We start from the raw sequence: 72089 nt of genomic DNA on the forward strand, positions 1-72089 counted from the left end.
TATCTATGGTATGGATGTGAGCATGCAAGGGAATCAGGTGGCTGAATGGGATGCCAGCAGATAATAGATACCTATAGTGGCAGTATGAAATCTGTAACAAATACTGGTGTCACCATACTTGTCAGTACTACACAAGGTAACAAAACCCACTGCAGGAAATGTGGTGGGCCAAATGTGTGTCCATAGGGACACACATGCCAGTCAGGGAGGCTCGCATACGCAACAACAGTCACAGCCAGCAGAACAGGCATAGGCAAACACAAAGAAAGGCTGTGTTAATGCATCTGAATGATGGCTATGGAGAACAGCCCCCCTCCAGACCTACACAGACAGACTACAACAGGTCAGGCAGTGGGATGTTAGTTTTGAAGGGTAACAAGTCTGAAACTGAAAAGTAGGTCAATAAAACCTAAGAACTATAGTACACTGATATGCCACTTGTCTGCATGATAGGTCAGAATACAGAATGACATGGAGTACCTGAAATATCAGTACAGTCATAGCAAATGTGTACAGTTGTCAGGTGTGCTCCCCCTCACAATCCTATGTAGAAATGTAGTAACATGTATGTGTAGGCATAATGACAGTGGAGCACACATTACCTGAGCTGGCCAAAGTAGCAGGATAGATTGTAGCATGTGTACAATATGCAGGGATGTGTGTATTAGGTTGGTGTGTGTTGTATATTGTGTGAGAGTGGTCAGCATGTAGGCATAGTAAGGTTTGTCCTGGTGGCCATTGGCCAATACTGCCGATGACAGGGCCAAGTTCTCACAACTGCAGTGCCAAACACAATGCATCCCAGAAAGACACATTCCAGCAGTAAGCCATAGTAATTGCTTGGATGTAATATCTTTCACCATCTGAAAGATGGACATGGCATGAATGTGGGCCCAGACATACACACAGTACACAGGTGGAAGTACCCCAGACAGGCAGTGTATAAAATGTTACTGTCAAATGGACACACCTTTGGAATTGTACATACAGGTTAGCAGCACATTAGTTGGGTTTGTAGTATGGAATACCGATGTTGTCTGGCCAAACACTGGCAGATCACAAAGGTCACAGGTATGAAGTATTGAGAAACTGCTGATATCCCTGCACAAGCTAGCATAAGTGGAATGCCCCACATATATCTGTTAGTCAGATGCAAGTAGCGTCCATAGCACACATGCACCCAGCTCACCCCACCATCATACACAGGTACCTCACAGGTCTTATCCCTGCTGTTGGGAATGAGTAGAATATTACCCCCACTTCTGTATGGAAATAGCCACAGAATGCAGCATGCTGAAGAGGTGTCCCACGCCAGTGTGTTCCTAGTTGTAAGCAGCATCCTGCCAGCATCCACACCACTGGATCAATAATGACAGAAACAATTGACATTAATACTTTGCACACCTACCCTGTCACCCCAGGGGAATATAGTGGCTTGCAGTCTGGGACTGTAGGAGTGACACAATGCAATGGCCTGCTACAGATGGCCTGCATCACTACAAAATGCCCTACAGTCTTCTGAAAAGACCTGTGTCTCACCCATACTGCCAGTGTATGTTATGTCTTGTACTCCCAAATAACATAACACAGTCCACAGAACCCAAATGCAAGGCCATGTCGACAAATCCCAGTAACATGTCCACCATGTCCTACTGCATGAACTGTGGATAAGCAACAAATTACTACTGGGATGAAGTAATAACTATAGGATACTTATCAGATAATGGTTGCATAATGTTTGGAAGAGGATTAAATAACAGAGTGGGGGTAGGAGCATGGACGCCATGGAGTGTGTGAAGTCTGAAACTCAGCTGTGTGCACATACTATCCCTACCTGCAAACACAGGAATGGCTGGCTACAAACCTGCTTGTAAACCACAATGTGAAGGGGTAATGACCAGAAATATGACCCCTGCCTCTGGGTAACCTGTGTGAATCTGTACAGCTGTGAGGTATGGCCACAGCAGGCTATGGCCATACTGTCACGTTGATGAATGTACAAGCATGGGATTCTAAGCCACCTCTGTACCAAGGTGCTGAACTAATTACACAGACCCCATCAGCAAGTGCCTGCAGCTTTCCCTCCAGAATGGCATGATTGTGCAAGAATATGTAGGCTGAAGACCACAATACTTGAACAGCTTCATTCACACCCTGTGTTCCACAGGAAATTACTGCAAGCAAATATGTATACCTGACAGTAGTTGATGACATAAAACATCACAGTGTAAAACAGTACATATTTCTGAATATCTCTGCTAACACCAAACCATGTAGCAGAAGCAGCACAGACACAATTACCTACAGTAACCCACTATCCTTTGCCCATTCTGACCCCATATTGTCAACTGATCTACAGATATCCCTCAGAAACAGGTTGCTAGCTGTAGGTGTAAAATACAAAAGCCTGCACTGGAGTACAACCTACCTGGAATGGATTCGCACATCCAATACAGAAGGTCATACTGGGCATGCTCCCACACTTAGAGAAATGAAGCCCATGTCTGATAACAAAATACTGAAAGGTCATACTGGACATGCTCCCACACTTAGAAAAATGAAGCCCATGTCTGGCAACAACAGTGGACTATACATATCTGACAGTCACTGATGTTTGTGCACACACTCCACATTGCACACCAGTCATGCTTTGCACATACATTGGATAGGAATACACACACATATCCAAGAACAACACACTATAATAGGCCAAACTTACACATACATAGATGTGTGGAAGTGAGTGACAGACAGTGACAAAGAGCCTCCCATCATGAGGCCTGTCCCACCTAGCACACATCCAGCTGACTAAAACCACATGATGTGCAAATGTCAATCACTGTAGATATTTGCCTCTGGTATCCCTCAGCACTATAGTGTCTGTGGTGTTTGTGATAACTGTAACATGACTGTACAAGTCAGTATTCATTTAGCAGTTGTATACACGTACCTGTGAAATATAAACCTGTGTGTGCCTGAGTTTTGTGTGTCTGCTTCCAGATGAATGGTTTACGGCTCATGCACACACACTGCACTCCTCACTGCCCTACTTTGGCAAGTCTGTTGATGCAATTCACCTTGAAATACACTTTTGTTGAAGGAGTATCCCTATAAGCTCTGTGGCACATGCTATAACTGCATAATGTTGTAGTGTGATATACTAGTTAGTTAGGAACTGTAATCCCAGACATGGCAACTGTGTGTGTGTGTGTGTGTGTGTGTGTGTGTGTGTGTGTGTGTGTGTGTGTGTGTGTGTGTGTGTGTGTGTGTGTGTGTGTGTGTGTAGGGATCGATGCATTTGTGGCCAATCACAGTCACTACACTCCCCAATGCCCTACTTTGCCAAGCCTCCTGATGTCATTCACCTTGAAATACACCTTTGGGGAAAGAACATCCCAGTAAGCTCTGTGGCACATCCTATAACTGTGTAATGCTGTAGTGTGATGTACTGGTTAGGTAGGGGTTCTACTGCCAGACTTGGCAACTATAAAGCTTTGTGTTTTTGGCCTTAAAAGCATTGATCCCTACAAAGACGTTCACATTCACTACAATTTCCATTGCCCTACTTTAGCAGGGCTGCTGATGTCATTAACTTTGAAATACACCTTTGGGGAAGGAGTAGCCCAGTAAGCTCTGTGGTGTGTCCTATAACTGTGTAATGCTGCAGTGTGATATACTAGTTAAATAGGAGTTCTATTCCCCCGCACGACAATTGTTAAACTTTGTGTGTGTGTGTTTATCTGTGTAGAGATCAATGCTTTTGAGGCCATTCACACTCACTACAATTTCTATTGCCCTACTTTGGCAGGGCTGCTGATGTCATTCACTTTGAAATACACCTTTGAGAAAAACATAGCCCAATAAGCTCAGTGGCATGTGCTATAACTGCATTATACTGTAGTGTGATGTACTAGTTAGGTAGGTGTTCTAATCCCAGACATAGCAACTGTAAAAGTGTGTGTGTGGGGTCAATGCTTTTGTGGCCATTCACAGTCACTAGGCACTCCTAAAAATGGAGAACAACATTATCTGTGCAGTAACAGAGACCTGACCCAAGGCTCCAGAGAGCACCCCTGCAATACCAGATACAGCTCTTACTACACCTGTTGGCCACCAAACCATGACCAAAACACTAAAGGTGGAGGAGTGTCCATTTTCACCAAGGATATTCACACCACCAGGCTACTTGCCCAACAGAATGCATCTGAAATACCCCCAGTGCAACTAACACTAGGTAAGACTGCAATCCAAATTGTATAGCTTGCTACAGATCCCCACCATGCCCCAAGATTCCCACTTCATCTTTCTAAACATACTGGAAAATATTATGATACAACCAAACACCCTAATACTGGGTGACTTACATTACCCTGCCATTAACTGGGAAACTACTTGTGTACCAACAGGTGTGCCCAGTGGTTCTTGGAAGTCATAATTCCCAATGTAAAAATGAAAAAGCAGCAAGTCAAAGACCAGGAAGGAACCGGACCACAAAACTTATAAGCTTTCGAATAAAATTCTGATGAAGTTCGTAGTGCCTTATTAAACGAATGAAAGCTTATAAGTTTTGTGGTCCGGTTCCTTCCTGGTCTTTGGTTTGCTGCTTTTTTCATTTTTACTTTGTTCTTTGGAGTTGTTTAGCTGTTTTTCATAATTCCCAATGGCCTGGATCAAGTAACCCATCGTCCCACCAGGGGCTCCAATATCCTAGACCTGGTCATTACCAACATGGGAAATCAATGCTCCATACCTATGGTCACCCCATCGGTGGTTAGGTATGCCCATAAGCTAAGCACCCTTAACATCCACATCCCTCCCCCACACCCCAGTAAGGAAACCTCCTTAACACACATTTCCAAAGCCAACTTCATGCTACACATGTCAGACATGACTAATGTCATGACACCCATGCAGACGGGAACTGAAAGGATGACTGCTGAATCCTACACTAAGGCACTGTACAAGCACATCCACACGTGCATGAATCATGCCATCCCAAATAGAACCAAGACACTCCGCACCAAGAAAAGGAAGCCAATGTGGTGGTCCCCTGCCTTAAACAAACTGTACAACAAAAGGAAGAAACTGTTGCAGAAAAGAGGGAACTTCCAGCATGCAAAATACTCCCTTACCAGCTTCAGTAAGAAGCTGAGATCCCTCATAAAATCCTCCAAAGCTAGTTAGGAAAATAATATAGCCAAAGATGCCAAAGACAACTGCAAGCTGTTCCATAGCTATGTCAGGAATCTAAATTGCAATGATCAGATCTGCTCTGAGCTACAACAGGATGGCATTAAATATACTGATCCCAAGGATATTGCCAAAATCCTGGCAGATCGATTCAGTGCCAACTGCAGCCCCCTCTCACCCCCTAAAGGGCCCATCTTTAATACTGAAAGATTGCCAGATTCTGGTAATAACGACCATACAGGTAAAAAACACACTCTCCAGAGCTAAGAAAACAGCATTCATGGGACTAGACAACATCCCGGGCTGTGTGCTACATGAACTACAAAATGAACTGGCACCTCACTTACGTGCCATGTCTAATCATAGCCACACCTCAGGCTTTGTGCCCACTGAGTGGCGCACAGCTACAGTTGTCCCAGTCCACAAGGGGAGATCCACCTTGGATCCTGGGAGCTACCGCCCCAGCAGTATGACATGCCTGATCTGCAAGGCCATGGAATGTATTATCATGAAACTTATAAACAAAGACACTGGCAACCTGCAAACACTGGCCCCACCCAGGATGGGTTTATGAAGGGCCGATCATGTCTCCTGAACCTGATTGACATCTTTGAATTAGTTTCCAGAGCTGTAGACGGGGGTAAGGCAGTTCACACAGCCTATCTGGACTTCACCAAGGCCTTCGACACCATACCCCAGTCTGGAATCATAGATAAACGTACTAAGCTGACCATTAATCCCTACATCACCCGATGGGTTGCCAACTGCTATACTGACAGAACCCACATTGTAAAAGTAGGTGACTCCAAACCCAGCCCCAGACAAGTGACAGTTGGTGTACCTCACAGTTCAGTCCTGGGACCGCTCTTGTTTGGCATCCTCTGCTCTAAAGTACAGGCCAACACTAAGGGACTCTGGCTACCAAAGGTCACAGATGACTGCAAACTGGGAGCCAATATTGAATCCCCACATGATGTGGATATTCTACAGAAGGGCCTTACAGAAAGAGATGCTTGGTGCCTGTGCCATGGCCTCAAGCTCAATGCCAAAAAATGTATAGTTATCCCCTTTGGGAAAGAACATGTACCCATGAAGTACAACATAGGTGGCAGTACACTAAACACCTAAAGTGTGATAAGAGACTTAGGGACACAGGTGGACAGTGGTCTCACCTTTGATAACCACATTGCCACAACAGTCAGGAAATCCACCTTTGTGGCACACCTAATCACTAAGGGCTTTTCATCCAGGAAAAAGGAGGCCATTGTCCCACTGTAGTCATCTCTGAGTAGACCCAGTACATACTACAATGCCCCATTTGGTATGTACCTCACAAGACATCTGCAACAACTAGAAAGGCTGCAGACATACCTCAATAAAAGAATCACAAGCCTAAACCAGATGCCCTATGCTGACCATCTGAAAATCATCCAGCTATACTCTGTCACATATTGTGTACTCAGAGGTGATCTCTGCTTAACATGCAATGCCATGTCAAACCCAGAGCTATTGGATATGCTACAATTAATGAAATCCAAATCCCTCAAAGCCAAACACTCCAGGGATCCACACCTAGTCATCACAATGAACAAAATATGCTGTAAGGATGTGTTTCTGACCCAGAGACTCCCCAGACCCTGGAATAGACTGCCCATACATGCAAGTAGAGTGCCTCTTTGGCCCTCTTCAAAAGGAACCTTGATGATTGGATGGGAGTTAGGAAATTGTCCCCGGGGATCATGTTAGTCACTATGCTAGACAGGGGTCCAGAGAAGTAAATATTGTGGGAAGACATAGCCATGGAATTGTCATATCTAGGCATGTATAGGCCCTAGGGCCGATAGCCTAGTACCAACCTATGAACCTATGACCTACACTTTCCATTGCCCTACCTTGGCAAGCCTGCTGATGTCATTCACTTTGAAATACACCTTTGGTGAAAGCACAGCCTGGTAAGCTCTGTGGCACATGCTCTAAGTGCATAATGCTAGAGTGGGAAGTACTAGTTAGGTAGAAGTTCTAATCCCAGACATGGCAACTGTAAAACTTTGTGTGTGCTTGTCTGTGTAAGAATCAATGCTGTTCAGGCCATTCACAGTCACTACAACGTCCATTGCCCTACTTTGGCAAGCCTGCTGGTGTCATTCACTTTGAAATACACCTTTGGGAAAAGAGCAGCCCGTTAAGCTCTGTGGCATGTGCTATAACTGTGTAATGCTTTAGTGTGATGTACTATTTAGGTAGGAGTTCTAATCCCAGACATGGCAACTGTAAAACTTTGTGTGTGTGTGTGTGTGTTTGTTTGTCTGTGTAGGGATCAATGCTTTTGCGGCCATTCACAGTCACTTCAACTTCCACTGCCTTACTTTAGCAAGCCTGCTGATATCATTCACTTTGAAATACACCTTTGGGGAAGGAGTAGCCCAATAAGCTTTGTGGCATGTGCTATAACTGCATAATGCTGTAGTGTGATGTACTAATAAGTAGGATTTCTAATCCCAGACATGGCAACTGTAAAACTTTGTGTGTGTGTTTGTTTGTCTGTGTAGGGATCGATGCTTTTGAGGCCATTCACAGTCACTTTGAAATACACCTTTGGTGAAAGCACAGCCTGGTAAGCTCTGTGGCACATGCTCTAAGTGCATAATGCTATAGTGTGATGTACTAGTTAGGCAGGAGTACTAATCCCAGATATAACAACTGCAAAACCTTGCGTGTTTGTCTGTGTAGGGATCAATAATTTTGAGGCCATTCACAGTCACTACAATTTTCATTGCCCTACTTTGGCAAGCCTGCTGATGTCGTTCACTTTGAAATACACCTTTGGGGAAGAAATAACCAACTAAACTCCATGGCGCATGCTATAACTGCGTAATGCTGTAGTGTGATGTACTAGTTAGGTAGTAGTTCTAATCCCAGACGTGGCAATTGTAAAACTTTGTGTGTGTTTGTCTGTGTAGTAATCAATGTTTTTGAGGCCATTCACAGTCACTACAACTTCCATTGCCTTACTTTGGCAAGCCTGCTGATGTCATTCACTTTGAAATACACCTTTGGGGAAGGAGTAGCCCAGTAGGCTCCATGGCCTGTGCTATAACTGCGTAATGCTGTAGTGTGATGTACTAATAAGTAGGAGTTCTAATCCCAGACATGGCAACTATAAAACTTTGTGTGTGTGTTTGTTTGTCTGTGTAGGGATCAATGCTTTTGAGGCCATTCACAGTCACTACAACTTCCATTGCCTTACTTTGGCAAGCCTGCTGATGTCATTCACTTTGAGATACACATTTGGGGAAGGCATAGCCCAATAAGCTCTGTGGCGCATGATATAACTGCATAAGGCTGTAGTGTGATGTACTAATTAGGCAGGAGTACTAATCCCAGACATAGCAACTGCAAAACTTTGCATGTTTGTCTGTGTAGGGATCAGTGCTTTTGAGGCCATTCACAGTCACTACAACTTCCATTGCCCATCTTTGGCAAGCCTGCTGATGTCATTCACTTTGAAATACACCTTTGGGGAAGGAGTAGCCCAATAAGTTCTGTGGCATGTGCTATAACTGTGTAATGCTGTAGTGTGATGTACTAATAAGTAGGAATTTTAATGCCAGACATGGCAACTGTGAGACTCTGTGTGTGTGTGTGTGTGTGTGTGTGTGTGTGTGTGTGTGTGTGTGTGTGTGTGTGTGTGTGTGTGTGTGTGTGCGTTTGCCATTAGTATCCTGTGTGGAGGTAGCTGTGAGTGTATAACAGGATTCATTGTGGAGTGGGCTTTGCAAATTTCTTATATGGTGGGCCTATTATATGTCACAATGTCCACCTTACAAGGATACCAGATGTCAAACAGCAGAGAGGCTGGATAGAAATCCATACCCCTACATGTGACATAATGGATTGGGTAACAATATAGGCAACCCTTGTATTACCCAGAGAACACTCTCCACCCATGTTTCATACACAAACACAGTTGGCTAGGCAACAACCACTATGTTTGTAGTTCCCTGCATATTGCCCACAGATAGTAACCATGGTGTGATTGCAGTGGACTACAGAGGACATAGCACCCTGTCCCATCCCTACAATTGGCAAATCATTGCATACAGTGGTCCTTTACAACTCCCACTGGACACCTGCAACAACTGTAGAGTCAGCAAATGTAACCCACAAAGGAAATATCATGCCTTATATACATGCCCTGAATGGACAGATGCCACTGACACCAGTGAATGCCTGTATCATGCTGTCAATGTAGGTGCAGGGTCAACCTGGTTTCCATTGCCAGTTCACACCACATGAGGTCGGGAATGGCACATCTGATGATAATCTGTCTATGCAACATGCCCCAGACACCCAGGTACACTTCCACATGTCACAGAACATGCATGTGGGATGTGTGCACATCCCAGACACCGTCCATGTTATGGAATATAGAACACATAGATGGCAAGCATTGCACAGCACTGGCCACCCACAGTAGTAACCCAGATGAGTGGATGGTGAATGCAATGGCCACCTGTGTGGGCCAAGCCAGACACTACACCCCTGAGCTACACTGCAGACCATTGTCATGTGGCCTGATGCCAAGGTATACCCTTTACCTAGCCTTGTGCAGCCTTCTGGCACAGTCAACCACTACACACCTGTGAAACAATGCACCCATGCATGTCAGTACTGGCAAACCTGTGTATGTGAGTGTGTGTGTGTGTGTGTGTGTGTGTGTGTGTGTGTGTGTGTGTGTGTGTGTGTGTGTGTGTGTGTGTGTGTGTGTGTGTGTGGTATAATGATTTGGACACCATTCACACTCACTACACCTCCCAATGGCCTACTGAAGCATGCCTTCTGATGTCAGACACCTCGACATACCCTTTGCCCATATATCAGCCTGATAGCCTCTGGGTGCATGTGATACCTGCGTATTACTGTAGTGTGGCAAACTAGTTAGTTAAGAAGTCTAATCCTGACCCTGCCAACTGTGATAATGTGTGTGAGTCCCTGAGAGAGTGTGGCTGTGTCGTCCTTGACACCTGTTCTTGTGGACAGGCACATGTACTACAGCTAACTTATCCCTCCTTTATCACTGTTGCTGATGTCAATCACTGTCAAATATACCTTTGGACAGCTCCCCAATATGTAAGCTCTGTGGCTCATGCAATAACTGCATAGACATGTGATAGCAATACATAGGCAGGGGTTTGAAACCCTGTACTGGTAAGTTTGTGACACAAACATGCTTAGCTTTTACTCTCCTACCCCCTCCCTGTCTTACTTTGTCACTGTCTGTCTCTCTCACTCCCTTTCTGTTGGATGTGGAGACTACACCTGCTTTGCTTAGGCAGCAGCTTGTGTTTTGTAAGTGATGCTGATGATCAGCTGATGGCCTGTGCACGAATTGCAGTCCCCCACTAGCTGATTGCATGCGGAACAGCTGTGGTAACATTCCCATAGCCAATTGCATGGAAACACACTCCTATAACTAGGAGCATCATGTGGGTGTTGGCCCTTTTCATTCACTGTGAGCAAGACTTCATTTAAGTGTTTGGCAAACAGCATCACAGATGGTAGTGGGATATACCTCTAACAACATACACTGTGGAGACAGGCCAACAAACAGGAGGGGGATGTTCCAGACATGACTACAGAATGTAAGTTGTGCTCTCCTGTATTTGAAGTAAGGTTGGTTTAACAGGGTTTGTGTGGATATGGCTGGTCTACATGATTTAATACCTGTCATGACTGTGTTATGTGGTTGAGGAAACTCCCACCTATAGGGTTATCTGCAGACTGGCCAGTGTTTGGAGTCTTATGTGTCTTGTGTTACTCACAGATTACCTATCTTAGAATTGCAGAAGCATAGTCTGAGGATTGCAGTCAGTACATGGTGACAGCCAAGAGAGTTACTGACTTCATATCCCTCATAGGACATATGTCACAACAAACCCTGTTACAACAGTAAATGTATGAGGTTATCACAGCAACATGTCAATATTGGCCCTGTGTTGGTGCCTCCAGTCACAACTCTGTCAACCTTTGTACATATGTCATGCAGTAAGACGTGCATATGTTCAGTACGCCATTATTTATTGACATCATACCTGATAACAAGCCAGTGAGATATCAGACTGCTAGACATGTTATGTATAGTAGGGGTTATATTTGAGGCCATAACCTGGACATTCTGTGGTAGTGTGTACAGTAGTGAGGTCTGTGCATTTATGGTGGTTGTCAACAGTGTGTGTATTGTGAATATGTACCTTGGCCTGTGTACAGACTGTGGTAGATGTCATTGTTCTTGGTCCTGTTTTATCTGATGTTACATGCTGCTCCTGCATATGGTACCCTATCGGCTTACATGTTTGTAGGGCCAAACACACACATGTCCCATACCACAGTCAGGCATTGGAATACACTGTGTAGTGGCCCAGTATATGTAGGGTTAGTGTGTGAGTGGCACATATAAGGATGGTGTTGATCAGACACTCCATATACTGTAATATTAAGCTCACTTACTAAATGTTGCTGTGGCTGTGTTCACATTGGTTGTGGGTATGCACAGGTGTCTGTTACTCTGTGCTGTGACATAGGTTCATAGGTCATTACTAGGTTATTGGCCCTAGGGCCTATACAAGCCTAGTCATAGCAGTTCCCTGGATATTTCTGTCCATAGCATTTACTTCCCTGGGCCCCTTTCTAGCAGGGCGACTGAGGTGATCCCTGGGGTGAATTTTCTATCACCCATCCAATTATCAAGGTTTTTCTTGAAGAGGGCCTCTTTGGCCCTCTGCTTGACATGTATGGGCAGTCTATTCCTGAGTATGGGGAGTCTCTGGGTCAGGAACCTATCCCTCCAGCATGTTCTATTCATTGTGGTGACAAGGTTTAAATTCCTGGAGCATGTGGCTCTGAGGGACTGGGATTTCTTTAGGTGGAGCATGTTCAACAGCTCAGGGTTTGACCATGTACTTGGATGTCAAGCAGAGATTGCTTCTGAGTAGATGACATGTGACAGAGTATATCTGGAGTTTTTTTAGGTGATCAGCATAGGGCATCTGCTTTAAGCCTGTGATTCTTTTGGTGAGGTATTTCTGCGGCCTTTCTAGCTGTTGCAGATGTCTTGTGAGGTACATGCTGAATGGGGTGTTGCATTCTATAATGGGTCTGATGAGGGATGAGTACAGTGGGAAAATTACCTCCCTCTTTCTGGATGAAAAGCCCTTTGTGACGAGGTGTGCCACATAGAAGGATTTCCTGACTGTTGTGGTGATGTTGTTGTCAAAGGTGAGACCGCTGTCCACCTGTGTTCATAGGTGTCTTATCACACTTTCAGTGTTAAGTATATTGCCACCTATGTGGTAATTCATGGGTACTTGTTTTTTCCCAAAGGGGATTACTATACACTTCTTTGTAATAAGCCGAGTCCATGGCTCTGGCACCAAGCATCTGTGTCTGTAAGGCCCTTTTGTGGGATAGCCACATCTTTAGGGGATTCAGTGATGGCTCCCAGTTTGCAGTCATCTGTGAACTTTGTTAGCCAGAGTCCCTTAGTGTAGGCTTGTACTTCAGAGAAGTAGATGCCAAACAAGAGCGGTCCCAGTACTGACCCCTGAGGTACTCCACTTGTCACTTGTCTAGAGCTGGAGTTGGAATCAGCTACTTTAACAGCGTGGGTTTTGTCAGTGAGCCAGTTGGCAACCCATTGAGTGACGTAGGGATTTATGCCCAGATTGGTTAGTTTATCTATGATTCCAGAGTGGGGGATGGTGTTGAAGGCCTTGGCAAGGTCCAGATAGGCTGTGTGGACCACCTTGCCCTCATCCATGGCTCTGGAGACTGATTAAAAGACATGAATCATGTTCAGGAGACAAGACCAGACCTTCATGAACCCAAACTGGGTGGGATCCAGTGTTTGAAAGTTACCAATATCTTTGTTTATAAGATCCATGATAATGCATTTCATGGCCTTGCAGATCAGGCTCATCAGAATGATGGGATGGTAGTTCCTGGGAACCAGGGTGGATCCCACTTGTGGATTGGGATGACTGTAGCTATGTGCCACTCAGTGGGAATGAACCCTGAGGTGAGGCTATGATTAAACATGACACTTAGGTGAGGTGCCAGTTCATTTTGCAGTTCATGTAGTATGCAGCCTGGGATGTCTGGTCCCATGGGTGCTGTATTTTTGGCTTTGGATAACGTGGTTTTTACTTGTGAGGCCATGATCACTGGGGTTTGGCAATCTTCCAGTATTGTGATGGACCCTTTTGGGGGTGAAAGGGGGGTGAAGTTGGCACTGAATCGATCTGTCAGGATATTCGCAATATCCTTGGGATCAGTATATTTAATGCAGTTTTGTTCTAGCTCAGAGCAGATCTGAGTATTGCCATTTAGATTCTTTACATAGCTATAGAATGCCCTATGGTTGTCTTTGGAATCTTTGGCAATTTTATTTTCATAACTGGCTCTGGAAGATTTTATGAGGGATCTCAGCTTCTTGCTGAGGCTGATAAGGGAGTTTTTTGCACCTTCAGATTTTCCTCTTTTCTGCATCAGTTTCTTCCTTCTGTTATATAGCTTGTTTATGGTTGGGGACCACTAGATCGGCTTCCTTTTTTTTTTCAGGGGAGCGTCTTGGTTCTGTTTGGGATGGAATGATTCATGCACAAGTGGATGTGCTCATACAGTGCCTTAGTGCAGGATTCAGCAGTCGAACATATGCTTCCCAACTTCATGGGTGTCATGAAGTTAGTCACTTCTGACTTGAGTAGCATGAAGTTGGCTTTTGAGATGTTTTTACAGTGGATTCCTTACTGGGGGGTGGCATGTGGCATGTGGCTGTCAAGGGTGATTTGCTTATGATCCAACCTGACCAATGAGGGGGAGACCACTGATGTGGAGCATCAATTTTCCATGTTGGTAATGACCAAGTCTAGGATATTGGAGCCCCTGGTGGGACTATGGATTAGCTGTTGGACAAAGGTGTTGGTACCCGAGTAGTTTTCCCAATTAATGGCAAGGTAGTTGAAGTTTCCCAGTATTAGGGTATTTGGTTGTAGCTTAATATTTTCCAGTGTGTTTAGAAAGGTGTGGTGAGAATCTTGGGGCATGATGGGGGATCTGTATCAAGCTACAACTTGGATTGCCATCTTACCTAGTGTTAGTTGCAGCTGGAGAATTTCAGATGCATCAGGTTGGGCAACTAACCTTGAGGTGTAAGTATCCTTGATGAATATGGACACTTCTCCACCGTTAGTGTTTCGGTCCTGGTTTGATGGCCGGAAGGTGTGGTAAGAATTGTAGCCTGGTATTGCTGGGCTGTTCTCTGGAGCCTTGAACCAGGTATCAGTTACTGCACAAATATTGATGTTCTTCATTTTTAGGAGTGCGTCGAGAGAGTGCATTTTGAGGTTTAGACTTCTAGCATTGAATAGCATTACCATCAGATTTTGCATGCTTGTGTCTATTACATTGGTAGTTTTGTCCTTTGAGCCTTGCCTAAAAAAGGCACTATAGGGGTGGCAAGAGCCTTAGCCAGTAACCTAAATCCTAGGGGTGACAGGTGCAGACCAACTCCGGCAAAGCATCATGATTTGTCGATCATGTCGTCCCAGGCAGACAAATGCTGAATCCCCTTTGAATGACACCAGAAACTTAGCCAATTGTTGAAGTCAATCATTGTGTCCTTATACTGCGTATCATTCTGGGAGAAGGCAGGATGCTACTCAGGGCTAGGGTCATACCTGCCTGGGCCACATGATCTGAGAATGTCTCTTTTCATGTAATCCAGGGAGGTGCATCTCAAGTCATTCACTCCAACATGGACAATGACTGAGTCATATTTGTACTTGCTGTGGAGTGACTTGAGTGCATGCATTATGTGGTGGATCCTGGTGTCCGACAGACAGCTGACTGTAACTTTCTCCTTGTTCAGCCTGGTTAGTGTGACATCAGTGTGCCTGACTATGGAGTCACCTAAGACTAAAGTGTTGGGTACGTTGTCTTGCCTTAGGGGCTGTTGTTGGTTGGCACACTGGTGCTGTGAGCAATGTGTCTCTTTGGCTGTGATTGGTGTTTGATTGCATTTCAGCTTTGGCGGTCCTCATTTCTTGGGCAGGTTAATGTTGAGGGCCTCCGCATATGTGGGTTTGTTGTTGCTATGTGTGGATGTTGATGGTGTGTGTTTTGAGGGGCTATGTGTTGCTTGCAGTGTAGTGCAGGTGTTTACCTTCTCCTCCTGACTGTCTAGCACAATCTTGGCTGGAGAGAACTTTGCTTCCAGTTTGGCTATATAAGTGCATATCTCGCATGTTGTAGTGTTGGGTGGTAGGAGGAGATGGTTGTCTATGTACATGAGGCAATTGCTACATTGCCCCAGCATGCCCAGATTCACCAGGTGGACAAGAGAAATCACTGGACGCTGACACTTGTACATGCCTGTTTTATGAAGTACAAGGGCTGTTTTTCCCTTTTCCTTGGCAGGATACTTTGTAATTATAGACTATTTAGTGCTTATGATCAATTTTCTCCTTATTAACAAGGAGTGTTGAGTGCTTTTATCAGTTAAGGATTCCTAGTGCTTTCCAGCTGGTTCCGGGCAAGTGCTAGTCACAGGGATTTCAGATTTAGTGCTGCTACTGAGAAATCAGCTAGTTTTAAGGGAAAATTTGAAGAGCAGACTGCCTGGTGCCTGGAATAGTTTAACTGTAGCCCTGAGGCAGTGCACGATGTGCAAACCCGTGCAAACATGGGTTTTTAACTCAGAAACTTGAAAGGGCCAATAAGGTAACTTTTCAGAGCTAGAGATACTCCTATTGTGGCAGATAGGCTGCACTAGTGTTTACACCTCTCACTGATAAGCAGAAAGACCTCTCACTGGCACAACAAAGTCTGGTCCACTCAGAAAATAGACAAAAGTCCTGAAACCAGCAGATCTGGGATCCAGACGATTCTAGTATAGGAAAGGGCAGGAAAACAGCAGTACAGAAAGTACTTTTTTAAAATTAGGCAGTAAAAAGCAGTTCAAACAGTAGCAATGCACAGAAAAGGCAGTCACACTTGAATGGGATGCCTACAGAATCAAATGCAGTTTAAATTTTATAACTTAAGAAAAAACAAGTGCACACACAGTAAAACAATTTTAACTTAAAATGCAGCAGAAAACCCATGTGTGTGTGTGTGTGTGTGTGTGTGTGTATATATATATATATATATATATATATATATATATATATATATATATATATATATATATATATATATATATGTTGAGCCTGCTATATTTGCAGGTACATGTGTATCCCCCCATAAGAAATGTAGGCCAGTGTTGTGGCAGTCTGCCTGTAGTTTGCACAGTGCTTTGTGACATGCCTAGCAGCTTAGTGTACATAGCCAGTGTGATGTTATGTCCAGATATTTGTCAGATGTACTGCTGCCAGGCCACCATAACTGTCACGTATTTCTGACAAAGCAGTGGGATGCTGTAAACATGTTAATTACTAACTAGTGGGTAGTATGTGGCCATGTGACCTCTGCACCACTGGTTATTATGTATCAGGACAGACAGGAGTCTGTGAATGCATAAACAGTGTGGGCATATGTATTCCAGTATTTACATGATATATACATTTACATGGCTGTTAACATCCACATTGTCAGGCTTGGTCCACATGTCTTGCACTAAGGGGTTCTGTGTATACCTCTGGACTGACCAGAGTGTGTCAGACTGTCCACATTTATTAGTCATATCTCTGTTGTATTCCACAGGACCATTATTGTGATATCTGTGGTACTGTACTATGATGACCTTAGGATGTCTGTCAGTAACTGATGGCATACATGTCAATAGCAGATATGACCTCCCACACACAACATTTCTGTTAAGACAACCCCTGTTACAGTAGCAAAAGTCTACATTTATACCTGCAATATGAACATGACATCCCCTTGCACTAAGAGGTTGAGACTATTGCTGCTGAGGTATGACTCCACTCCATTTTCTGTACATATTTTAAACATATATATATACATATATATATATATATATATATATATATATATATATATATATATATATATATATATGTACATACACACACATATATACATATACACATCTATATATGTCTACACATATATATATATATATATATATATATATATATATATATACACACACACACACACACACACACACACACATATAGTTATAGCTATCTACATATATATAGACATAGATATATATATGCATATATGATGTGCACACACACACACACACACACACACACACACACACACACACACACACACACACACACATATATATATATATATATATATATATATATATATGAGAGATCTATATATGGCCATATATATGATGGAATATACAGATGTATATAAATATAAATACATATATATATGAATATATGTGTATGCACATGTACACATATATCTACATATATATATATATATATATATATATATATATATATATATATATATATCCATATCCTTGTTATGTGTAAACATTACTGTTGTGTATACCTTACCAGATGTATCACACCTTATTTATCTTCTATGTGTATATCTAGATATAACAACATACATGATGCAACAGTAATATCACTAACAAGTATTACACAATTGTAGAAGTCACAACAGTTGTTCAATACTATTCAATATGTGTACTGATAGATATGTTGGAAAAACAACCACTGTCTTCACAGCTGTTACAGTGCAGTGGTTAACTGCTGTGACTATAGTATACAGGGTCCTGGGTTCAAGACTTGCGAGGGCTATTTTGTTGCTGGACAGAACAAGGGCTGTTGGATACAGAGTAGTTAAGGCAGTTTTGAGCAGCTTTAAGCATGTTTGCACAGGTTTGAGTGAAGCTAAGTGATGCTAACGTGTGGTTAAACATAGATGCGCTTACACCGTATAGGCTTCGCTTACCAGTGCGCAAATGTGCTTTGCTATAATATTGCAGCAATACTGACACCTGCTAAACATGGATCAGCCCTGGTAACCAGTGCTCACATTCCAGACTGATAACATAGCAGGGTAATGACATCTGTAATAAGTGTATGTAAAACCACGTAAATAACATGTGTCTATGTGCTGTCATTGCACTAGCAAGGGGTGTGAGTCTACTGTCTGGGACACTTGAGTATATATGGCTTCTACAACACTCTTATCCATGTAAATGTGTTGCATACATGGGTAGTATCCCAGGTTATATGCAGTGACACTGGCATGTAGTGTATGATTACATTACTACTGTTGACAGTGCTTTCCTAAGTAAAAGTAGATTGCTAACTGTAGTACTGGAAAAAGCACCCCTGCATACAAAGATGGACTCTGAGTCCTCACTGTCATGTTCCTGGTGTGTGAGCTGTGTCTCATTAAATATTTCCTACTGGATAATGATCTGAAGTGGAAAGTAACTGTAGACTACTGTGTGTATAGCACATGTCAGTGAGAGCTGCCGTCATGTAGTAATGACATTTCTTTCGGTGTCAGATGTCTGTCAACACATTCATCCAAATGCATAGCTAGTTGCCTAGCTGATGTCTGTCAGCCCTCTGTACAGATGTGCAGATGTCAGGTATCCATCTTGGATACTTACAGGCAATCTATGCTTGACTGACACTGGCATATCTGCCCAGCTGCATTATAAATTCCACAGATAGGACTCCACACCCTGTACGCACCACATGCCATGGATACCTCAACTACACTACCACAGTCAAAAGAACATGCTTGGGTACAGGTCTCCAAGATCGACACTGACCATGTTATGTAATACATGTTGCATACATGTCAACTGGAGCACCTCACTGGCCCTCTGCAAGAGGCACCCAGATGATTGGCTGATGCATGTCACTCTCACCCTGAGGATCACCCTAGTGGTATCTGTTCACACTTTTCATCTCTCCATGGACAATAGTCTGGTACACACCTATGAACACCTGCACCGATGCACCCCAGTATTGACAAATGTGTACATGTGCATTACTGAGAATTTCAGTGTCTATGTGTTTGTAGACCTGTAGTTGGGAATATCCTGAGGCCCTTTACACCCCCCCATTGCCATAGTTAGATGTGGCTGCTGCTGTACCAGACATTGCATGTACCTTTTTATGCTTTTCTCCATAAAGGCTACCTGGGCCTTGCAGTACCAGCACAACACTGTTGTACAAATGGGTTGATAGGCATGGGGGATACCCACTGAGTTCTGGCAAGTGTGTGTATGTATGCATGTGTGTATATATGCATGGTACAACATTGTGAGGCCACATTCTCCTATTATAATATGCATTGCCACACAGTATTAGGGATAGTGATGTTGCTGACCATAAGAGAGGCATGGCAATGCATCACCCTACTATGCCTATGGCATGTACATTAGATGCATACCCCTGTAGTAGCACTCTTGGGATGGACAGGGGGTTGTGTTGCAGTCCTGGTCAATGTGTGATGGTGGGTATGTCAGAGTGTTATCATGGATTTCAGTGCATACAATATCCATAGTCTGGTGTGGGTGCTGGGTATACTGTCATTACACCATGGTACCCCTATACATGTCGCATGTACCACTGTATGGGGACCACTGTCACCATCAACCATACAGGTAACTGATAACACTATCCAGCCCAGTTATGCATGTGCTGTGTGCAACCTACCTGTAACACAATGGACACACTGACAAGGTAGTTAGCACTGATAAGCCCAGGTCTCTCAGATGTGTGTCTGACTGTTATGTATTTGCCAATGTGTATATGATGGTATGTCACACTATGTATTGTCCATAAACAACCATTACATCCCCCATTACCATACTGTACATGCCTGGGGATGTTCTGCATGTAACATGTAACCTGGAACACACCTCATCCTAAAAGCCGTGTGGTGTGTGCAATTAAAACCACACATATCAGTAGCACTACATACCTAGGTAGGGGTCTAGTCCCAATGTTTCCAAGTAAGACTGTGTGTGTATGTGGAGGAATCTGCTTCAGTTTGCAGAATATACATGTCCCAGGAGGTCATCTGTCCAAGAACTGCCTGGCATATGCTAACATTTCACAGGTATCATCCTGTGGACATAGATTCCAGCACAACTAGTGTTTGATGTGTAAATGGCCTCTTCCCCACTGTATAGGTGTGCAGCGATACTGGGGTTGGTATATATAGCTAGATGCGGCTGTTGTGGACACAGCCAACATAATTTCAGTTACTGTTGAGTGTATCCCCCGCTTAGCTGGCCGTAATAGTATACAGTTTATGTTGGCAGGTTAGGTAGTTGTCTATCACATTATCTGTGGTTCTACAGCACCTCTCACCCTCCAATGGGTAGGGGTGTGCCACCTACACCAGCAATTATCTGTGGTCCTACAGTACCTCTCACCCTCCAATGGGTAGGGGTGTACCACCTACATCAGCACACATATGTTTACTGAGTTGAGGATTGCACTACATTGGGGAAGGGGACATATACCCTGCCAGTATCATTGTCAATGACATTAAACAAGTGGGCTGCTTATTCCCCAATGTGTTGTGCCTAGTCTGGCTTGATGGAATTACATAGGCTACAATGGGTTCCTTGCACAGGTACATACATCCATGTGTACAGTATTCTCTGTGGAGTGCATCAACACCAAAGCCTGTGTGTGTTATACACAAACATGTGGTGTGTACCACCAAGTACAACTACCATCGTCCACTGTAGAAGGGCTGCTAACAGTAGCCACCATGCATTCACCTGTATACACCACCCCAAACCTATTAGCCATGTGGCACAGGCAGTAACTGTTATACAGACCTGTGACATGTGTTCACCTGTACCCAGGATATGGCACAGCCAAGGTGTCACCACAGTGCCATACCCCTTGTGAGATATAACAGCAGACCATCCTCCTGCTGACACATGGACACCTACAACACAAACGGATAACATTATGGTGACCACAATCACTCAGTGTTAATAACAGCTATAATGCATCATGGCTGAACAGCTACACTTCCTGACATGTAAGCATTAAACATTACTGCTGACAACATGTTACACAGCAGTACATTGGTACACTGTAGTACAGTCACCGTGTGCATCAGAACCATATTAGCCTGTCCCTGCATCAATCTTATGGATGACAGGGATGTGGCACATGTATCATTATATGCACAGGGTGTGTTGTTGGTTTACCTAGCTTGAGCCATATGTTTGACAGCATGTGTGTGAGTGAGGGGGTTTTAATTATTGATATGGCTGTGGTGATGTGGTGTGTGTAGGTATGGGGTTGCCCTAGCTGTATTTGTATTGTGTGTGAGTATGCATGCACACAGTTCTGCTATATGGCTGCCCTATACAGGTGTTTGTTGGACAGCTGCAGACCATACCTGGCAGGGTGTGCAGTTCACCGCCTCCAGCCATGGACACGAGAACTGTGCCTGCCAGGAGTTCCACGGGCACATCCAGGTACAAGCCACAATATGGTATTAACTCCTGATGATGACATATGTCTGCTGGAACCAGGTCCCTCCTGGGACTGGCCAGGGCCATGTGCACATGGCCTGCTGTGGTGTGGTATGGACAGCACCCCCCCCTGCAGTGCTAGGGCTGATACTGCCACTATGGGAGCAGCTTGGTGTCCTTGCATGTCCACATTGACCTCCAGTTGTTGGTGTTGCTGGCTTACGTCCACGTGGCCATCGCACCACTCACACCACATGCTTGAGCATGGGCAATCCACAGTCGATGAGTCCCACCATCTCACCCCACCATCTATCCATGACCTCTGTATAATAACAGAGGGCACCTGCAAGATCACAGATGTTGTCAGTAACAGCTGAAAAAGTAGCCCTCTGCAGCCCAGACCCTGTCTGGTGTACCATTCCATACATCCCTGCACCTCCATGACAGCCTGAAACATGCTTCTGGTGGTACCAGATGTGGCACTTCTGATAGGGGCACAATGACCAGCAGCCCTCCAACGAGCACCCTTGTACATCTGCCTATGTGGTACCCTGCCGGACATCCGGCTATGGCTGCTGTGTCCAGACACATGTGCAGTAGATACCACACTGTCCTGGGCACTGCCACCAACTGCCAACTGTCCCTCTGCTATGGCCACCGGTAATGAGGTATCTATAGGCACTGTGACTGTGTGTGGGGATGAGGTGGATAACAGCAAGATGTCAAACGATGGCGCAGTTCCAGCCACTGACAACCCCGCCTGTGCCTCAACACACCTATCATCATTTTCAGTGTCTGTATGGACACCATCATCAAATTGCCTGCAGGAGAGACCCTGACCCACCTTGCCACCTGTGAGGGGAAAACAAGAAATGCACTTTAAGACCTGTATGTCATTGCTTAACAGTATATACACATACACACACACACACACACACACACACACACACACACACACACACACACACACACTGACATTCCACTATAATACTTACCTGTCCCTGAGTTTGCAGACTGTCTCTAGTTTATTCTCTTAAGTTCCCCATCCTGCATCAAACTTGGAAACTTACAGTCATTAATATCAATCATTAATGCATCATTCTTCTAATTTCCCTAGACAAGTAAACACAAAACATGACCTGTTACTCCATTACCTCTTTGACTTGATTGGAGTTGGTTTTTCAGATTCACTGCTGTCATCCAGTGTTCACCCTGGGTATGTCCAGACATCTTGAGCATGGCCCCCATATGTTAGGGGCTACTACAGTCACTGAATAATGTCATGCACTAGAGTGTCATATGTAACTATTGTTCAGTAGATGCAAGATCTGTTGCTCTATTAGCTCGTTATGTGGACTACAGTAATATTTGAAAATACTCTCTGCTGTTGTCTAGTAATTCTCCAAATGCATCTGTAGTGCTGCATATGTGAGTATTCTTTCACCTTTCTGCCGTTTGCAATTATAACAGTATCCCTGGTGTCTAGTTTCCCTCCCAATGCATGTTTCATGCTACAGACCATATTATACTATCAGCTGCCCTGAGATTACATGTCGGACAAGTATTCCTGGTGTCTCATGTATCTGTCCATGTCCATGTACTGCACAATTTCAAAGGGAATTTGAGAAGTATGAATAACCCCACAATCACACATGTGCATACATGGACACACACACAAACACACACACACATACACACACATCCTACATACATCAACCCCCCCCCCACCACTCCACCAGATTGCACTTACAGACAAAATAATCCCCACCATTACCCCACATGCACACTTACAGGTGAGGTTGCACGAAGATATTACACACAGACCTCCCATTATCCATCTGTCAACAGCATGCAGTGCAACTATAGTCAATCCATGCTAGCAACATTATACATGTGTGTGATGCACGGGTTGTGTTAGTAGGTGATGCCCCTTCCCCTGGAACACACTGCACCCATGTACACAGTATTGCTGTGTACCTGTTCGGAACCCTGGCATGTACTGTACACCATACCTCACAGGTGTACACACCATTGCTGAATGTGTATTACTGTGTCAGTTATGTCTGCTCTGCTGCTCACAGCCCCTATACATTTGTCCTACACATACCTGGGATGATATGTGGGCAGATGTCATTTGTGTATGCCTAATGTCTGATTTACAGATCTCATCATCAGAGGTGCATGTATTGCCAATATGATACAATTACACTGACAATGTTCAAACCTTACCGTGGCTATGGGGAGTGTACACACCCTTATTGATATGACACCCTCTTCCTTGATATGTCATGGGACAACATTACTGCATATGTTAACATTACATGAACCTGATATGTGACATATCATCTGTGCAGTCAAATGCAGTGTCAAACAAATGTGTTAGTTGTGCAGATGCTGATTGAGATGCATACACTTTGTAAGTGCATATGTGTGTATGCCCTTATCATGATGGTTTGTTGCACCTACTGTTATGTGTACTACAGCAGTCACTATTCCTGGCAGGGGTCTACTAGCATGGACCATCTGCATTTGCCAGTATTTGGTCAGTCTGCCCTACACATGTCCCCCAACTCTGCATGATTGCAAGGTCAACTCATGTGCACACCCCTTGGAGTTCACACACTGTCGTCACTATTGCTGTGGAGTCAGGGTTATGTCTGCCACAGTTCCTGACCCTGACTGCGTGCAGATACAGCCATTCATAGCATCATTTGGATCCCTGCTGCAGTGCATTGTGTGTCATGATGACACCCCCCTCCCCACCCTCAGCCTTTTTGCAGATGCTTGACAACTATGGCCTGCACATGTGTGTCATTTTGCAGTGTCACAAACACTGAACACTATGTGTACCAGCCTAGTCCCAGCTAATGAATGGCAAACATACAGGTGTACACTGGCACTGGGAAGGTACAGATGGGGATGGTGGGCCTGAGGTGGGGTGAGGTGTTGGTTGAGTAGCACATGTATCTTAATTGATACTGTCTGTAGGTTTCCATTGTGGTCTTGGTACACCAGTAAACATTGCAACACATGCCTTTTGGGGACCTTTTCTGTTATACATACGCTACCTATAGAGAGGCCTGGCTGATGTTTCCCTATGGTACAACTGTCCCATCTGATTACCCTAACCCATGGGCCACACGTATGCAGAGTCCAGGCAATTGCTGACGTGGGTGCTGCACAGCTAGTACTTGTTAGACATTCCTGCAACTCCCTCAGTGTTGTGGCATGTTACTAGGCAGCCTGCATGACTGGTCTGCTACATGTGACATCATCTGTCTTGGATGGCCATCTGTTTATTTTCTACATTAATCCTGTCCCATACATTCTCGCCACATACATGACTGTCTGCACTGTTTGCCATGGTATATGCAGTGGTGAGGTATGGCTACATGTCCAACACCTGGGTGCTACCTGTTGGGTATGGGGTCCACGCCATAGCAAGTAAGATGTATGCAAACGACAGTTGCCTCTGTTGCAGGTAGGTGGGCACATTTAATGGCCAAATGTCTTGGACAGCAGACCATTTCTTGGTGTGATGTTGGGGATGTGTACTTGCTGGAAGGTCCATTCTCATGAAGAATGCATGCTGTCAGTACCTCAACAGCTGCTTCCACTATATTTTATCTGGACTGTCTGCACACATATGCTTCCAGTGTTTGTGAAGGTATGTATTCCCCATATTTGCTGTCCTAATATTCGATTCCATATTACACACTCATTGCTCATGTTAGGATCACATTGCAGGTTGTAAGAGTTGTGGACTGCAGTATTGTGATATGCCATAGTGTAGATCTGTAATAGTTGCCATTGTAATACTGGCATATACACTGTTGTAGCACTGTATAAGGGTGATGTTTCACACATGCCCCTACTGTAGGCCATTTGTCTCACCATTATGTTCATCTCTGTGCACACATTTTGCAATGACAGGATGTTAGTTATATTGGAGGAGTCTGACATACCCTTCAGATACACCATCATGGTGACCACTGTGATGCAGTGCAGTTAACAGCAACAATACATGAACATGTACAGCACACATTATGGGTAGGTGTGTTAAATGTGTGCATGGAATATACCATGGCCATAACATGACCGGTGTATTGGCAAACCTGAACAAACACCATACTCACCAGCTACAGGCTGCTGTAGCCTGCCCTGGAGGTATAACAGAGGGACCTACATAAGTGTGTGAGAGATGTGATGTCAGTAGCCACAGCTGTGGCATTGGTACAGGGTGGGTGCAGCATTACAGTACATCAACAGTACAAGCCCACAATACTACAGATTATGCACATCTGTTTATTACTACTACACAGCAACAGGCTCTATATATTTCATCTCAAATATACATGATCTAACTGTACAGATGTGGATGGATATGGAACAATGGTCTACTGATGTGCCCTTTGGGCTTACCTGCATGCTCCTCTGCTATTGTGTGGGTCGCACCCACCTCCACTATGCTCTCTGTCGTGTGTGTGGGTGGGCAGGTGCCGCGAGGCTGGCAAGGAGCTCCTCAACATGTGTCAGAGGGGCTGGATGGCATGACCCCCACCTGTTGCAAGCTGGTCCCCCTGACTGCAGCAGCATGCCGATGGGCATGGTGAAGTAGATTGGTGCATCGATGTTGGACCTGCTCATAACTGCGGTTATGCAGGCTGACATTGTTTACCCTGTGGACAAGATCGTTCCACAGGGCGGTCCACTCCTGCAGATCATGGGCTGTTTGGCCGAACAACATATGGTACTGCTGCACCAGGTGTGAGATGATGACATCATTCTCCTCTGCTGTTTAAATGGGCAAGCACTCCGTCGACATATTGCCTGAAAGACATAAAGATGGAAACAGCTCTGAGGACCTCATACTGCAAGGTTATCATAGTTGTTAATACACATCTCTGTCTCCCCCCACCATATCTGCAACAACAATCTGATCACACAACTCAACAGGTATGTCTACAGAATATCTACCGTTGGGACATATATCGTATTGTACAACCCTTTGTGCTTTGTGTTTGTAGTCATGTTCCCTGTCGGTACACTATCATTGGTGGCCTGTTATGGACAATGTCACCTGCATGCCATTATAAGGGTCACTATGATTCCATAATGCATGAGTTCTTTTTGCTGTGTGACTGCTGCACATCTGTTGTTTTGTATTAATGGGGATATCTATGCATGCTGTTGGTCATGATCCAGGAATGTGTGGACTATTACTACCCACGTATGTTCTATAACAGTGACACAATAGCATGTTTGGGAAACAGTTGCCAGCAGAACTACCTCTCCCACCACATCTGGCCATGTTGCCAGGCCACATCACATGTGGGACCCACCCTGGGGCCTCCTCATCTACTGGTCCTGCACTACCTTCAGGTGGAACCACCTCAGGGGATGGTGTTCACCCCCCCTGGAGTACACACAGACATGATCCTGTCACCCGAAATCAGGTCCAGGGTCTGGTGCATAGGGAGCTCCACAGAGACTTGGGGGATATACTACAGCATCTTAATGCCCTCAACACACACTCACAGGGTCCGCATGCTCCTCCTGCTCAGCCCCCAGCCCAGGCACCTTCAGGGCCATGAAGCTGATGTTATGACTGCCCATGGGTAGGGACCTTGGTCCCATTGTTTCCATATGGGGGCTCATGGGCTTCCACATTGCAGATGACACACCCCATCCAGGGTGTTTACTCACCACATGTGTCATATACCACCCCTGTATGCTGTCTTCTCTATCTTCCAATCCAACCTACCTCCAGAAATATACCTGCTATTCTTCCCCAAATTACCAATTCCACCTTCAAAAACAAGGGCAATGTGTTCCCAACATGGGGTTCACACCTGACATAACCGTCCATTTTACACACACTTACTGCTGTATATATATGTGTGTGTGTGTGTATTAATATGTGTGATGTTCCTTCACACATATCATGCAGCACTATCATTCAACAGTAGGGGACATGTATTTATATACATGTGTCTGTGAGTATGTTTGTATATATGTAGGTGTACACACACACACACACACACACACACACACACACACACACACACACACACACAAATATATATATACATATATATGTGTGTGTGTGTGTGTGTGTGTGTGTGTGTGTGTGTGTGTGTGTGTGTGTGTGTGTGTGTGTATTATGAGATATATATATATATATATATACAACACACACACACACACACACACACACATATATATATATATATATATATATATATATATATATATATATATAAGGTGCATTCAGACATCAGGTCCACACACTCTAACTCTCCTTCCTGCACAGGTGCACTGTTCTGCTGTGCTACAACACAGACAGGTGCCACATGTGGACACAGCCTAACATTAGGGGGGTATATATAGGTACAGATTTCAGATAAGCCTATTACACACCTATGGCATTTGTGCATGCTACATTACACATTCACATGACTGTCCTGCAAGTGGTGGGCTCTGGAACCCACATGTCCACCATAATGGTATTACTTCCACCACCCACTATTGGCCACACTAGTATACATGTCTTGCATTACACAACACACATTATGATGGCTTACATCTTGTCAGTCAGTGCTAATCTGCACAGTTGACAAGTATGGCCCACTGCCGACAGGGACAGACTATATTGTCCATAGCAGTTGTTCAGCTGGACATCATTACAACAACAACACCTGATGGTACATATAAATCATTCCACATCATATAGCCCATTATTATGGACCAAGTGCTACATTCAATTACATGCATATATGCTTCACATACCGGTTGTGGGAATGATGTCTCTTCTGGATACAGTTTGCTGTGTGGATGGCTGGATGGATGTGTGTTTGTTTGTTTGTTGCATTTATCTCTCTCTCTCTTGGTCTCTCTCCACTAAATGGATTGAGCTGCTTTGAATAGATTGCTGCATGGATTTTGTAGGTGATGCACATGATCAGGTGATGGCCTCTGCACCAATCAGTGTCCACCACTTTCTACCTGCATGCAGCCTTATGTGTAGTACTTCCAATTACCACTGTCATGCAAACCACTACTATAAATTCCAACATCATGTGGGCGTGGTCCCTTTACCCTTCCTGTATGGAGGACATCCTTCCTGTGTGTGGGCAGCAGTGTTACTGACAGCAGATAGCAATACCTCTTACAAGAGGACTTGCAGACACAGGCCAGCTACATATTTGTATAAGGTTCCAGACTTACAGACAGCGTGAGTATTCTTGTTATATGCATTGTATACCACCAGTATTACAGGGTTTGTGTGTGCATACTAGTTTAGCATGGAATGCAGTCTGTCTGCATAGCTCTCAACTGTGGGCCTATCCACATGATGGACAGAGGATTGCCTGTTATGTTTTGTCTATCCACTACACAGGTCTTGTGTCAGATATATCACTGGCATTGAGTCTGTTGAGTGCTATCAGTACATGGCTACATCCATCTGTGCTTTTGACTTCATATTCCTGACTAAGGGTATATTGCAAACTATCCTGTAACACCAGCAACTTTCTCAGTGTATAACAACACTATTTCAAATATGGCTCTCTGTTCCACCCTCTGTCCTCCACCTATATACCAGGCTTTGTCCATATGACATGTAGTAAGAGGTTGTTATATAATGGCCTGTGATTATGTTGGGCTGCCATTCCTGCCATCATTCCAGTGATATTGTGGTCCCACACATATTGTGGGGTAGGGTCCATATGTATGTGGGCTACAGCTGGACAAAACATGTGTGCCCTTCTGCAGTCCAGAGGTCAGTGTATGTAACACTGTTATATGTCCCTGTAAGTCAGTCTATGGGGGAGGGCTATGCACCATATATAACCTAGGCTGTTACAACATGTGTGGGATAGCAGTAGTAAGATGCCTTAAGGTATATGTTGTACATTTTCATACATTTCACCTTGGGAACATTGGTGGCCTAGTGTTTACTGTCATGCAAACTGTTCTGTTTTTCAGTGTGATAGTGATGTTTTCAGTTAAGCATTGTTATGTAACAGATACATCCTCATTGTTGCAACTTAATTCTTTCTCCCCCTAGGGGTTGAGTACAAAGTGTAACTGGAGGCTGCTGAACTATACATCTGCATTACTTACTGTTGATTGATTGTTATACTTTGGCCCAGTCTTTCTTTACTGCTGTACTACTTGAAGGCCTTGGCCTGGACAGCAACATATGTTATGCTTTTGGATTACTGCATAAAATGATCTGCTTGAGAGTTGCATTACTCAGTATATATTTCAAACACCTAACAGCTATATGACATGGAATATACAACTGTAATAGTACACAAATAAACATTTCTTATGTATGTAAACCTGTGTGCGGTGACATATCCTTTGACTTCTCTGTGGGTATATGTTTTATGCAAGAATTGTCTTTTGTATGAGTGAATCATACACTGTCCATTTTAAAAGGTGGCAACTGTAGAAATACTGACTGTTCAATATGCTGTGTACCCTCTAAATATGTATCTTCCTATGCATATATATGTGTGTGTATGTGTATATACATATATATCTATATATATGTACATACACACACACACACACACACACACACACACACACACACACACACACATATATATATATATATATATATATATATATATATATGTATATATATATATATATATATATATATATATATATATATATATATATATATGTGTGTGTGTGTGTGTGTGTGTGTATGTATCTTTGGAATGTTTATTGCTTCAACATTGTACATTCCCTATGGTAGCCAGACTGTAGTGCATGATATGTTATTGATACCATCCTGACATCATACAGGTGGGATGGATTACTGTTAACTTCTTGTGGCTATGTTGTTTAGGGTCCTGGGTATGGGAATTGCAAGTATTGGTATTGTGTTGCAAGGCAGATCTGTTTGGCTGTGGGGGAGGAGGTGATATCAGTAATTACAAGAGGTACTTAGTTTGGGCCCCCTCACCCCCATTAATGGTGCCTTTCGTCATATATGTATTTTTTGTGTTCTCTTTTATATCTATAGGTACATATCTGTATATACATATATACATACATATATGTCTGTATATATATATGTAGACATATATATCTATAGATGTATACATATGTGTGTGTGTGTGTGTGTGTGTGTGTGTGTGTGTGTGTGTGTGTGTGTGTGTGTGCGCGTGTGTGTCTCTCTCTCTCTGTATATATATATATATATATATATATATATATATATATATATATATATATATATATATATAGATAGATATATATATATATATATATATATATATATATATATCTATATATATATATATATATATATATATATATATGTATGGGTTACCTACAGAAGACCGACAGCTCACAACACCGACACCCACATCGCCGACACCAAACACCCAACACACAAAATTTGACAACAGCAAAATAACATTTCCTTTTTTCTGCTGGGAGGGGGCTATGCCCCCCTGCACCCCCCATGGGGGGCTCTGCCCCCCGCACCCCTTGTAACTTTAATATACCAACTCCGAGATTGCACTACAATGCAGGAATGGAAATCTTTCCATTCTGCACTATGGAGACTTACCGTTTCCCCATTGTCGGTATTTCGTGTGTCGGGCTTTTGGTGTCAGCAATGTGGGTGTCGGTATTGTGAGCTGTCGGTCTATATATAAATACACACACACATATACACACACACACACACACACACACATACACACACACACACACACACACACACACACACACACACACACACACACACACACACATCTACATGTATAAATACATTTCCTGTACTGTTGATTGTGCTGGATGATATGTTTGTGAAAACATCAGGGACCTGTATATCTGACATGGCTTAGTGGTAAAGCACTTTGGCTATGGTGTGCAAGATGTTGGGTTCGAGACTTGCAAAGGCTGTTTATTCTGTTGCTGGGCAGAACAAGGGCCATTGGATACAGAGTGATTAAGGCACTTTTAAGCAGTTGCAAGTGGGTTTGTGTGGGTTTACGAGATAGTAAACAATGCTAACTTCTGGTTAAATATATTTACAGTCAGTTAGCCTCTAGATTGCTTATCCTGTGTAGGCTTTGCTTACCCCAGTGCAAACAGGCATAAACCCACTTACTGCTGCTTTAAGGTGCTTACTCCCACTTACCCCCGTGCTAATTTCTTTAAAAGAAAAGAAAAAAGATTGATAGGAAAGTGGTGAAAAAGGGGAACAAAGAGGGAAAGACAGTAGAGAAATAGCTAGGGATGTGCAGGATGGGTGTGGGGAATGTCATTAGCTGCCCATTTCTTCTACACTAATAGCTTTGCATATACACTAATATGGACATAGATTTGGACACTCAAACCACTGAGAGAGGGGTGAGGACAGCAATAATATGCTGTGAAGCTGATTAGATATGTGTGCAAAATGGACAGCGATGTATGAGGTGAGATTTTTTGGGGGGAACAGATTGTCCTTTTTTTTTTGAAGTGAGAGTTGGGTGTTGGTGAGGGATAGTAGGTATATTTGGGGAGGTAGTTGGGTAGGATAATAGACAAGACAGACAAGACAGCATACAGGGGTGATATATGACACATGTGGGGGGTAAACAGCTTGGATGGGGAGGGGTGTTTGGAAGTTGGAAGCCCATGTGCCCCCTAATGAAAACAGTGGGACTGAGGTCCCCACCCATGGGCAGTCACCACTGCACCTTCACGGCCCCAAAGATGGCTGTGCTGGGGCTGGGTAGGAAGGGCAGGCTGACCCTCTATATGTGCCACGCGACCCTCAAGCTGGCATAGCAGATCTCCAAACTCCATGTGGAGCTCACTACGCACCAGACCCCAGACCTGATGACAGGAAACCGTATCCTGTCCACGCCCACACCCTGAGGTGGTTCCACCCCAAGGTGGTGCAGGACCAGTGGATGAGGAGGTCCCTGGGTGGGCCCCAGACGTGCTGGTGCCCAGTGCCACAGCCAGATGAGGTGGGTCTGCTGGGACTGGCCTTCCCAAACATGCTATGGTGTTTCAATTTTAAAACATATTAGGTTAGTAATAGTCAACTCATTCCAGGATTAGGTATAACAGCATGCATAGATATTCCCATAAACCCAAAACACCGGGTATGGAACAGTTGCATAGCAAACAGAACACATGCATACATGGAACAACAGTGGCCATTACAACAGAATGCAGGTACATTGATGGCAACATGCCACCAATGTGGGAGTATTTCAATATAGCACATGCATAGAAACAAATTTCAATATTTATCAAAGAATAGGACATATGTCCCAACAGTAGATTTAATTGCACACATACTGATTGAGTTGTGTATTTAGTTTATTGTTGCAGATATGGTGGGGGGGGATGTCAATTAACAACTTGTATATCCTTCTAGTTCTCATTACTTTTTTAGTCAGTGCTGTGATCTGTACCTTACAGGTATTATTACACTACCCTGTGGCCTTAGTTTGGGCAGTGGTATGGATGTAGACAACTATATACATGAACTGTGTTTTACCTGCAGTATGCACCTCTTACCAGGTATACTTGTGGAGGTATTGTTTGTTAACACTGCAAAAAAAAAAAAAAAAAAAAAAAACGAGTAATCTCTATTGTATCCCCAAAGTCTCAAAACAACCCACTAAACAAGTGTAGTTGGTCCAAAAACAAAATGGTGTAAGAAACTTCTCTGTGTGGAAGATTTTCAGTCCATATATCTCTAGTTAATCACTGTATAGTAATCAGATCCGACAAAAGTAGTAGAAGTATCAAACTTAAACTCGTCAAAGTAAAAAAAATAAATAAATAAAAAATATATAATTGCACAGAATTACTAAGTATTCGAAAATAATCCAAGCAAGGCAGGCAGTCTGTTTCCAGTCAAAAATCCTTTATTAAGTACACAGACAAGCGATCCAAGTAAAACAAAAAATAGAGTAATAATTTCCTCACAAGCTTTCTAAGTATATATATACTTTTTATCAGGCAAGGAAGTAGTTTATTGTGCTGTAAAGCAAAGTGTTATTGGTACACATGTTAAAATCACATCCCTTTCTGCATCAGTGTGACATTCGAGCTTGTCCTGCCCTACTTAGTAGCTGTCATAATAATGTAACCCTTATGTCCTTTAGATAAAATTTATATTTTTTTATAAAATTTACAATGTTGTGGTACCTCTTATTCAACCAGATTATTAAGTAGATTATTAAGTCTGTGATTTTATCCAAGACAATATACTACATGGCTGGAAATATATCAACCTTAGTCCATTTGGCAATCAAAAAAATATATATAAATATATTCATTTTGGGCCGGATTCACGAAGGCTTGCACGGAGTCTAAGAGTAGAGTAAGACTCCATGCAGCCAACATGTCCGCTGAGCGATCCAGGAAGAGCCGGTAGGGGCATGTAACAGAGCTCCTTAAACTCCTACACGGACAGGGCTTGGATATGCAAACTACCCCAATTCCAGGCGAAAGCTATGCAAATGAGGTAAATTTGCGATCCAGGAAACCCGAACCTGTCTGAGTAGGAGTAGTGTTATTTGCAGAAATGTACTCAGTTGACAACTGAGTACGGTTCTGCAAATAGCAAAATGGAGCCGTGACAGCTCCAAAAAAAGGATGCATTTACAGGAGGAAGCATGCCAATGGCCAAAAATGCGGCCATTGGCAATGTGAAGTGATGCAAAATAAAAATAAAATAACTTTTTTTTTTCATCCCGATCTCCGGGGTTTAAGCGTAGCGCAGCACTGCGCAAACTCGCTGTGCCCTAAAAACCAGAAAATCAATAATTAAGATCTACAAATGTGGATTTTATAGCTGATATGAATTTACAATGCAAGTGAATGGAAGGCTGAAGACAACATGGCCACCGAGTAGAGGTTGCTAAGGGGGGAAGCTCAGTCTAAGAGATGTAACCAAGCATTAGTAGGCAATTCTATTCAAATGAGGGTTAGGACAGTGAATCACAAGTTTACATAGCAAATGAGCACAGTCAGTGGAGTGTAGGAGTAGGATAAGGGAAGTAACAGAGTAGAAGATAGGTGACATCACGATGGGGGCATGTATGAAAGAAGTGAAGCTCATTGGAACTGAGTGGCATGTGTCAGGTGACATTTACATATCATTGAAAGAGGTGTGTCAACAGGTAGGCTAGGTAAAGTAAAGAAATTGAAGGTGTATGCCATGGATAACACCAAAGTTTCTTGCTGAGCGTATATGCACGCGTGTGCATGCCAGTAAACCCGAGTAAGACAGTGTGCGAGCGTGTAAGCCGGAGTAAACATATGTAAGGCTGTGTAAACAGTTGTAAGCGCATTTGTGCTGGTGTGCACGTGTTTTAACAAGAATAAGCAAGTTTTAGTCCATGTAAGCATGTGTGCGCATGTGTTAGCTGGTGTGTGCGTGTTTGTGCTTGTGTGCGCGGCGCTCCCCCCTGAGGAAACAGAAAGGAAAAAGGAAGCACACCAAATAGTAGGAAGTTACCAGGGAGTACTAGCAGAGCTAGCAGGTGAAAACAATCAGAATCAGGCAATTACACAGGCAGCACACTAGCCCAGCCCATCCCAACACTTAAAGCTCTGCAAACAACAGTCCATTATGTTTCTCTCAAGAGACACTGCATCACTGAAGTAAGCTAATAGAAGTGAAAACTGAAAAAAGCTTCACTGAGACAAAGAAATGTTAGGGGCTGCCATTGCTGTTATAAGGCGACATATGCAACATGCTGAGGGTGGTGATAATGCAAATGCTGCTGGACAACCCACAGTGAGGAGACGGAGAAGAGTGTACAGGCACAGGGTAACCTACCAGGGGCTACATGAGCTGGAGATAGTGGAGCGCTATAGAGTGGGCCGAGACCTCTTGCAGCAAATTGTTGAGCTCTGCATGCCACGCCTCACACACAGAACCAACAGAGGGGAACCCATTCCAGTGGAAACCAAGGTATGTGCTGGCCTAAGAATATTAGCAACAGGTACCTTCCAGAGACCAACTGGTGATATGATGGGAATATCACAGGCATCAGCATCCAGGGTACTGCACCAGTTCCTGAATGCCATGACAGCACATGTTGGTGATCATGTATATTTCCCCAATTTCCATGAAGAATTGACCAGCAATATGCATCTCTTCCAGCAAATAGCGGAATACCCTGAGGTAGTGGGTGCAATAGACTGCACGCACGTATGCATCAAAGCACCAGCTGGTGAGCAGGGTAGGGTCTACTTCAACCGCAAGGGTTTCCCCTCCATCAACTGCCAGGTCGTGTGTGATGCCTAGGGCATAATACTGAATGTGTGTGCTGGCTGCCCTGGAAGCTACCATGATTCCCATATCTGGCATCTGATGCAGCTGTACCAGACATTTGTCAATGGGGACATCCCATATGGTCACCTAGTGGGGGATGCTGGCTATGCACTGGAGCCGTGGCTGATGACACCCATCAGAAATGCACACACACCTGAACAGGAACGCCATAATGAGGCACACGCACAAACACAAAATGTAATCGAGCGTCTGTTTGGGCTGCTCAAGTCACGGTTCCGGTGCCTGGACACATCTGGTGGAGCCTTGCAGTACTCACCAACTACATGTACCCAAATTATCATGGTATGTGCTATGCTACATAATGTGATCCTGCGAAAACAGCTGCAGCAGGACCAGCATAGGCCTGGGCCAAACAGCCCCCCACCATTGCCAAGGCCATCACAGGGAGAGCGTGACTCGGAGGAGGAACAACCTGAGCCTGCCCCAGTAGGCAGAAGGAGATGTGCCCAGTATGCTTTGGCCTTGGCAAGGAGGCAATGTATAGCACATACACTGGCTCAGTAGGAACCCTGGAAATTATACCTCTCTCTGACTTGCACATATAGTAAAAGGGATGCCTAAGTTGACTCCACCTGCTTCCAAACATGTATAGGGAGTGTAGTATGTGCATCCAACATAGTCAGCCCTGCAGCACCACCTGAGGCATGATTGGCATGTGTTAAGCAATATAAAGCAGTGCTAAACAGCATTTATCACCATGTAGTATATGTAAAGAAAATCGCACACACCAACTAGCACAACTGTGGTCAGTGTTGAGTAATATTGGGCAACGTTCAGCAATGTTGGTTAATACTGAGCAATGTTGGACAAGCTGGGTCTAAGTATATGAAGGTCTATCCAAACACCATTATATTGGGTGACTTCAACTACCCAAACATTGACTGAGAGCAGTACTCAAGGCCCAGCACCCTAGCCCAAGGGTTCCTAGAATTTATAAACTCAAATGCTATGGAACAACTAGTCACCACCCCCACAAGAGGGGATAACATACTGGACCTGGTCATCACCAACATGGGGACTCTATGCTCCATACCAGAGGTATTCCCCTCATTGGTAAGATTGGACCATAAATCAATTCCACTGGATATCCACATCCCGATCCCACCCACAGCCCAGAAAACCACAGTGAGAAACTTCTCAAAAGCTAATGTCACACTTCTCAAAACTGAGGTGGAATCCTTCAAGGCCCCTGGGCCAGTGGAAAGTACAGCTCAAACTGCAGAATCCTTTATAAACACATTCTATGGACACCTTCAGGAATGCATGGATCATGCTATACCAAACAAAACCAAGACCTAATCATCCAAAGGCAGGTGTCCTGCCTGGTGGACCCCAGCCATAAATAAGCTGTACAACAGAAGGAGGATGCTACTACATAATAGAGCAAAATCCCTAAAAGGGAACGCATCTCTGATCAGTACTAGCAAAAAACTATGATCCCTCATAAAATCATCCAAGGCCAGCTTCGAGAGAAAAATTGCACAGGACACTAAAGATAATCACACGGCCTTCTTTAGTTATGTTAGGAACCTGGGTGGCAACTCCCAGATATGCTCAGAGTTGGTCCAAAATGACAATAAATACACTGAACCGACAGACATTGCCAACATCCTGGCAGATAGGTTCAGTGCAAACGTCTCCTCCCTTCCCCCCAAAGAGCAAATATCTATCCCAGTAGAGTGCTGCCTCCTTGACATCTCAGATGCTCAGGTGAGAGCCACCCTCTCCAAAGCAAAAAACACAGCATCAATGGGACCAGATGGTGTCCCAGGCTGCGTTCTACATGAACTCCAAGAAGAGCTAAACCCCCACATAAAGCTGCTGTTCAATCTCAGCCTTACTACAGGATATGTACCCAAAGAATGGTGTACAGCAACAGTGGTCCCACTCCACAAAGGTGGTGCCTCTACGGACCCTGGAAACTATCGCCCCATAAGCCTGACTAGCCCGGTCTGCAAAGCTATGGAGAGGATCATCATGGAACACATAAACAAAGACATTGGGGACCTACAGACACTGGATCCTACCCAATTTGGCTTTGTTATGGGCAGATCTTGCCTCTTAAATCTGGTCGATTTCTTTGAAACAGTCACCAAGGCCATTGATGAGGGGAAGGTAGTTCACACATCCTACCTGGACCTTGCAAAAGCCTTCGACACAATACCCCACTTGGGCATCATATATGAGCTCTCCAGCTTAAATATAAACCCCTATGTCATAAGATGGGTTGCAAAATGGCTCAAGGACAGAACCCACATAGTCAGAATTGCTGGAGCCATGTCAGACTCTAAACCAGTTACAAGTGGCGTCCCACAAGGCTCAGTCCTGGGACCTCTTGTGTTTGGCATATATTTTTCGGAGGTACAGGCTAACACGTGAGGACTGTGGCTGACCAGGTTTGCAGATGACTGCAAACTGGGCGCCATAACTGACTCTCCAGCTGACACAAGCATCCTCCAAAAGGGTCTCATAGAGATGGATAGCAGGTGCCCGAGCCATGGCCTAAAGCTAAATGCTAAAAAGTGTATAGTCATACCCTTTGGCAAAAACAAAGTGCACACAAATTACCAGAACACTACAGACCACCCTCCCAAACCCAGGAACCTCACTCAGCCTTCCTGAGAACACTGAAAAATATGAAGGTCTCTCCAAACACCATTATATTGGGTGACTTCAACTACCCAAACATAGACTGGGAGCATTACTCTAGCTCCAACACCCTAGCCCAAAGGTTCCTAGAATTTATAAACTCAAATGCTATGGAACAACTTGTTACCACTCCCACAAGAGGGGAAAACATACTGGACCTGATCATCACCAACATGGGGACTCTATGCTCCAGACCAGAAGTGTATCCCTCACTGGTAAGATCAGTCCAGAAACTAATCTCAATGGATATTCACATCCCGACCCCACCCCCTGCCCAGAAAACCACAGTGAAAAACTTCTCTAAAGCAAATTTCACATTCCTCAAAACTGAGGTGGAATCCTTCAAAGTCCCCGGGCCTGTGGAAAATACGGCCCAGACCACAGAATCCTTTATAAACGCATTCTATGAACACCTTCAGGAATGCATGGATCATGCGATCCAAAATAAAACCAAGACCCAACCCTCCAAAGGCAGACGTCCTGTCTGGTGGACTCCAGCCATAAACAAACTATACAATAGAAGGAGGAAGCTACTAAATGATAGAGCAAAATCCCAAAAAGGGAAGGCATCACTGATCAGTATTAGCAAAAAACTATGGGCACACATAAAATTGTCTAAGGCCAGCTTCGAGAGAAAAATTGCACAGGACACTAAGGATAATCACAAGGCTTTCTTTAGTTATGTTAGGAACCTGGGTGGTAATTCCTAGATATGCTCAGAATTAGTCCAAAATGACAAAAAATACACCGAACCCACAGACATTGCCAACATCCTAGCTGACAGGTTCAGCAAACTCCCCACCAAAGGGCAAATATCTATCCCACCAGGGTGCTGCCCCTGGGACACCTCAGATCCTCAGGTAAGAGATGACCTCCCCAAAGCCAAAAACACAGCATCAATGGGACCAGATGGTCTCCCGGGGTGCGCCCTACATGAACGCCAAGAAGAGCTAAACCCAAACATAAAACTACTGTTCAATCTCAGCCTTACTACAGGATATGTGCCCAAAGAGTGGCGTACAGCAACAGTGGTCCCTCTCCATAAAGGTGGTGTCTCAACGGATCCTGGAAACTATCGCCCATAAGCCTGACTAGCTTGGTCTGCAAAGCTATGGAAAGGATCATCATGGACCTCATAAATAAAGATATTGGGGACCTACAAACACTGGATCCTACCCAGTTCGGCTTTGTTAAGGGCAGATACTGCCTCTTAAACCTGGTTGATTTCTTTGAAACAGTCACCAAGGCCATTGACGAGGGGAAGGTGGTCCACACAGCCTACCTGGACCTCACAAAAGCCTTTGATACAATACCCCACTCGGGCATTATAGATAAGCTCACCAGCTTAAATATAAACCTCTATGTCACTAGATGGATTGCAAACTGGCTCAAGGACAGAACCCACATGGTTAGAATTGCTGGAGCCATGTCAGACTCCAAACCAGTTACAAGTGGTGTCCCACAAGGCTCAGTCCTGGGACCTCTCTTGTTCGGTATATATTTCTCAGAGGTACAGGCCAACACGGAAGGACTGGGGCTGACCAAGTTCGCAGATGACTGCAAACTGGGCACCATAATCGACTCTCCAGCCGACACAAGCATCCTCCAAAAGGGCCTCATAGAAACAGACAACTGGTGCCAGAGCCATGGCCTCAAGCTAAATGCCAAAAAGTGTATAGTCATCCTCTTTGGCAAAAACAAAGTGCCCACAAATTACCACATATGTGGTAATCCATTAAGTACAGAAGAAGTAATTAGGGACCTGGGGACCCAAGTTGATAGCAATCTCTCATTTGACAACCACGTGGCCAAAGTGGTTAGAAAAACATTTTATATAGCCCACCTAATCATGAAGGGATTCACATCTAGATCAGGGGAGGTCATCGTGCCTCTTTACTCATCCCTCATCAGACCCATAACTAAGTACAATGCCCCTTTTGGGATGTACCTTACCAGACACCTGCAGCAACTGGAAAGACCCCAAAAGTACCTCACCAAGAGGATCAAAGGGCTCAAACAGATGCCATATGCTGCCCAGTTAAAGAAACTCCAGCTCTACTCAGTGGCATACCGCCTGTTCAGAGGCGATCTGTGCCTGACGTATAAAGCCATGTCCAACCCGGAATTAATGGACATGCTGCACCTCAGAAAATCCAAATCCCATCGAGCCACGCTTCGAGAGACTTGAACCTCAGCACTGAAATAAATAGGACATGCTGGAGGGACAGAGTCATAACCCAGAGGCTCCCTTCACTCTGGAATAAAATCCCAGTCCAGGTTAGGCAGAGTCCCTCATTGACTCTCTTCAAGAGGAATCTTGATGAGTGGATGGGAGATCGTAGGTTTACCCCGGGTATCACTTCTGTGTCACTGTTAGACAGAGGCACAGTATACTAACCTCGAAAAAGGGCATAGCAAAATAAATTTAAAATGGGTGGCGAAAGCCAAACACATTCTGGCTAGGCTTATAAATGCCCTAGGGCAGATAGCCTAGTATGAACCTATGAACCTATGAACCTATGAACCACATAGGCTGGAATCCATTAAGTATGGAAGAAGTAATTAAGGACCTGGGGACCCAAGTTGACAGTAATTTCCCCTTTGACAATCACATTGCCAAAGTGGTTAGAAAGACCTTCTATATAGCCCACTTTATCATGAAAGGATTCACATCTACATTGAGGGAGGTCATTGTACCCCTTTATTCATCCCTCATCAGGCCCATAATTGAATACAATGCCCCATTTTGGATGTGCCTTACCTGACACCTGCAGCAACTAGAAAGACCCCAAAAGTGCCTCATAAAGAGGATCATGGGACTCAAACAGATGCCATATGCTGCTCGGTTAAAGAAACTACAGCTCTACTCAGTTGCATACCGCCTACTTAGAGGCATCTATGCCTGACGTATAAAGCCATGTCCAACCCAGAATTAATGAGCATGCTCCACCTCAGAAAATCCAAATCCCGTATAGCTACATGCTCGAGGGACTTGAACCTGAGCACAGAAATAAATTGGACATGCTGGAGGGACAGATTCCTAACCCAGAGACTCCCGTCGCTCTGGAATATAATCCCAGTCCATGTTAGGCAGAGCCCCTCACTGACTATCTTCAAGAGGAATCTTGATGAGTGGATGGGAGATTGTAGGTTTACCACGGGGATTACATCAGTTTCACTACTAGACAGAGGCACAGTAAACTAACTTTAAAAAGGGCACAGTAAAATCAGTTCAGAGGGTGGCGAAAGCCAAACACACTCTGGCTGGGCTTGTAAATGCCTTAGGGCAGATAGCCTAGTATGAACCTATGAACCTATGAACCTATGAACCTAAGAAGGGCATAGCTGAACAAAAGGCAACATGCTCATATTTGCTCTACTGGCCCTTAAGCAGTCTGGTCTGCTCAGTATGAAAATATAAAGCAGTGATGGGCCTCGAGCCAAGGATACTGTGCACTACAGTCATAGTACTGAACCACTAAGCCATGACAGTATTGCAGTGGTCAGCCTGTATGAAGAAATGTTGATAAGTCTATGCTAAGTATTCCATGGAAACCCTGCAGGCACAGCATAATCCCTGTCGAGTTATGACACAAAGGTGAGTCCCGCAGTAAGAATAGAACCTGACTTTCAACACACACAGTAGAAATGTTAATACTGGACATGTACACATACAGCAACAGATGTAGTGGACCTCAGACAGCAACATACTGAAAGGTTACACTGGGCATGCTCACACACTTGAATAAATGAGACAAATGTCAGGCAACAGAACACTGACAGTCTGAACTGGGCATGCGCACACACTTAGGCCATGTCGGAGTACAGCAGTGGGCCACACATATCAGGTAGTTGCATATGTTAACCCAGGAACCTCTCACTATCCAGCAATCTGCCCTGTGCACACAGTTATAGGACAACAGACACAAATATAATATAGTGGAACCCTATCATAATCAAATATGTTCTGCAGATACCTAATTGTTCATAGAAAGTGGGAAAGCAAAGACGATAAAACCTGCAAATAGTATCAGCAATAAACATTGTGCATCCTGAACATTAGCATAGGTTCAGAGGTCGATACTAGCCTATCCACCCTAGGGCATGCACAAGCCTAGCCAGGGTGTGTTTGGCTTTCCCAACCCTGTCAAAGTAGAACACTGTGCCTGTGAATAGTAGGTCACACAAGATAGCCCATTTACATTTAGCATATTGTGCCTCTGTCTAGCAGGGACCCAGAAGATATCCCATTGGTAAACATACAATCACCCATCCACTTGTAAAGATGTCTCCTGTAGGTGGTCAGTGGGTGGCTCTGCCCATGCAAAACTGGGATTACAATATGGAGTGAGTGGAGCCTCTGGGATAAGAATCTGTCCCTCCAGCATGTCCTATTAACATCTGTGCTGAGGTATATGTCCCTGGAGTGTGTAGCTCCAAGGGAGTTGGATATTCTGAGGTGGAGCATGTCCATTAAATCTGGGTCGGATATTTCCTTAAACTACAGACACACAACACATCCGTGTAGGTGGTAAGCGACTGAGTAGAGCTGGAGTTACTGTATCTGAACTGTGCAGGGCATCCATGTGAGTCCCCCATCTGCTTGTTGTGGAACATTTGTGGCCATTACAGTTGCTGCAGGTGTCGGGTAAGGTACATCCCAAATGTGGCATTGTAACCAAGCATGGTCGTGATGAATATAGGGGCACAGTGACCTCACTTGATCAACATGTAAAACTATATGGGATAAGATGGGTTATATAGAAGTTCTGTCTAACCACTTTGGCAACATGATTGTCAAAGGCAAGAGTACAAACTAGTTGTGTCCCCAAACCCCTAACAACTACTACCATATGTAATGGATTAATACCTATGTGGTAATGTGTGGGGATGCTGTTATTCCCAAAGGGGATGACTATGCAACTAATGGCATTTAGCTGTAGTCCATGGCTCAGGCATCAGTCATCCTATCTCTGTGAGACCCCATTTGAGTATGCATGTGCCAGCTGGAGAGTTGATTATGGCACCCAGTTTGCAGTCATCTGCGAACATGGTCAGCCATATTCCTCCTGTGTTAGCCGTATGTCACACAAATATATACTGAACAAGAGAGGTCCCAGGACTGAGCCTTGTGTGATGCCATGTGTAACTGGTGTATAGTCAGACATGGCACCTGCAATACTGAGCATGTGGGTGCTATCCCTGATCCAGGTAGCAATCCATCGTGTGAGATATGTGTCGATATCAACGCCGGTGAGCCTATGCATAATGGCCGAGTGGGGTATTGTGTCGAAGGGTTGTGCAAGGTCCAGACAGACTGTGTGGACAACCGTCCCTACACCGATGGACCTGGTAACTGTTTAAAGAATATGAACAGGTCCAGGAGGCAATATCTGCCCACAACAACACTGAAATGTGTAGGGCCCAGTGTCTGTAAGTTCCCGATGTCTATGTGCATGAGTTCCATTACAATACACTCCATAGCTTTACAGAACAGGCTAGTTAGCCTTATAGGCCAATATTGTCTGTGGTCCATTGTGGCAGCAACTCTGTGGAGCAGGACCACTATCACTGTACGCCATTCCTTGGTACATATCCTGCAGTAACTCTGATATTGAACAGTGATGTAATGTGAGGGTTACGTCTGTCATGAAGCCCGTGTAAGATGCAGGCCGGGACACTGTCTGGTCCCATTGATGCTGTGTTGACCGCTGTGGGGAGGGCAGCACTCACCTGTTTATTTGTGATGTCAGGGAGGTTACACTCTGTTGGGATGGACAGTAGCTCCTTAGGTGGGATGTGGGGAAGACATCTGCACTGAACCTGTTTGCCAGGATGCTGGCAATGTCTGTGGGTTCAGGGTATGTTTAGTCAGTATGCGGTAACTCACAGCATATCAGTGAGTGTCCACCCAGGTACCTGAATTAACTGAATAAGGCCTTGTGAGTGTCCTATGTGTCTTGTGCAATTGTCCGTTAGAAGCGGGCCTGACATAAATACATGAGTGATTGTAGCTGTCTGGTAGTACAGATCACAGATGCCTTCCCTGTCTGGGATTGTGCTCTATCATGTAGTAGCATCCTCCTTTTGTTGTATAGTTTATTAATGGCTGGGGTCTACCAGACAGGTCCCCTGCCATTGGAGGAGTGAGTCCAGTTGTTATATGGGATAGCACGATCCATGCAGTCCACTAGGTGTCCATAGAATGTGTATGTAAAGGATTCAGCAGTCAGAGCCATACTTACCACTGTTCCAGGGTCTCTGAAGGATACCACCTTGGTTTGGAGAAGTGTGACATTTGCTTTTGAGAAGTTCACCAAGATTACAAAGGATGGGTGTGTGGATGGGATATGGATGACCAGTGAGATAAATGTATGTTCTGACCTTACCAATGAGGGTATATCTCAGGTGTGGAACACAGAGTCCCCATGTTGGTGATGATCATGTCCAATATGTTGTCCCCTCTTGTGGGTGTGGTGACCAGTTGTGCCATAGCATATGAGTGTACAAATAGTAGCAACTGCTGGGCGAGGGTGACGGGGCCTGAGTACTATCCTCAGTCAATGTGTGGGTATTTGAAGTCACTCAATATAATGATGTTTGGGGAGACCTTCATATTGTCCAGTGTTCCCAGGAAAGCTGAGTGTGGTTCATGAGTTTGGGAGGGTGGTCTGTAGCAGGCAACAAACCAAAAGGCAGATATGCACAATGTTAGGTGCATATGTATGGTCTGTGATGCTTTGTGCAGTGCTACCAACCCGGAGGTATGTGTATCTGTGATGTATATGGATACTCCCTCTATTTGTGTTGGCCATTCCGAGTTTTGTGGTCAGAAATCATGGTATAAAATATAACCTGGTAGTGCTGGTGTGCATTTGGGAGCCTGAACCAGGTGTCTGTTAGTGCACAGATATCGCTGTTTTCCATACTGAGGAGATTCCTGAGTGGTCGCAATTTGAGGGTAACACATCTGGTGTTGAGCAGTATTACCCTCAGTGTCATGTACTCTGTAATGTCCATGGAGGTGGGTTTGTCTTTTGAGCCCCGCTTAAAAAAGGCAGTATGGTGGTAGCAACTGCCTTAGCCAGTATTCGAAAGTCCAAGGGTGACAGGTGCAAGATGTCCATAGGGAAGCTACGTGGCATGTCGAGCATGTCACCCCAGGCTGACAGACACTGTATCCCCTGTGGATAACACCAATATGTTAGGCAATTGTTAAACGTGATCAGTTTGTTGGTATACTGTGACATCATACTTGGTGAGTGTAAGATGTTAGACAAGGTCAGGGTCATACTGGCCTGGGCTACATGATCCGAGAGTTCCTCTATGTATCATGTCATGTGGTCCAGGGAGGGACGTCTGAGGGTGTACGCACCAGCATGGACAATGCTGGAGCCAGTCCTGCACTTGCTGTGGAGTGACCTGAGTGCATGTGTTATGTTGTGGATCCTGCCACCCGAGAGACAGCTCAAAGTGACTACTCCCTTGTTTGGCCTGGTGAGTGGGACATCAGTGTGTCTGACAATAAGTGTCACCTATTACAAGTGTATTAGGTGTGTTGTTTAGCCCGAAGGGCAGTGACTGTGTGGCACACTGACATTGTGAACTATGTGATATGTGGGTATTGTAGTGGGGTAGCAGTAGTTTGTGTGTCTGCTTTGGAGGTCTCTGCTGCTTAGGCAGAATTTATGTAGAGCCTCTGAGTATGTTTATGTGTGATAATGTGGTTTGATTGCTGTCGCTATAGGTTTATGTGAGACTGATATGTGGTGTGTGTGGTTACCTTCACCACCTGATAGACTATGCCAGTCATGGGTCGAGAGAGCACAGCCTCCAGTATGTCAATATTGTTGCATCTCTCACATATATCTGAGTTTGTTGGGAGGAGGAGAGGGTTGTCTGTGTACATGAGGCAGATGTGACATTGTGTCAAAACCACAATATTCACTAGCTGGACTGGAGAGTACACACGAAACTGACCCCTGGACATGTGAGGATATTATGATGACATACTCCGTAGCCTGATCGCAAAGGATCAGTAGGGTGTTAAGTGTGTAAAAGAGTATAACAGGGATTAGTGCTCAGCTTTGTTGGTGTTTTGTAAAGAGTAGCTGAGAAGGATTCCAGACTGAATCATGACACCTCCTTCAGCTATGTCATAAATAGCAATGTACACTCATATATGTCTTGAATCAGGGCCAACTGTACCTGACTGACAATGCCGACGTCCTGTCAGGTCCATATAGACATACCCACCTCCCACTGACCATAGTCCCAGTCATCATACCAGGGGATATCACATGTAGAATGGCTGAACAGCTCCCCCCAAAGCCAAAAGCATGGCAGCAATTGGATTACATTGTTTCCCAATATGTGTCATGCATGAACTGCAGAACAAACAGACCCTGCACCTGAACAGTCTGTTGAGCCTCACCCTCTCCACAGGATCTGGAACCGTTGAATGTGTTACAGCAACATATGGCACTCCCCACAAGTGTAGGTGCACAACACACCATGGGAAGTATAGTCCAGTAAGCCTATGAAGTCTGATCTGCAAGGCCATGGAGTCCATCATGGTTGAAGTCATACACAGAGCTATTGGAAGCTGACAAACACACAACCCTACCAACTGTGGTATGTTCATGTGCAGATCATGGTTCCCAAATATGCTAGACTGTTTGCAAGGTAGACACCCAGGACATATATCACTGAACAGAACTACACATGTCCCACATAGACTTTGAATAGCCCTTTATCAACACCCCTGACACATGTCATATCCACAACAATCTGTGCATAAATATGTGTTGACATATGAAGGAATGTCAATGTGTCCACAGATAGATCACACAAGGTAAGGATTATGAGGTCCTGTTCAAGCTGTTGACACCTGCCAACCCACATGGCTCATTCCTGGGATTGCATAAAACAAAGTGTACACACATTACCATGTCCAGTCTGATGATGTCAGCATCCTAAAAATATAGCAGGAGAATAGAAGCCACCCAGTAAACTATATAGTGCGCCGTGTTAATGCATATGTCTCTAGTATCATAACATAGTTAGGTAGGGATTTGAATCCTGCAAATGCTGACAGTGTGTGTATGTGTGTGTGGGGCGGAGGTGTGTATGTTTGTGACTTCCTGTGAGAGGAGTGCCCTTTTTGGAGACTGGGAAAACACATTAAAAGAGGTACATTCCTCTTTGGAAAGTCTGATGATGTCAGCATCCTACAAATATAGCAGGAGAATAAGAACCACCCAATAAAGCATATAGCGCGCTGTGTTAATGCGTATGTCTTTAGTATCATCACATAGTTAGGGAGGGGTTTGAATCGTGTGGGGGTGTGTGTGTATGTGTATGATTTCCTTTAAGAGGAGTGCCCTTTTTGGAGACTAGGAAAACAAATTAAAAGAGGTACATTCTTCTTTGGAAAGTCTGATGATGTCAGCATCCTACAAATATAGCAGGACAATAGAAACCACCCAATAAAGCATATAGCGCGCCGTGTTAATGTGTATGTCTTTAATATCATAACATAGGTAGGTAGGGGTTTGAGTCCTGCAAACACTGACAGTATGTGTGTGATTTCCTTTAAGAGGAGTGCCCTTTTTGGAGACTGGGATAACAAATTAAAAGAGGTACATTCCTCTTTGGAAAGTCTGATGATGTCAGCATCCTACAAATATAGCAGGAGAATAAAAATCACCAAATAAAGCATATAGTACACCGTGTTAATACGTATGTCTCTAGTATCATAACATAGTTAGGTAAGGGTTTGAATCCTGCTGACAGTGTATGTGTGTGATTTCCTTTGAGAGGAGTGCCCTTTTTGTAGACTGGGAAAACAAATTAAAAGAGGTACATTCCTCTTTGGAAAGACTGATGATGTCAGCATTCTACAAATATAGCAGGAGAAAAGAAGCCACCCAGTAAAGCATATAGCGTGCTGTGTTAATGCGTATGTTTCTAGTATCATAACCTAGTTAGGTAGGGGTTTGAATCCTGCAATTGCTGAGTGTGTGTGTGACACAGTTGGTCAATGCAGTGTGGGTTTTGCTTTTACTATGGTATGACATATCATGATTAAAACAGTATGTGCATTGCACACATCAGGTATCTGCATGGCAAATAAATATGTGTACATGTGACCTCAATCAGTACATAGGTGTGAAGCCTGCATACTACATGAATACATTTGTTTCCTTTGACAGATTGTGCCACTGCTTCTCAGATCGTAGGTCACATATGTATGTATGTGACAAGCCCGGCCACTGTAGTGATCTGTGTCCAAGGTTGTCTGTGCCACACACACCCATGGCAGTTACTATAGAGTACTGTGAGTGAGGGTACATGCCTGGGGTATATGTCAGACATGTTCATATACAACAACAACTGGCAATAACGAACAGTCATTATAGGTGTACAACAGCCCTGTGGATATGCATTCAGGCCCCTAATGTCTTATGTGACACACCGAGGGACTCCAAAATACCTATGGATATGTGGATACCAAGGGACAGATGACATAACATGTGGCTGTATGTACACATTGTTACCCAACATACATGTTGAGGGCTATCACCTATGTGGCACTGTCGGGATAGTATGTATAGTAAATGTGGATGACTATGCCATAGTTGGCTTACTGCTATACAGCATGTATTGGACAACAGGTATCTGTCTGTATGATACCCTTGTGTAGGATATACGTCCCATCCAGGGAATGCATTGTAGACCAATGCATGCATTTCCAGATGTGGATGGACATATCCCTAGTGTGTTTGCATGTACCTAAGATGGCTGTATGCCAAACAGGCATGGTCCCAGGTACGGGTGGCGGTCAATACCACTGGTCACTGTTATAGTATAGTACTGGAAGGATCCAACTGTTACTGAGCTCCCTACAACTGTGTGTCATTTGTCAGGACATCATCTAATGATTGGTTATAGTCATGCTGTTGAGGTTGTGTATACTACCAGACTGCAAATCATTGATAGGTATCAACAGTATCACCCACAGCATACTGTCAACCCATGTCATACACACATGTGTACCCATGTTAGTACATATCTGTAGTAGAATGCATTCTGGCCATCGAAAGATACTATGAGATGTTAACAATGTGTACAACAGGGTATGTCACATGTCCCATATGTCCACTATGCACGTACATGCAGACAGTGCACACTCACCATGTTCACAGATGTACACCTGCTAATCTGTAATGCACACACCACACACGTACTGTTCACTCACTAACACATGCTGGCAACACTGTACACTTCAGCCAAGTGGTACATGGGTGGACAATACATACTTAGACCTAACACTGGTGTAAACAATGCTACATTGACAATCAGAGCTGTGATGCATAATGCCTGCTCAGAAATACCTACAAGGATATCATTACACTTTCCTGTTGACAACTTGCTAATATTGCTACACTGCTATAATGTCACCCTGTGCATCAGAACCATGTTAGTCTGTTCTTGCATCAATGTTACAGATGACAGGAGGTGGCATAGGTGTCATCATATGCACAGGGTGTGTTGTTGGTTTGCCAGAGTCCGACATTGACCCATCCAATCAACATGTGTGTGTGTGTGTGTGTGTGTGTGTGTGTGTGTGTGTGTGTGTGTGTGTGTGTGTGTGTGTGTGTGTGTGAGGGACAACAGTACAGCATGGGCCAATGTTGATGTAATGTGTATGTGTGAGCCCTACTTGTTTGGTTAATGTGTGTGTGTCTGCATGCACACAGCTCAACCATGTGGCTGCCATATATGGGAGGTTGTGGGACTGCCACAGACTGTACCTGCTAGGCTGTGCAGATCACTGTCTCTGGGCACTGACATGGTACCTGTGCCTGGCAGGGGTGCTACGGGCAGTATCGGGCACCAACCCTGACTGGGTACTATCATCAGATGCAGAGGTATGATGACTGGACCCATGTCCCTGCTGGGACTGGCCAGAGCCATGTGCATGAGGTCTACTAGGACGGTCAATAGACAGGCCAGCCCCAGCATTGCTGGGGCTGGTACTGCCACTACAGGAGCGGCTGTGATCTGTGTGCCGTCCATGTCGACTGCCAGCTGTTGCTGTTGCTGGCATGCATCTGCATCGAAGTCTTACCCATCCCGCACGGTCCTGGCTCATGGAAGACACATTGTGGAGGATGTCTATTGTCTCCCTCCAACATCTATCAATGACGTCTGTGAAATTCCGGATGGCACTGGCAAGGTCACGGATGCTGTCATTGATAGCGCTGTAATGGGCCCTCTGCACCCTTAGTCCCTGTCTGGTGTACCGTTCCATACGTGCCTGTGCTTGCATTACAGCCCGGAACATACTGGAGGTTGTAATACCTCTGGGGGCACGTCTGCCAGGGGCAATACGACCAGTGGTGCTCCCCCGAGAACCCCTGGACATCCACCTATGTGGTACCATTCCAGGAATCCGGCTATGGCTGCTGTGAGGGGATGCAAGTGCCATGGGTACCACACTCTCCTGGTCAATGCCAACTGTATGCTGTCCCTCGGCTAAGGCCATTGTTGATGAGGGATGTATCGGCAGTATGAGTGTGCGCATAGATGAGGTTGAACGCTGTGTACTGTCGATTGGTGGACCAACGACAGACCCTGTCAAACCTTCCTTTGCCAAAATACATATCTCATCATCTCCACTATTAGTGGCAGTGACTTCAGGTTCCCTGCTGCTTTCAGCCACCCCAAGCTCAGCACCTGTGAGAGGAAGACAGGAAACACACTTTACAATCTGTACATGATGTTAGTACACATGCACACATGCACACACGCACACATGCACACATGAACACATGAACACATGCACACATGCACACATGAACACATGCACACATGAACACATGCACACATGCACACATGCACACAAATACACTCCTCACTACAGCACACACACACACACACACACACACACACACACACACACACACACACACACACACACACACCAGCAATCCAACACATACTCAATAATGGGTGAAGGTGGGTGCCAGTATCATAAGACAAACAGTCACCTCACATGTGTCAGCATGCAGAATATGTGTTACTCAAGACCATGCAGTGCAAGTGTAGATGGCCCTATTTAATGACATTATACATGGCTTTGATGCATGTGTGTAGTTGTTCAGTGATTGGCTACACCCTGGAACACAATGTGTACATGGACACAACATTGCTGTGCATGTATTATCAGCCCTGCAATGTCCTGTGCACCATCACTCACAGGTATACATACCATGACTGCATGTGTTATCTGTGTGGCACATAGATTGCCATGTGTGATTACAGTGTCTGTATCCATAGCAGATAATAGTGGGCACAGGTGTAGCACATGCATGCTATGTACACACACTGGATGAGTGGTGCATGTAGACATGAAGGAATCCCAATGCTCAACATGGCACTTGTACAGTGGTTATGGGTGCAACATTAAACACCACACATACCCAATGTACGTCACGTGACCTATACACCCAATAGCATTCCAGGACATATATGTGACACTTTGTACAGATGGCGACTGCTGTGCATATTGTGTATACTGGCATATGTAAGCACACACACAACATGCTATGCATATTGTGTATAGGTGCATATGTTTGCACACACACAACATTGAGGTGCAAAGCAATGACTGCTATGTGTAGTCATGTGGTCACTGTAACTGGATGGGGTGTAGTACCATGTGCCATCATCATCATGCATCTTGTGGTCACTCATGGCTACTAATGTGTGACAGATCACTGCCTAGCATGCTGTACCTGAACTGCAGTGCCGTGGCTACATTCACAATTACACAGCCACTTTGTACATGGGTGTGTGAGGTGCCCAATAAGGAGCATTGCCTAACATGACTGTGTTATGTGTTGAAGAGTGTTGCACAGCCCCATGATAGGCCTCTACCCCTGAAGTACATCATGTGTGTGTGGATGATATGTGGGATACTGAAGTGTGACCTTACATCGGGTGTGTGGTAACGCCATATGTAGCATGTTTTTGTGTACTGCGTATGATAAACATGTTATGTTGTGTACAGCTGTAGCAACTATGCCTATCCAATGTGCAGTACGGTGTTGCCACAACTGTGTCTGATGCTCTGTGTATTACATGTCATTGAGGCAGCTACTGACATTACTGAGCTGTGCAACATCTTACAGAAAACATGCACGGCATGCATTATGCGTAGGTGTGTTACATGTACATGGCCTACACCTCACCTATGACATGCACATTTCATTACCAACATTGCAGTTATACCACACTCACCAGCATGGATCATCTGCCCTGCTGTCACACCAGAGGGACCTACAAGAATATGAGAGAGTTCGTCAGTGGCCACAACTGTGGCATTGCTACAGTGGGTATGCTAAACTACAGTGGAACAACAGTCAACAGTCACAGGTGTAGAGATAATATTCCAAATATCAGTATTGCATAACACTAGGCAGCACAACTGCTAAACACACAGTACACATCTCACGTAGACATAATCTAACAATACAGTTAACTGTAGTCTATAGATAGGGCATGTTACCTGCTCGCTCCATGTGAACATGCTGGGTGGCGCCGGCCTCCGTGACAACACATGTCATAGGTTGTTGCTGCTGTTGTCCAGGAGCCACCATGCTTAGGAGCAGCTCCTCCACTCTGGTGAGGGGGGGATGAATGGCCACCCCACTACCTGTGGCAAGCTGTTGTCTTTGGATATCAGACGCACGCCGCTGGACATGTCTAATTAAATCACTGCAGTGATGGCATACCTGCTCATATGTCCAGTTATGCATGCCTATGTCATTTACCCAATGAACAAGATCCTGCCACAGTGCAGTCCACTCCTGCTGGTTCTGGCTGCTTCGGGAAAACAGCATTGTGTACTGCTGCACCAGGCTTTGGACAATTTCATCTTCCTCCACTGCTGTATACGATGGGTTGCATTGGTGGGCCATCTGGCTGAAAAAGATATGAACAATATGTGTGAGCGAGTCCTGTGGCACACTTTAAACCTTTAACCAAAGATATCACTTTACTGACATATATACCATCCATTTTTCTGTCAGGGGTTACACACGTTCACTACCACTTATTGGTTCTCAGGCCACAACTGACTAACAGTGCCTGGCATACTCCATATATCACACCACTATACAACAGTACCCGGCACACTTTTTGTGACACAATGCACAACTTCGACACAGGGGTATATATCATGCCACTGCACGAACAGAGATGTCATCCATTGCAATGAATGTAAAGTACAGTTACAGTAGTACCAGTCAACCACCCTAGTCATTGATGCCATAGCCCTGCCTAACATATGTGTACAGTTGTTACTGTAGGTGGCATACTGCTGTAACAGAGTATATATGTTGCTGGATACACACATATACCCTGTAACACACATATGATTGCAGCCATGGTACAGGCATAATTACACACACATCAGACAAACATACAACGCACCACTGTATGCCAACACAGATGAGCATTACCTGTGTACCATAGAGTACTGTGTGCCACTACTTACAGACCCTTATGCCTGAGTTTTATCCTCTGTGCAGACTACAGGAAACACACATGACAGTGTTTCCAAGCAATGTGAACACACACCATACTGTGCTGTTTAGGCCTACAGCTTCAGGTAGTACTACAGTTCCTATGGGAGTTGGATTCACCAGCAGTACCACTCACTAAGCATACATGTATTGCTTTAGCCTACAATGAGACACCACGGTCGTCAACAAGGAACTACGTCACATCGTATGCCATACTACTATGTCTGCCTAAGAGTATAATACACATCTTTCCCTGGCGACACAGCTAGGATAGACACTACCATGTCAGATACAACTCCACACTAACCTATCACACCTTTACAGACCTTGCACACATTCAGTGTTACACTTATTTAACCTCACATAGCAGGTATTGCATTGAGTACATGTGTGAGTGCATAGTGTCATAGGTAGGTTATATGCTATTGGCCCTAGGGCCTACGGCAGCCTAGCCATATGCTACCCTGGCCTTTGACACACATGTACTTTGATTTCACTTGCCCCTGCCAACCAGAACCACAGAGAGGGTTCCTGGGGTGTATTACCAATCTCCCAAACAATCATCAGGGGTATTTATGACAACTGCTAATGAGGAGCCTTGTTTGCTATTGCTAGGTGGTCTATTCCAGTGTATGGCATATCTCTGAGATAGGAACCTATCCCTCCAGCATGTGCTGTTTAGTGAGCTGACGAGGTTTAGGGCCCTACATCATGTATCCCAGAGGGATTGTGATATGTTGCCATGGTGGTTGTCACCCAGCTATGGATGTGACATACCTCTGTATGTCCAGCAGAGGTCACCTCTTTGTGGCCGGTATGCAATACAGTCTAGATGTGGTTTTGTGAGTCAGTCTGCATAGGGCATCTGTTTGCGGCCAGTATTAGCCTCTGTGAGGTATGTCTGTGGCCTTTCCACCTGCTGTAGTTGTCATGTGAGGTACATACCACACAGGGCATTGTGATGAGTAGAGGGGAACACTGACCTATATTTCCCTAGATGACACACCTGTTGTCATGACACTTACCACAAAGACAGATTACAGGTCTAGTGTGGCACTGTCTTTATCAAAGAGGTGGCTACTGTCCACCTGTGTCCCATGTTCCCTTATCACACCTTTGGTGTTGGGTAGATCTCTACCTATGTGGTAGTTAATGGGTACAGTGTTTTGGAAAGGAGGAATGGCACTGCAGTATCAACACTTGTCTACAGTCCATGCCTTGGTCACCACACACCTGTTGCAGTACATATGGCCCCATCTCTCTCTCTCTCTCTCTCTATATATATATATATATATATATATATATATATATATATATATATATATATATATATATATATATATATATATATATACATATCTATACACATACATGTACACATCCATTGCTGTACACATAGATGTACATATAGTCACATGTACATATAGGCACATGTACAGTCCACCTTTCATGGTGGGGATATCAGTTATGCGACAGTTGTGGGATGTACAGTTATGTGATTATATTGCACAGTGTTGTGCAGAATGCATGTGGATGTCCTCAACCCATGTAGCTTTAGCAGGCCAAACTGGCTGTAACACAGCAGATCTGACAAATCAGTCCCACAGCATTTAACCAGCACATGACATATATCAGCACTACTTGCTGTTTTCTATGCCACACACTACGACCTACATAGATATATGCACATAACAACCTTCAACAACAGATATCTGTCCACCCTTCACTAACAGTTGCAGTATGTCCCTTGCCCTATGCACATATGCAGATACAGATAGATACGTACTGCTGCCACACATGGATGATTTGCAGTGTGTAGAGTACTCTTCAGGAACCTCTACTACATGCCAACACATACATATGAGTTACATACCTTACCTTTGTATTTCCTGCTCTGTCTGTTACAGTTTTGTAGGTTTTTTTTTTTTTTTGGTTAGTTGTTTTGGGTTTTCTCCCTCTATTTCTGTTTCTGTCTCGGTTTCTCTCTCTGTTGTCTTTGTCTCTGTCTGTGTGTCTCTCTCTCTCTCTCTCTCCCTCTCTATCTCCCTGTACCTGCAATGATATTATTGCATGTGTGGACAGCAGGTACAGCCTGCTTTTCTAGGTATCTGCACTTGTGCATGTGACAGCCTCTGCACCAATTGCTGCCCACCATTCAGTAATTGCATGCAGCCTGCTGTGTGCTGATTGCATTACTCACTGTGATTGCAGCCCACTGCTATAAAATTCTAGGTTAGGTAGTTGTAGCCCTTTCAGCTTTCCAAGGTGGGGCCCATGCTTGTTTGCTCTGGACACCGTTTTGTCAGTCAGAAGGTTGGTATAAGTCTCTTATCTGAAGCTAGGGTTGTAGCCAGTGATATGCATGTTGTACTCAAACCTGAATGTTGCTGCTTCCAGTACACACTTCTCAGTGTAGACATGTACTCACCCCTCCAAATGCTAACACAGGATACATGGGAGTATGTACTTTCTTTCTGAATTAGACATTTAACTGCCATACAAATGTGGTTATTGCACTGTATTCCTGTGGCACATGCAGTGTTTGTGAACTGCTATACTGTAATTATTACGTTACTCACCTCTGAACAGTTTGTGGTTTTTTTGTGTTGCAATTAGCACAGGCTGCTCAACACAACTGGACATATTTCAGTACTGAGTATGTCTACCTACACCCTGGTTTTTGCCTGAATACACAGGTGTGTTGTACCTTTGGGTAGGGGTGCAGAACTGCAAAGAGCATTTTTTATTATCATGTGAGGTTTATCTTGCTGAACATATAGGATTGCTGTGTACCTGTTAGTCTATCAAGGCAAGTAGTCTGTCTGCGTAGCTCCCACCTGTGGACATATCCAGATGGTAGCTAGAGGTTAGCCTATTATACTTTGTCTGTGCACCACACCAGTCTTTTCAGCACTGGCACATTGGCATTGTCACAGCTGGTTGTTAGCAGTACATGGCTACATCCTGTGATATTTCTGTGTTGTACTCCTACATAAGGGCATGCTTGTGGAACTCCTTCCAAAGCTATTTGCAGAGTGTGTAACAGCAGTAATGCTGATATGCCTGTGTGTTTCTGCCTCTGTCAGGCCTCAGATACTCTCAGGTATGTATTTGAACGGCCTCAGTGAAAGGTACATATACGTTAGATACACCTGCAATATATTACAGACATATTGCAGTTAAGACTTTCTTGGGAATCATTTATTTATTTATTTTATTTATTTATCATTTGTTGACCGGGAAAGTCTGACTAGGTTCCACAGAGCCTGTTTTCAGCGGAGGCCCGGGGAGAAATCCTCCAGATGCATGTCTTTGGAATGTGGGAGGAAACCGGAGTACCCGGAGGAAACCCACGCGAACACAGGGAGAACATGCAAACTCCACAGAGAAGGCACCCCAGCCGAGAATCGAACCGGAGAACCTCTTGCTGTGAGGCGACAACGTTAACCGCTGCACCACTGTGAGAGCAAATCAGAGCATATGTATACCTTCACCTTTTCTGATGTGCAAGCAGTGTCTACTCTCACCTATTGAGATTATTCATTATGTGTGATTCCACACTTGTCTGCCTAAAGTTAGTACTTTCCAGAGTGATTCAGTGGGGCACAGCTAACATTTGTTTACAAATCAGGGACATCCCTGTAAAGCAGTCACAGTTGGGGTGTCTGGCCTCTGCCCTAATCAACTTTGCCAGTATTTATCCTGGTCTGATACTGTGTGGTGTTTGTAAGGTGCTACTGTAACATTATTCCCTGCTTGGATGGCTGGTTCTCTTTTCACAGTCATGTCATGCAATTCCACAACAACTGCTGGTAAAGACCCACAGAACAGGATTTGTGTTATACCATTCCTAATTTCCATTTCCATTCCCTCATTGTAATGCATGATATATTTATGTCAGCACAAAGTTATTTGTATATCTGCTGTGGCTTAGTGGTAATTCATGCAGTCTATTGTGTCAATGGTCTTGGGTTTGAGACTGGCAGACGTCTTTTCTTTTGCTGCTGAGCAGAACAAGGGCCCTTCCATAGAGTGACTAAGGCAATTTTAAGCAGTTATATGTAGGTTTGCGTGGGTTTGTGCGATGCTTAGCGATGCTTAGCTAAGCGCACACATGGGCACACTTGCTTAAACTCGCTTACTACCACTTAAAAGTGCTTACTCCCGCTAACCCCCGTGCTAATTTCTTTTAAAGCAAAGAAAATGGGGAGATAGGAAAGTGGTGAAAAAGGGGGCACCAAGAGGAACAGACAGTAGGTAAACAAGCTCAGGATGTGCAGGATGGGTGTAGAGAAGGTCCATAGCTGCCCATTTCTTTACCAGCAACAGCTGTGCATATGCAATAAATTTGGAGTGAAATTTGAAACCTTCCACACCTGGGAGAGGGGTGAGGACAACAAAGTATGTTGTATTGCCAATTATAATTATCAGTTTACATGTCCAGTGGACATGTGAGTGAAATGGGCAGCTATGTATGGGGCGTAATTTTTTTGTGGGTACAGAGTGCCCTTTTTTTTTTTTTTTCCAGGTGAGAGTGGGAAGTGAGGTAGAGGCAGTAGGTATGTTCGGGGAGGTAGGTTGGGGAGGTAACCAGACAAGATAGACAAGATGCATACAGGGGCAGTGTATGACACATGGGGTGGGTGAACACAGTTGATGGGGACGGATGTTTGGAAATCGCAAGCCCATGAGCCCACAGATGGTAACAATGGAACTGAGATCCCCACCCATGGGCAGTCACCACTGACCTTCACAGCCCCGAGGGTGACTGTGCTGGTGGCTGCGTAGGATGGGCAGGCTCACCCATGAGACGTGCCACTCTCACCTCGAGTTGGCGTAGGGGATCAGCGACTGAATGTTGGATCTCCCTATGCACCACAGCCCGGACCCTTTGAAGGGTGACAGGTGGCCCTTCTCCACCCAGTCTTGCATGGGGGGATGAGCCCCATCCCCTGCAGCACTTCCACCCGAAGGTGTCACAGAACCAATGGAGGAGGGGAGCCTGGGCTGGGCACCGGACCTGCTGGTGCCAGGTGCACTTCCCAGCTGAGGAGGGACAGGTGGGTCCACTGGGACCGGCCTTCCCATACGTTCTGTGATTAGGTGTGTTTAATTACAACATAAACAACAGCAGTCCAGATTAGTTGTAACAGCATGCGGTAATATTCACATTAACCCAACACACCAAGGTTCCAACAGTTGAACAGCAAGCATAACACATGCATATATTGAACGACAGTGGATATTCCAACAGCATGCAGGGATGTTTGGTAGCTACAGGCCACCATGATTGCGGGGTTTGAACAGGGCATATGCATCAACGTGAATCCAAATATTTATAGAACAATAGGACATATGTCCCAACAAATATTTAAGATTACACATACCCATTGAGGTGTGGAATTGCATGGTTTATGCACATACAGTAAGGTGTAGAAAAAAACCTCGATTAACATCTTATAATTACTTTTAGTCTACACTACATTCCTAGTGACTGCAGGTATATATCCCCTACATGTATTATTACACTTGCCACCATGCATTAGGTTGTGTAATGGGTTTGGCTAGTTCAATATATGCCTGATCTATATCTGACATACTAACTGTCCAAGATGCAGATGTTACTGCTACATATTCCTTGATTGCATTTATATTTCTTTATCTACATGTCTGGATGTTTTCACATGACATTTTCACTTCTATTTGTACAGAAACCTGCATTTCTTGACACACACTCACATTTCTGGAGAACAAATTAACATGCTACTCGTGTTCCAGATTTACTTATGCATGCCAACCAGTAACTGACTGTTGAGGAATGTATATATGCTTCACAGCTACTAGCACTTCCATCACCCACTTTATATGGGACTGCACAACTCTGGGTTGCCAGCACTTTTTAAAACAGTACTATTTGTATAATGCAAGGGTACAACAACATTTCAAACTAAGTGACACAGACACGCTCCGGGTTTTAGACCTTTATTAATGACATTACACACTTTTCCACAGGCTCACTCCTTTATTTGTTATAATGGTGCATATGGAAGACATATTCAAGACATATTATACCTTTATTAATAGGTTAGAACACCCTTTTTCAGGCTCACTCACTTATTTTATATGACAGTACCTGCAGAGATATTATTCCGGACATATGTTACCTTTCTTAATGGGTTACTACACTCATTTTCTGGCTCTGACTTTTTTATCTGACAGTATATGCAGAGGAGTTATTCAGGCCATTTATGGCTGTATTATTGGACTACAACACTTTATTTCATGCTCTCTCCCCTATTTTATATAACAATACATGCAGAATAATCACTAACCTGCCTGGTGGTGCAGCCTTAGCAGCCTATCTGCATAGGCTTGCTGATTCGCAGCACGGTCACCTGCAGCTGTAAAGTAAATTAAGGGATATTGAGACATACCTATCCATTATACAGAATCAATTATCAATTCCTACATACTGCATTCCATGGCTACCTACTCAGTTGTGGGACATCCTGCATCCCACGGGCCTCCTGTATCCATTGGTTCAGGTGGTCCTGCTTCTGTCTCTTCAGGTCTGCATGGTGGTGATGGACCTGCTCACCAGTCCGAGGAACACCTGTGACACTGGAGAGGTCATGAGCTAACCGGTTCCAAGCCTCTGCCTTGTACTCCGTCCCTTGGAACTGGCCCTGCAGGAGTCTTGACTCATGACGGTGGACAAGGAGCCAAACCATGTATTTCGACTCCTTGATGCCCCAATGTTGTGCTCGGAAGAGTGTACCCTCTCCTGCACCAGACATTCTAACTGCAGATGTGAGCTACAATCAGTTATGGTGAGTATTCCTGCCTATGGGGCTTAAATATGCCGTATTTCCTGCACTTTTTTGTGATTGGCCGTTTTTGAAAATTCTCGGCTGACTGCAGACCTGCTTAGTAATGATTAATCTACCATTACTAAGTATATGTATGTTAACAGTGGCTGTTTCTCCTAAGTTGTCATGGCTTAGTGGTTCTGTGCTTTGATTATGATGCACAGAGTCCTGGGTTCGAACCTTGTCATTCATTTTATTTTCATACTGACCAGACAGGCTAGGGGGTGTGGCTGCATTTAAGCAACTTTGCTCTACGTTGCTCCATGTTGCCCTACGGTGTGCTGGTTGGCACGGCGCACACATCCGCACTATTTCACTATGGGCACCTCTATTGTGCTGGGTACAGCGCTCTTAAACTTTGAGCAACTCTATTGCACTGGGTACAGCGCTCTTAAACTTTGGGCAACTCTATTGCACTGGGTAAAGCGCTATTGAACTATGGCAACTCTATTGCGTTGGGTAAAGTGCTGCTTAACTGCAAGCAATTATGTATCAGAATCCTTTAAAAATGTAATATTTTGTTCACTGATACATTGGCCATTTCACTGCTTTTTACTGATATTTTAATCATATGTGTCAGGTATTATTCCATGTACTGATTTAAAACATAAATAAGAAGGGGAGTGGTGGGGCTTGAATCATGAATGGTTCTTCTTTGTGCAAACACTCTACCATTACGCTATTGCTATTCAGTGTGATTTGCATAAAAAATCTTTCTTATGCTCTTCCATGTCGGAATTGCTAACTACAGCTAAGCAATGGGCACACCCATGCACACACGCACAAATACAGGCAGCTATTTCGGGAATTAAAAAAAAATAAAATTAATTTTTTACTTTTCATAACTGTGATGGGGGTTTACAATGTCAGGGAGTGTGGTGTTGGGTGCAAGGACATTTGAGCGGACTCGCTCTTGTGTACTTTCATTTCCCTTTTACAAACCTTGCAGGGACTTGGCCATTTAGACTGCTCAGCAGTTGGACATACTCCCTGCTTTCCTACCCGGTCCGTGTAAGACTTATGGTTGAGTCAGCATGCCCTCATGAATATTCATGGCACGCTGACGTCATACCGTTCAACTGCAGCCTCTGAGTAACACTTATTAAGTTTTACATGGAGGATTCGTAAATCCGGGGATACACTTTACCTGCGGTGGTGGTGCTGCAGTAGCGTTGTCGCCTCACAGTAAGATGCTGTCCGGTTCGATTCTCAGCTAGATCGTCTTCTGCGTGGAGACATGCATGAATGGGTGTACCTTCATTGAAGGTTGTGCATCAGGGCTGGTAACTCGGCACATAAATCTCAACTACCAATCATTAGCGGACCGGAGTTCTGCTGTGGCGATCCCTAACTGGGAAAAGCTGAAAGACACAAACAAATATACATATACACTTTACATGTAAAAAATCAATTGTAAAAATCATATTCTATTTTCATAACCTATTGTTAACAAAGATCACTTTCGTCCTTCTAGACTTCTTCAGGTCTGTGTACAAGAACCCTAAAAACTATCTATAAAAATATATATAAATGTATAATTAGTCAGCATTGTTATTACACATCATTTTGAATAAAGTGGAAAAAAGAGAACCAGAAAAAGAAAAAATAATAAGAAAAAATGTATGGTGGTGGAAACAAAATATACATTTAAATTACAACTGATTTAAAATGGTATTTAAAACCAACTGTTAGAATAAAATAAAATAAAATAAAATTAGTCATGTAAGCAATGTGACAATTTTCTAAGTTCCAGTGCACTTTTAATTGAACAGTAGTAGTTTAGTCCAGGCTTCCTAAAAGAGTTTAGCTTTAATAACGTGCTTTAGCGCGCTTTAGCGCGGAGTTGCCACTAGAGCAGCATCGGGCAGCGCCGGTTAAACAAGGTTAAACTCTTTCTGGCTCCAGAAAGTCTGTTCTTCAATTTTTCCCTTAGAACTGCTCTGTTATTAACCTAAACAGTTTACACCTACACTAAAAAGTGCAGCACTTGTTCCAAATAGCTTTTTCTTCTGAAAAAGCTCAGCACTTGTCTTATAAGCATATCCCTTGTCTTATAAGCATTCTCTTTGCAGGTCAAGCACTCCTATATTATACAAATCTCTCACTAGCAAAACCCCCAGGAGTGCCCACTTCCCTGCTAAGCCCACTACTTTTCTGTCTCATACCAACTCATAATTCTTTCTAGCATGTCGAAGGGTCAGATGCTGGCGTCCTCTCCTGCCCATTTGGTGAATCTGGGAATTCTGAGACAATGTTACAATTGCCTCATGTACACGGACAACCATCTCCTCCTCCCATGTAACACTAACACTTGTGAGAGATGCAGCTATTTAGCCAGACTGGAGGCTGAGCTCTCTCAACTCAGGACTGGCAAGACCAGGCAGGAGGAGAAGGCAACTACACACACCACAATACCAGTCTCACATAACTCAACCACACCACTGAATCAAACACATAAACACACTAAGACATACTCGAGGCTCTGAGTAAAATTTACCTAAACAGCAGAGGCCTCCAAAGCAGACACCCAAGCAACTGCAAACTCAATACACCACACAAACAACACATAAACAACAAAATCAGTGTGCAAAGCAGTCACTGCCCTTAAGGCCAAATACAACACCAAACATACTTGTCATAGGTGACTCCATAGTCAGACACACTGGCGTCCCGCTCACCAGACTGAGTAAGGAGAAGGTCACAGTAAGCTGCCTGTCGGGCTAGAATCCGCCACATAACACAAGCACTCAGGTCTCTCAACAGCAGGTACAAGTAGGACTCAGTCATTGTCCACGCTGGTGTCAACGACCTGAGACGTACCTCCTTGGACTACATGAAAAGAGACATTGAGGAGCTCTCTGATTATGTAGCCCAGGCAGGTATGACCCTGACCTTGAGCAGTATCCTACCTTCACCTAGAATGATGCCACAATACAGTGATAAGATGATCAGCTTTAATAATTGGCTTAAATTCTGGTGTCATTCAAAGGGATCAATGTCTGTCTGCCTGGGATGACATGCTGGACAAGCCACGCTGCTTCGCAAGGGACGGCTTGCACCTGTCACCCCTAGGCTTCCGGATATTGGCAAAGGCTCTTGCCACCCCCATAGTGCCTTTTTAGGCAAGGCTCAAATTCTAAACCTACCACCCTAGAACACAAAAAGTAAAAACTAAGGGTAATGCTGCTCAATGCCAGAAGTCTCAATCTCAAGATGCACTTTTCGAGGCCCTTCTCAGTATGGAGAACATCGATGTCTGTGCTGTGACAGAAACCTGGTTCAAGGCTCCTGAGAGCACCCCAGCACTAGCAGGTTTCACCTCATATCATGCGTTCCGGCCCCAAAATCGGACAACACCAAGAAAGGAGGGTGTCCATATTCATAAAGGACACCCACACCTCAAGGTTGGTGGCAATGCACGATGCATCGGAGACCATCCAGGTGCAATTAACCATAGGCAAGACTGCTCTGCAATTTGTAGCATGTTACAGGCCACCCTCTCAAACTCAGGAACCTCACATGGCCTTCCTGAAAACAATGGAGGGATAAATGTATCTCCAAACACCATCATACTAGGTGACTTCAACTACCCTAATATAGACTGGGAACACTACTCAAGCCCAAACACTCTAGCCCAAAGGTTCCTGGAGTTCATAAACTCAAATGCCATGGAACAACTAGTCACCATCCCCACAAGAGGAGAAAACATACTTGATCTCATCATCACGAACATGGGATCACAATGTTCAACACGAAGTATACCCCTCACTGGTGAGATCAGATCATAAACTAATCTCGCTGGAGGTCCTCATCCCCCCACCTGAAACAAAAAGACCACAGTGAAAAACTTCTCAAAGCCGACTTCACACTTCTAAAAACTAGTGTGGTCTCCTTTAAGGCCCCTGAGCCAGTGGTAAACATTACTCAAACCGCTGAATCACTTACAAATGCCTTCTACCAGCACCTACAGGACTGCATGGATCAGGCAATCCCAAACAAAACTAAGACTCTTTGTACCAAAGGCAAGCGTCCAGTCTGGTGGACCCCAGCCATAAACAAGCTCTACAACAAAAGGAGGAAGCTACTACAAGATAGAGCAAAATCCTTGAAAGGTAAGACACCCTTGATCATTATAAGTAAAAACTAAGAGCTCTCATAAAATCATCCAAGGCAAATTTTGAGAGAAAAATCGCCAAGGATTCAAAAGACAATCATAAGGCCTTCTTTAGCTATGTTAGAAACCTAGGAGGAAACTCCCAGATATGCTCAGAATTAGTTCAAAATGATGTGAAGATTACTGAACCTACACACATTGCCAACATACTGGCTGACAGGTTCAGTGCAAACTTCTCCCCCTCCCCAAAGGAGAGATATCTATACCAGAGGATTGTAGCCCCCTAAACATCTCCAACGCCCAGGTGAGAACTGCTCTCTCCAAAGCAAAAAACACAGCATCCATGGGACGGGATGGTGTCCCCGGCTGTGTGCTCCATGAACTCAATGAGGAATTAAACCCACAGTTAGGACAGCTGTTTAATCTTAGCCTCACCTCGGGATATTACCCAAGGAGTGGCGCCGCGGCGACTGTGGTCCCACTTCACAAGGGCGGTGCCTCCACCGACCCTGGAAATTACCGTCCCATTAGCTTGACAAGCCTTATCTGCAAAGCCATGGAGAGGATCATAATGGAACTCATAAATAAAGACATAGGGAACTTGCAGACTTTGGATCCAACCCAGTTTGGCTTTGTCAAAGGCAGATCATGCCTTTTAAACTTGGTTGACTTTTTCGAGACAGTCACCAAGGCCATTGATGAGGGAAAGGCAGTCCATACAGTCTACCTTGACCTGGTAAAGGCCTTCGACACAATACCCCACTCAGGTATCATCAAAAAACTCATCAGCTTGAATGTAAACCCATACATCACAAGATGGGTTGCAAACTGGCTAAGTGACAGAACCCACAGGGTCAGAGTTGCTGGAGCCATGTCAGACTCAAAGCCTGTCACAAGTGGTGTCCCACAGGGCTCAGTCCTGGGTCCACTCTTGTTCGGCATCTACTTTTCTGAAGTACAAGCAAACACAGGAGGGTTATGGCTGACAAAGTTTGCAGATGACTGCAAACTGGGCGCCATAGTCGAAAACACATCTGACACAGATATCCTTCAGAAGGGCCTCACAGAAATGGATAACTGGTGCCAGAGCCATGGCCTAAAGTTAAATGCCAAGAAATGCAAAGTCATACCCTTGGGTAAAAACAAGGTTACCCCTAGCTACCATCTAGGTGGCAATCCACTGAGCACAGAAGAAGTTATCAGGGATCTGGGGACCCAGGTAGACAGTAGCCTTCGTTTGACACTCATGTTGCTAAAGTAGTTAGGAAAACCTTCTACATTGCCCACCTGATCATGAAGGGATTCACATCTAGATCAAGGGAGGTCATCGCCCCCCTGTACTCATCACTCATTAGACCTATGATTGAGTACAATGCCCCATTCAGAATGTATCTGACCAGACACCTGCAGCAGCTGGAAAGGCCCCAAAGGTTCCTCACCAAAAGGATAAAGGGTCTCAAAAATATGTCTTATGCTGCCCGACTGAAAGAACTCCAGCTCTATTCAGTCTCATACCGCTTGCTCAGAGGTGACCTGTGCCTGACATATAAGGCCATGTCAAACCCTGATTTGATGAATATGCTTCACCTCAAAAAATCTAGATCCCTCAGAACCACAAGGCGGAGACTTAAACCTTGACACGGTTATTAATAGAACGTGCTGGAGGGACAGATTCATCACCCAGAGCCTCCCTATGCTGTGGCACAAAATCCCGGTACATGTGAGGCAGAGCACCTCGCTGGCCTTGTTCAAGAGGAATCTTGACCAATGGATGGGGGATCGCAGATATACCCCAGGGATTACTTCAGTGTCACTGCTTGACAGAGGCACAGCAAAATAATAGGCATAGTTTTATTCAAACTAAAGGGGTGGCGAAAGCCAAATAACTATGGGCTAGGCTTATAAATGCCCTTGGGCAGATAGCCTAGTATGAACCTATGAACCTATGAACCTATGAACCACATGAGTTCATGTTTCTCCAGAATGTTTGGGATGTCTCCTTCAAGATCACCCATGTCTATGCGAGCCAGGATCTGGAACTTAATACCTGTGTGTCTTTTATGATGAGAAAGGTGTTTGGCTAGTGCATTATTTTTGCATCCAGAGCGGATTTCTGACAGATGACATGAAATCCTATGCTTGAGTTTATTTACAGTCTTGCCCACATAGAATGCATCACAGTCATTGCACTGTGCCCTGTAAATTACTTTTGTAGTGCTACAGTCACCCCCTGCACTGGTCTTAATGATTTTCTTTAAATAAGGGCAACACAAACTATCACCTTGCTGTATAAATATACAAAATGTACAATTAGTTTCACATATTTTAGTGTTTCTCTCATATGGTCTAGGTTTAAATTTAACAAAACTTCTAATGTTCTTGGCCTTCCTATAAACAAAGGATGGGGCTTCACCTAAGATGTTAATCAGAAAAGGGTTTCCTGTGACAATTTCCAAGTTTTCTTCAATAACATTTTTGATACTGTGATAATCCAAAGTGTATATCAGGATGCAGCTATTTTGGCATTAGTTATTCTGTGTGAAATTTCTTAACATTATCCTACAGGGGAGGTTGAGTGAAGGTGCTTCAGTCCTTTTCAGTTCTATAATGGGTTCCAGGATGTTTTTTAACATCTGACTTTCATAGCCTCTCACTGGAAAATCATTCTCTAAGTTGTTCAGGTTTCCCAAAAATGGTTCCATCTCTGTGGTAATTCTAGCTAATCTATAGCCTTGGGACTTCACTACATTATACTTGTTTTTTGTAGGATGTAGACTTTTACTGTGGAGTAATAAGTTAACCCTCGTTGGTTTTCTGAATAGATCAGTGGTGATTCCGTTATTGTTGGTGTCCTTGGAAATCTGCATATCTAAGAAAGTGGTTGAAGTATAGCTATTGGAAGAGGTAAACTTCAGGAAGGGGGTTGTTTGATTGAGGTAAGTGATAAAATCGCCAAGCTGCAAGATGTCACCTTCACACACAATAAAGATCATCATCATCTTTCTGCTGTTCCCGTTAGGGGTCGCCACAGCGGACCATCTGTTTCCATTTCTTCCTGTCACACAATAAAGATGTTGTCAATAAAATGTAAATAGCATGTGATATGCTGCATGCAGTCTGTGTTGTTTAAAACAAAGTCCTCCTCCCACTTGCCCAGGGCTATGTTAGCTATGCTGGGAGCCATGGCAGCCCCCATTGCTATACCAGTTTTTGTTTGTAGTGTTTGCCATTGAAAGTAAAGAAATTGAAGTTCAGTACAAGATTAATGATCTTGCTTAAATTTTGCAGTTGTGTCTGTGTATCTTGATTATGTTTCTTAAAAGACTCCATAGCTGCTGTTATACAGGGCACAGTGCAATGAATGTGATGCATTCTATGTGGGCAAGACTGTAAATAAACTCAATCGTAGGATTTCATGTCATCTGTCAGAAATCCACTCTGGATGTAAAAATAATGCACTAGCCAAACACCTTTCTCTTCATAAAAGACACACAGGTTTTAAGTTCCAGATCCTGGATCGTATAGACATGGGTGATCTTGAAGGAGACATCCCGGATATTCTGGGGAAACATGAACTCATGTGGCAATTAAAGATGAACTCTTTTAGGAAGCCTAGACTAAACTACTACTGCTCAATTAAAAGTGCACTGGAACTTAGAAAATTGCCACATTGTTTACATGACTAATTTTATTTTATTTTGTTTTATTCTACTAGTTGGTTTTAAATACCATTTTAAATCAGTTGTAATTTAAGTGTATATTTTGTTTCTGTCATCATACATTTTTTCTTATTATTTTTTCCTTTTCTGGTTCTCTTTTTTCCACTTTATTCAAAATGATGTGTAATAACAATACTAACTAATTATATAATTATATATATTTTTATAGATAGTTTTTAGGGTTCTTGTACGTAGGCCTGAAGAAGTCTAGAAGGACGAAAGCGATCTTTGTTAACAATAGGTTATGAAAATAGAATATGATTTTTACAATTGATTTTTTACTTGCAAAGTGTATATGTATTTATTTATATATATTTTTTGATTGCCAAATGGACTAAGGTTGATATATTTCCAGCTATGTAGTATATTGTCTTGGATAAAATCACAGACTTAATAATCTACTTAATAATCTGGTTAAATAAGAGGTACCACATCATTAGAAATTATATTTAAAGTACATAAAGGTTATATTATTATGACAGCTATTAAGTAGGACAGGACCAGCTCAAATGTCACACTGATGGGAGAAGGGATGTGAGTTTAACATGTGTACCAATAACACCTTGTTTTACAGTACAATAAACCACTCCCTTGCCTGATAACAAGTATGTATATATATATATATATATATATATATATATATATATATTTAGAAAGCTTGTGAGGAAACTATTACTCTATTTTTGTTTTACTTGGATTGCTTGTCTGTGTACTTAATAAAGGATTTTCGACTGGAAACAGATTGCATGCCTTGCTTGGATTACTTTTGAATACTTAGTAATTCTGTACAATTATATATGTTTTATTATTTTATTTTTTTTTACTTAAGATGAGTTTAAGTTCGCTACTTCTACTACTTTTATCTGATCTGATTAATATACAGTGATTAACTAGAGATATATGGACTGAAAATCTTCCACACAGAGAAGTTTCTTACAGTGTTTTGTTTGTTAACACTACATGACTGTTTCTACGTATATTCCCAGATTTCAGGTTGATGTTATGCACATACCTCTCCATCTCTTATTGCACACACTCTGGGCATGTCTTGACAACATGCAGGTGAAACTGGGACATATTTTGACTATTGCCCTCATAAACCTTTGTTGAGTTGCTACAATGACATGTTTATTTTCATAGACATTTTCCAAATATTTACAGGCCTGACAGTCAGTTATATGACATTAAATGCAGCCTAAATGTCAGAGATTATCACGCTGATATGCCAAGGGGACAGGGTAACAGGCAGCAGATATGGGCCAATTATCCTGACATTCTGGACAGATCTGTACAGTTGAGGGGTATGATTCTGCACACAGCTTACTACCATTCCCAGGTATCGAACCATGGCTGTGTCTGCTAAAAATAAAACAGTGTGCATTACAGTTGAGTGTGCTATATAGATATCGATGTGTATCTTTTCTCTGAATTCTGTCTATAAGTCTCCTGTGGTTTTACAATCCGACCTTGTAATTACAACACTCTTATACAGGGTTTCCTAGACAGTTTTATTATATAGCACTGTGTGGATGACAGTGATGAGTAATACCTTATTAGTCAGAGATACTGCAACACTAACAATGCCATGCAATACCAGACTAAACAGTACCAGTCCAGGATTTCAATATTTTACTTCTAGGCACAATTTTTGTATCTGACAGACCTATGGAGGAATGTTTGTTAACACTACCTGAATGTTGCCACACATATGACCAGATTCCACATTATTATTATGCACATGCATTTCACTCTGTTACTGCACACACACACTGGTCATAGCTTCACAACAAAAGGCTGGAGTTGGGACATACTTTGCTTATTACTCTCATAACACTTAGGTGAGTTGCTAGAGTGACAGGCCTGTTCTTACAGATATATTTCTGAAAGTTATGATGTCTGACAATCAGTTGTATGTCATTATTTGCTGCTTAAACTTCTAGGATCATCCCACTGATTTGCCAGGGGGACAGGATGACAGGCAGGGGACTTACGCCAATTATCTGGACTTTCTGACAATAACTGTACAGTTGTGGGGTATGATTCTGCATACAGTTTACTACCACTTCCAGGATTCGAACCATGGCTGTGTGTGCTAAAAATGCAACACATCACATCTCAGTTGAGTGTGCTATTTGGATTATATTGTTTATCTTTTCACTGTTTTCTGTCTCTAAGTCTCTCTCAGTTGTACAATATGACCTTGTGATTACAAAAGTCGTATACAGACATTCCTACACATTTTATTTATGTAGCACAGTGTGGGTAACAGTGCTTAATATGACAGTACTATTAAGAGATTGCAACACTACACTACCATATGATACCAGAGTAAACACAATCAATCCAGGAGTTAGACCTTTATTGCCAGGCTGTTAACCTTTTATTTACATACAACCTATATGAGACTCTTCCTGCCATACTGTCTGGTTTATTCAGTACATGCCATACACAATACAGGTTTTAAACTGGCAATTAACTTTCTACTACTTTTAGATTTATTTCTTATGACAGTACACGCAAGATTATTACTAACCTGCCTCGCGATGCAGTCTCTGCAGCCTACAGGCATGGGCTTCCTGATCCACAGCCCACTCGTCTGCCAATGTCAAAGACATAAGAGGAATATTTATCCATACCTATCCATAATATACATGAGCTGGCAATTATTAAATAGTACAGCTGGGACATCACCCATCTGCCTAGCCTCTTGGATCCAATGATCCAAGAGCTCCCTATTTCTCCATTTCAGGTTGGCATAATGATGCTATGTCTGACCTGCTCACCAGTTCAAGGGATGCCAGTGGCACTGGTGAGGTCACAGGTGAGATGGTCCCAGGCTTCTGCTTTATATTGAGGACCCTGGTAGGGCCCCACAGCAGTCTCTGGTCATGGTCTTTAACAAGGAGTCCTGCCATGACTTTGGACTCCTGGATGCCCCAGCGCTGCACCCAGAAGCATGATCATTCACCCACACCGGCCATAGTGCCTACAGAAGGAAGCTGCAATCAGTTATGAGATGTACTCCCACATGTGGGGTTTAAATAGGGCTGATTTCCCACATTTTGCTGTGATTGGACAGTTTTGAAAATGCTAAGCTATGGGCAAACTTGCTTACCTAAGGATGGCATTGCTTAAAGGGGTATACC

The sequence above is a fragment of the Protopterus annectens genome, chromosome 4.part0, assembly GCF_019279795.1.
Source record: "Protopterus annectens isolate FY-2018-M chromosome 4.part0, PAN1.0, whole genome shotgun sequence".
NCBI classification, from domain to species: Eukaryota; Metazoa; Chordata; order Ceratodontiformes; family Protopteridae; genus Protopterus; species Protopterus annectens.